The sequence below is a fragment of the Dama dama genome, chromosome 20 (genome assembly GCF_033118175.1).
Source record: "Dama dama isolate Ldn47 chromosome 20, ASM3311817v1, whole genome shotgun sequence".
Taxonomy (NCBI): domain Eukaryota; kingdom Metazoa; phylum Chordata; class Mammalia; order Artiodactyla; family Cervidae; genus Dama; species Dama dama.
In genome coordinates this window covers 20,454,372-20,526,460 of record NC_083700.1, presented here as the reverse complement: position 1 = coordinate 20,526,460, position 72,089 = coordinate 20,454,372, and the positions used below count along the sequence as shown (strand labels likewise).

The 72,089-nt window shown below is 40.6% G+C and overlaps 2 protein-coding genes and 1 pseudogene across 5 annotated transcripts; 2 read left to right on the top strand and 1 right to left on the bottom strand.

Moving 5' to 3' along the window:
- Positions 1-2,513: 2,513 nt before the first annotated feature.
- Positions 2,514-3,837, top strand: LOC133040148 (single-stranded DNA-binding protein 2-like; annotated as a pseudogene).
- Positions 3,838-20,443: 16,606 nt separating this feature from the next.
- Positions 20,444-22,791, top strand: PSMB4 (proteasome 20S subunit beta 4). Its single transcript, XM_061120837.1, has 7 exons — positions 20,444-20,622; positions 20,868-21,074; positions 21,316-21,462; positions 21,624-21,705; positions 22,081-22,197; positions 22,398-22,486; positions 22,669-22,791. Exons 1-7 carry the CDS (start codon positions 20,483-20,485, stop codon positions 22,679-22,681), a joined length of 795 nt encoding a protein of 264 aa, XP_060976820.1. The 5' UTR covers positions 20,444-20,482; the 3' UTR covers positions 22,682-22,791.
- Positions 22,792-24,040: 1,249 nt separating this feature from the next.
- Positions 24,041-70,523, bottom strand: POGZ (pogo transposable element derived with ZNF domain). Of its 4 annotated transcripts, none has more exons than XM_061120833.1 (19): positions 70,390-70,523; positions 54,268-54,392; positions 53,143-53,301; positions 45,708-45,883; positions 44,697-44,805; positions 43,240-43,530; positions 42,942-43,160; positions 39,944-40,050; positions 38,929-39,266; positions 38,377-38,531; positions 33,437-33,537; positions 32,607-32,753; positions 29,604-29,738; positions 29,315-29,487; positions 29,019-29,159; positions 28,484-28,540; positions 28,181-28,293; positions 27,910-27,934; positions 24,041-27,779 (listed from the first exon to the last, which is right to left on the bottom strand). In XM_061120833.1, exons 2-19 carry the CDS (start codon positions 54,389-54,391, stop codon positions 26,117-26,119), a joined length of 4,233 nt encoding a protein of 1,410 aa, XP_060976816.1. In that variant the 5' UTR covers position 54,392; positions 70,390-70,523; the 3' UTR covers positions 24,041-26,116. The 4 variants fall into 4 exon arrangements, with proteins under 4 accessions (XP_060976816.1, XP_060976817.1, XP_060976818.1 ...); XM_061120834.1 differs by having other exon boundaries at positions 42,942-43,133; XM_061120835.1 differs by lacking the exon at positions 53,143-53,301.
- Between the last annotated feature and the right edge of the window lie 1,566 nt (positions 70,524-72,089).

Below are 72,089 nucleotides of genomic sequence, written 5' to 3'. Positions count from 1 at the left end.
GACCATCCGTGTAGCTGCAAATGGCATTATTTTGTTCTTTTTATAGCTGAGTAATATTCCCTTGTATATATGTACTACATCTTTATCCATTCATCTGTTGATGGACATTTAGTTTGCTTCTATGTCCTGGCTATTGTACACAGTGCTGCAATGAATACTCAGGTACATGTATCTTTTCAAATTATGGTTTCCTCTGGATATATGCCCAGTAGTAGGATTGCTGGATCATGTGGCAGCTCTATTTTTAGTTTTTAAAGGAACCTCCATACTGATCTCCATAGTAGTTATACCAATTTACATTGCCACCAACAGCATAGAAGGGTTCCCTTTTCTTCACACCCTCTCCAGCATTTATTGTTTGCAGATATTTTGATGATAGCTATTCTGACAGGTGCGAGGTGATACTTCATTACAGTTTTGATTTACATTTCTCTGATAATTAATGATGTTGAGCACTTTTCAAAGTGACCCTTGGCCATTTGTATGTCTTCTTTGGAGAAATGTCTATTTAGATATTCACCCCATTTTTTGATTGGGTTGCTTTCTGGATATTGAGCTGAGAGCTGTTTGTATATTTTGGAAATTAATCCCCTGTGGGTCACTTCATTTGCAGTTATCTTCTCCCATTCTGTGGGTTGTCTTCCATTTTGTTTATGGTTTCTTTTACTGTGCAAAAGCTTTTATGTTTAATTAGTTACCTTTTTTTTTTTAAATTTTCATTACTCTAGGAGGTGGGGATCTTTTAAAATAACCACTGAGTGTTGAGTTCCAGAAAACTTGGTGACCTCTACCCCAAGCTTGCTACGTTGCTCTCTATTTCTTGCTCGTTTGTAACATGGGACGGAGAACTGGCCTTCCCCTGGTTCATTGTGCATGCCCCTGTTCCCCCCAGCTCACACTCTTGTTTCTGGGATCTGTAAGGAATAAATCTTGTGACTCCCTTTGTATAAATGGACTGCGATTGTGCCTTCAATCAAAACAACCCCAGGGTTTCACTTCCCCAAAGTGTGAGCACGGATGCTGAAGGAGCTATCTGCCAACCAAAGTGGGTGGCTGGTGCCTCCTGATTCAGCAAGTCACTGCACAATCTTAATTTAACACACCAGGTACGGGCCCCCAGACACAAAGAAGAATGGACGAAATAGAACAGGATGTACAAATAGCTGGCTTTTCTACTGCGCATTCCAGGGGATGAGCTTTCATAGCACAAAGGGATGAATGGGATGGGTCAGGCCAAGTGGTTTGGGGAGAGCATCTGTTGTGAACATCTTCTTGCTCTTTTTAACGTTCGGACTCAAATATTGTGAATCTGTGAGTATGAATAAAAAACACTTTAATAAGAGGGATATTTTAATCATGTCTATTTCAAACTGGTCATTGCTACTCTCAAAAGTTTATGTATCAGGGACTTCCCTGGCAGTCCAGTGTTAAGGACTTCACCTACTAATGCAGGGTATGCGGGTTTGACACCTGGTCGAGGAGGTAAGATCCCTCAAGACTAACCAAAAAACTAAAACATAAAGCAGAAGCAATATTGTAACATATTCAATAAAGACTTTGTGGTCCACATCAGAAAAATCTTAAAAAAAGCTTGTGTACCTTTATTTTCTATCAGTCACTTTATTAAATTCTTATAAATTTTTAATTAACTAGGATTTCTAGAAGTATAATCATATATGAAAAGCTAAATAATTTTATCTCTTCTTTTCAAATATTTATGCCACTCTTTCTACTTTACTGCCTCATTCCTTCAGCTGTAAGCTCTACAAAGGCAAGATATTTTTTCATTGCTCTATAGACTGTTATACCTAAAACAGTTCATAGCAAACACTCAATAAACATGTGCCAAATGAATAAACAAATCAGATAAAATCTTCGAAATAATGTTAAATATTTATGCTAATAGTGGACCTCCCTGTCTAGTTCTTTGAGAAGGCAACGGCACCCCACTCCAGTACTCTTGCCTGGAGAATCCCCTGGATGGAGGAGCCTGGTGGCCTGCGGTTCATGGGGTCACAAAGAGTCAGACACGACTGAAGTGACTTAGCAGCAGCAGCAGCTGTCTAGTTCTTAATTTGAATACTTTAGCAGTTAATAGGTTTGTTGTTAGTTTTTGGCAAGTGGACACTGTTACACTTAGATTTCTATTTCTATACCTATTTTGCATAGAGTTTTATTAGGAATGGTTGTTGATTTTCACACACTGCTTCTTTGGGGATACCTATTGATACAATCTTATGGGTTTGCTCCCTTAAGTTATTGATATAGTAAATTACGTTGATAAAATTAGTAAAAAGTATTAAAGTCCATGGTCTATATAAGGAAAAAGATAAAATCTTAAAGATCAGGAAATGATTATGGAAAGGTAAACCATATTTCTAGAAGGAAAAATACAATATAGACATGTCAATCCTCGATGGCTGTGTGGGTCGCCATGGGGACGGGGCTGTTCCCAGGGGAGGCTGTGATGGGTTGACAGGTGCGTGACAGTGGGAGCTGCTCTCGGCACAAGCATGTACGGCAGAGGCAAGAGTAACAGCAGCGCCATCCCGTCCGACAGTCAGGCCCGGGAGAAGTTAGCATTCTACGTATATGAGTATGTGCTCCAAGTAGGAGCCCAGAAATCAGCCCAAACATTTTTATCAGAGATAAGATAGGAAAAGAACATCACCTTGGGGGAGCCACTAGGATTCTTACATTCTTGGTGGTGTGTGTTTTGGGATCTCTACTGTGCAGCTCCAGAAAGATGGGAAACACGTGAACATTCAAGTGAAGCAAAAGCCTTCCATGACTGCAGTGCTGCAGCAGCTCCCAGGCCAGCGCTAGGAAACATTCCCCCGGGAGATGGCATGCCCAGTAGGCCCTGTACCACCAGAATTCTTTCAGCCTTTTATGTCACCTCGGTACCCTGGAGGTCCAAGGCTACCATTGAGGATACCTAACCAGGCACTTGGAGGTGTCCCAGGAAGTCAGCCATTAGTTCCCAGTGGAACGGACCCAACTCGACAACAAGGTCATCCAAATATGGGTAGGCCATGCAGAGAATGACTCCTCCAAAAGGAATGGTGCCCTTAGGACCACAGAACTATGGAGGTGCAATAAGACCCCCACTGAATGCTTTAGGTGGCCCCAGAATGCCTGAAATGAACATGGGCCCAGGTGGTGGTAGACCTTGGCCAACAAATGCCAATTCAATACCATACTCCTCGGCATCTCCTGGGAATTATGTAGGTCCTCCTGGAGGTAGAGGGCCACCAGAAACACCCATCATGCCTAGTCCAGCAGATTCAACCAACTCTGGAGACAACATGTATACTTTAATGAATGCAGTACCTCCAGGACCTAACAGGCCTAATTTTCCAATGGGCCCTGGGTCAGATGGTCCTATGGGTGGATTAGGAGGAATGGAGTCACGTCACATGAATGGCTCTTTAGGCTCAGGAGATATGGACAGTATTTCCAAGAATTCTCCCAATAATATGAGCCTGAGTAATCAGCCGGGCATGCCAAGGGATGATGGTGAAATGGGGGGACATTTCTTAAATCCTTTTCAGAGTGAGAGTTACTCCCCTAGCATGACAATGAGTGTGTGATCCATTACCAAGTCTCCTCATGGAAACCACAGTGAGTCAGCCCTGCACAGAACTAATACACAAGAAAATTATTCATCACAGTGTACAGTTAAACAAAGGAATCTCAGTCACACCAAACCAACCTTTTTATTTCCTGCTCTCTCCCCTATTTTGTGAAGAAAGCGGGTCCAGACGTGATTCGAATAACTGTACGGAGCGGAACATTAGAAGTGCCCTCAACTGAACTTCAAATGATTATCTGTGTATGTATGATTACTTCAGGGAAAGAGAATGTATTGTATGTGTGTATGTTATATGGACACATGCATATACATACATTGACCCACAGGACATTGTAAAATACTATCACATGACATCTTGAGTAGAAATGAGTAGGAATTTCTATTCCGTCCTTTTTTTTTCATGTTTACATTTTAATTATTAAAAGTTGCTCCTGCCCCTCCCTGAACTATTTTGTGCTGTGTATATCACTGCTTTATATAAGTTATTTTTTAAGATGTTATGGTTTTGTAAATGTCTGCAATGATGGATAGGAATAAAATCACTTATTTGAGAGCTTTCACTTAAAAAAAAAAAAAAAATGTCAATCCTCAAATGAGTAAGTGTTTTCCATTGAGAAGCTCCATGGGGGGTTGTGGTCAGAATGGCAGAGTAGGAAGACCCTGAGCTTACCTCCTCCCACCAGCATATCAAAATTGCAGTATTTACAGAGTGACTATCCATGAAAATGACCCCAGGAGTAGAAAGAAAAGATCATTTACAGTTAAAAATATAAGGAAGGGACTGCAATGAGACAAGTAGAAGAGGTGGAGATAGGATATAGTAGAGACCCATGCACACAGGTGGGCAACCCACAAATAGGAGCATAATTATAACTGCAGAGGTTTTCCCCAAGAAACAAGAGATACAGTCCTCACACCAGACTCTCCAAGCCAGAGGGTCCTGCATTAGGAAGATAAGCCCCCAGAACGTTTTGAAGTCCAGCAGCACTTGCTTTTGGGAGAGTCAGAGGGCTGTAGGAAAGAGATTTCCCCCCTCTTAAAAAATATTTATTTATTTCTTTGGCTGTGTTGGGTCTTAGCTGCAACACACAGGATGTTCCCTGCGCCGTGTGGGATTTTTACGGCAGTGCGAGAACGTTCTAGCTGTGGCACAGGGTTATGGCACAGGGCTCCAGAGCGCATGGGCTCAGTAGTTGGGTGCACAGGCTTAGTTACACTGCAACATGTGGGATCTTAGTTCCCCAACCAGGGATTGAACTTGCGTCTCCTGCATTGCAAGGCAGACTCTTAAACACTGGACTATTAGGGAAGTCCTGAGATTCCACTCTTAAAAGGCACATATAAAATCTCATGTGCTCTGAGATCTAGGGCAGAAGCAGGGATTTGAGAGGGTCAGACTCACTTGCTGATCTCAGAGAGCTTCCCGAAGAGGCAGGAGGCAACTGAAACTCACCCTGGGGGACATAGATGCTGGCAGCAGCTGTTTTGGGGGTGCATCCACCATGAAGACATTGGTGTTGGCAAGAACTCCTTTCGAATCCTCCCTCTAGCTTGTTAGTGCCAGCCCTGCCCACCAGCCAGTTGGCACCAGTCCTGGGATTCCCATGCCAAGCAGCTAGTCAAGTAGGGACAAAGCCCCACCTACCATCAGGCTGGTTTTCCTAAGACTGCCTGAGACCTAGTCCCACATACCAGAGGGCCCAGGACCCAGACCTGCCCACTAGTGCACCAGCACTAGCCTTGGGACCTCCATCCCCCACAGCCAGCCATTAGACCCAGCCCTGCCCACCAGTAGGCTGGCACCAGCCCTAGGACCTGGCCTCACCCACTAATAAGCCATAACCAGCTTCAGGTTACCCCAGACCCTACAGCCAGCCACGTCAGGAGTTGGCCCTTCCCACCAGCAGGCCAACAGCAGTCCCTGGACCTTCCTCCAGGCAACAGTTCTGCCAATCAGCAGGCTGACACTAGCTCTGGGACCTCTGACCCCATAGCCAGTCACTCCAGAACCTGGTTCCATTCACCTGTGGACTGGCACCAGGACTTGGGTTCCCCTGGACATGTAGCCAGTTGCAGCCAGGATCAGGCCCAAACCAGTGGTTGGCAACCTCCATACAAGGCAGGGCCTAGAAACCAACCAGACCAGGGACCAGCCATGTCTAATAGCACACCCACAGTCAACCAGACACAACAGAAGGACCCATGCAGCACACAGAGGGCACCCCTAGAGCATACACCTCTGGTGATCAAGGGGAGAGCACTGCAGGGCCCCATTTCCTACATAAGGCTACTTCTCTATGATTGGAAAACACAAACAACCTACCACAGAGAAATAAAATCAGCAAGTTAGGCAAAATGAGGCAAAATGGAAGATGTTTCAAACAAAGGAACAAGATGAAAAGCCAGAAGAACAAAGTGGAGACAAGCAATCTACCCAACAAAGAGCTTAAGGTAATGTTCATAATAATCCTCAAAGAACTCAGAAGAATGGATAAACAGAGTGAGAAGTTATGTTTTTAACAGAGTTAAAAAATATAAAGAAGTAGAGATGAAGAATACAATAAATGAAACAAAAGATTACACCAAAAGGAATCAACAGTAGATTAAATGATACAGAGAAATGGATCAGCAAAATGGAAGAATAAAGCCGTGGAAATAACTCAAGCTGAACGGAAAAAAAAGAAAAAAGAATTTTAAAAAATGAGGGCAGGAGACTTCCCTGGTGGCCAAGTAGTTAAGAATCCATGTTCCAATGCAAGGGACATGGTTCCATTCCCTGGTTGGGGAACTAAAATCTCACATGCTGCCAGGCAACTAAGCCTGGATGTTGCAACTCCTGAACCCATGTGCTCTGAAGCTCATGGACACAACTAGGGGGAAACCTCCATGCTTCAGTGAAGAGCCCACATGCTGAAGCTAAGACCTGACATGGCCAAAGTAAATCCTAAAAAATGAGGACAGTTTAAGAGACCTCTGGGAAAACATAAAACATATAAATATTCATATTATAGGGGTCTAAGAAGAAGAGAGAGACAGAGAGAGAAAGGTACAGATAAACATATCTGAAGACCTAACAGCTGAAAACTTCCCTAACTTGGGAAAAGAAAACAGACATCCAGGTCCAGGAGGAAAGTTCCAAACAAGATCAACCCAAAGAGAATCACACCAAGATAAAATAGCCAAACTTTAGAGAAGGAATATTAAGAACAGCAAACGAAAAGCAACAAGCTATATACAAAGACTCCCATAAGACTATCAGCTGACTTCTATGCAGGCCAGAAGGGAGGGGCATGATATAATTAAAGTGATGAAAGGGAAAAACCTACACCCAGGAATACAGGAATACACCCAACAAAGCTTTCATTCAGATTTGAAGGACATATTGAGTTTTACAGATAAGCAAAAGCTAAAAGAGTTCAGCACTATGAAACTAGCTTTACAAAATTGTTAAAGGGTAGTTACAAGATTCAAAATTAATATACAGAAATCTGCTGCATTTCCATACACCAACATGAACTATCAGAAAGTGAAATTAAGAGTACAATCTCATTCACAATCACATCAAAAAGAATAAAATACCTGGGAATAAATCTAACTAAGGAAGTAAAGCTGTATTTTGTCACCGTGCTTATTTAACTTATATGCAGAGTATATCATGCAAAATGCCAGGCTGGAAGACTCACAAGCTGGAATCAAGATTTCCAGGAGAAATATCAACAACCTCAGATATGCAGATGATGCCACTCTAACGGCAGAAAGCGAAGAAGAACTAAAGAGCCTCTTGAAGAAAGTGAAAGAGGAGAGCGAAAACGTTGGCTTGAAACTCTACATTCAAAAACTAAGATCATGGCATCTGGTCCCATCACCTCATGGCAAATAGCTGGGGAAACAATGGAAACAGTGAAAGACTTTATTTTCTTGGGCTCCAAAATCACTGTGAATGGTGACTGCACCCATGAAATCAAAAGATGCTTGCTCCTTGAAGAAAAGCTATGACAAACCTAGACAGTATATTAAAAAGCAGAGACATCCCTGTGTGGACAAAGGTCCATCTAGTCAAAGCTATGGTTTTTCTACTAGTCATGTATGGATGTGAGAATAGGACCATAAAGAAGGCTGAGTGAGGAAGAATTGATGCTTTGAACTGTGGTGTTGGAGAAGGCTCTTGGGAGTCCCCTGGACAGCAAGGAGATCAAACCAGTCAATCCTAAAGGAAATCAACTCTGAATATCCATTGGAAGGACTGAGGCTGAAGCTGAATCTCCAATGCTTTGGCCACCTGAAGTGAAGAACCGATTCACTGGAAAACACAGATGCTGGGAAAGACTGAAGCCAGGAGGAAAAGGGGACAGCAGAGGATGAGATGGCTGGATGGCATCATTGACTCAATGAACATGAGTTTGAGCAAGCTCTGGGAGATGGTGAAGGACAGGTAAGCCTGCTGCAGTCCATAGGGTCACAGAGTTGGACATGACTGAGTGACTAAACAGCAACAATAATTTTTTGGGAATTCCCTAGTGGTCCAGTGGTTAAGACTCCATGCTTTCAGTGCTGAGGGCCTGGGTTCAATCCCTTGTTGGGGAACTAAGATCCCACAAGCTGTGTGGTGCAGCCAAAAGAAAAAAAGAATATGTATATCAACACTTTTCATCAGCATAATTGAAACTAAAATAACAAAGACATTTTTATTATCAGATTGGCAAAAAGTGAAACAGTGATAATACCCAATGGTTTTGAGGGTGTGGGGAAATTGGGACAGATTCTAATTACACAATCATACACTATTTATGAGAGTCAAAGTTTGATACAATCTGTCTTAGTTGGCTTGGCTGTTATAACAAAATACCACAGACTGGGTGGCTTAAATGATAGAAATTTATCTGCTTACAGTTTTGGTGGCTGGAAGTACAAGGCCAAGGTGCCAGCAAGGTTGATTTTTGGTGACATCTGTGTTCCTGGATTACAGATGGCTGCCTTCTTTCTGTGCCCTTGCATGGCCTTTATGCAAGCGGAGAGAGAGAGAAACCTCTGGTGTCTCTTTCTCTTCTTATGCAGACACCAGTCCTACAGGATTAGGGCCCTATCCTTACGACCTCGTTTAACCTTAATTATCTCTGTGCCTTGTCTCCAAGAGAGGGTTCAGACCTTCAATATGTGAATCAGGGTGGCTGTGAGGAGAAGCAAAATTCAGGTCATAACACAGTCTTTTTTGGGGGGACTGCTCCACCAAGCATGCATGTGGAATCTTAGTTCCCCAACCGGGGATCGAACCCATGCCCCCTGAGGTAGAAGCCTGGAGTCTTAACCACTGGACCACCAGGGATGTTCTAGAGAATTGCAGATATATATATATGTGTGTGTGTGTGTATACATATTTTTTAATAATTTTATTTATTTCTGGCTGTGCTGAGTCTTCACTGCTGCTCAGGCTTTTCTCTAGTTGCAGCGAGCGGAGGCTACTCTCTAGCTGTAGTCCTTGGGCTTCTCACTGTGGTGGCTTCTCTTATTACAGAGTATGGGCTGTAGGGTGTACAGGCTTCAGCAGCTGCAGCTCCTGGGCTCTAGAGCACAAGTTCAAGAGTTGTGGTGCACAGATTTAGTTGTTTCACAGCATGTGGGATCTTCTCAGACCAGGGATTGAACCCGTGTCTCCTACAATGGCAGGTGGGTTCTTTACCACTGAGTCATCATGGAAGCCTCATTTTAAATAATTTTTAATATGTCTAAGTTTCTAAAGATTTATTAAAAAATATTTTTGGCCATGCCACACAGCATGCAGGATCTTAGTTTCCCCACTAGGGATCAAACGTGCATCCCCTGCAATGGAAGCATGGAGTCTTAACCACTGGACCCCCAGAGAAGTTCCCATAACATAGTATTTTTGAAAAGCATCTTCCAACATCTATTAAAATTAAAAATATGCTTATTCATCATAGCCAACAGGTAGAAATAACCCAAATGCCATCAGTAGATGAATGAGTAAGTAAAATGTGGTATATAGTTTCTGTAAGATGTTAGTTGGTGATGGACAGGGAGGCCTGACGTGCTGCAGTTCATGGGGTTGCAAAGAGTTGGACACGACTGAGCGACTGAACTGAACTGAACTGAAGATCTTACACAAAAACCCAAATGAACGTTTTGGCCAACCCAATACATACAACAGGATATCATTTTTCCTTAAAAAAGAATGAAATCCTGACAAACAAAATGAATAAACCCTGAAGATACTATACTAAACAAAATAAGTCAGACAGAAAATGACAAATATTGTGTGGTGCCACTTACTATGAAGTATCTAGAGCAGGTAAACTCATAGAGATTCAAAGTGGAAGAGGGCTTACCAGGGACTGGGGTAAGAGGGAAGGGGTAGATATTATTTAATGGGTATACAGTCTCTGTCTGGGATGAAGAAAAAATTCTAGAAATGAACAATGATGCTAGGTGTACAATGTTGTGAAGATACTTAATGCCATTGAACTGTACACTGAAAATGGCTTAAATAATAAATTTCATGTTATGTGTACAATAAAAAACTCAAAACAAGTTTACACATATGCACCAATTTATACAATGGAATACCACACAGTAAAACAAACAAAAACAATCATACCATTATATACAACAACACGGATGAATCTCAAAGTGTTGAGTGGAAGAAGCCAAACATAAAAGAGTGCATACTGCATTATTCTGTTTATCTGAAGTTCAAGAGCAGACAGAATTTCTATGTTAATAGAAGTCAGAATAATGGTTTTCTTTGCTGAGGAGGATTATTGATGAGGAAGGAGGAAGGAACATAATAAGAGTTTTCTGGGGGAAAGATTTATATCTAGATCTGAATGGCAGTCACATGGATATATACACACACAAATGTTATTTGAGCTGTGCATCTAGAATTTCTACACTATAGATAAACCCATAAAGATGTAAAAAAAAACCCACGTCTTTTTGATTTAGAAACCAAAATTTTGGGAATCTAGCCTACCGAAACAAGAAGCATCACTATGTAATAATAAAAGTTTGTACATCATAAAAACAAATCACAAGATTCTGGGACAATGATGATTACACAGTTTTTGAATCTCACTGAATTCTCTCATAAAAATAGAACAACTAGGCAGCAAAGCCAAAATCCCATTAACAATGACAAACTGACGGGACCGCAGCCCGACGACATCCAAAAACAAGTGGGTGGGGACAAACCACTAAAAGTTAAAAGACCAGTGTGGTGTCAGCACTTGTGTGGGACAGACACTGGGGCCTCTGACACACCTGAGAACACCAGACCCCCAAAGAGCCAGCAGACATTCACGGGAAAGCAGAACAGGGTAATTTGAAAACAGCAGTTCAAGCAGAGCAGGGCTTTGCCCAGTGATGAAGGTGAAGAATGCAAGGAGTCCGTGGTAAGGTCTGAGGGGGCTGGAGTAGCCTCAGTCCCAGGAGCTCTCTGACTGAGCAGGAAGGCTCCTTCTGGGACCGGGCTCCACACTGAGGAGAAAATGATGCAAGCAGAATAAAAATCAATTAAAACAGGACGATAGAGCTGGATGAAGAGAAGGAAGGTCTAAGCAAAAGTGAAGAGAAAGCTAGGAAATCTCAGAGAACAGGTTATGTTTTTTGAAACATTACCCAAAAACAACAGCAGAGGGAGCTCTGTGATGTTAGAAAAGCTATCCTGAACCATGCCTCTTAAAGTTCAGGAAAAGGAATATTTCCAAAAGAAAAGAGAAACAAGAAAGGATAGAGGGCAATTCCCACACAAAGTTATTATAAAAATAAAGAGAATAAGAAGCAGAATAACATCCTTACTGTCAATGAAAGTACATCAGGCAGACATGTCCACAAGCAGAACAAACTCTAATACGCTATTTCAAAATGAGCTGAAAGATATTGTGAAAATAATGTAGGAAATGAAAGAACAATAGAAATCAGAATTTGAAAAATGCAGCTATTAGGTGACTAAACATAGGAATGAACTGAATATAAAAGAAAAAATCTTTTCAGAAATGAAGACTAAATTAGAAGGAATATAAGACTAAGTATATTAAAAAAAGACTAAGTGTATATAATAAGTAGTATCTTAAGAGAAATAGAAGGTAAAATTTTTTAATTAAAATAAATTAAGAGATACAGGGAATACATACTAAAAGCCAAAAATTGAGAAAAAGACAACTGCATATTGAACTAACATACCACATATATAAGATTATCGATTCAGAATAACCACTGTTGTCATGTTCTGGTAAAATTACTGAGATTTAAGGAAAAAAGTATTTCATTATCCAAGCTATCTACATAAGGGGGGAAATTATATTGTCATTAGACTGTTTGACAGGAACAATTTATGTCAGAAGGATTCCCTGGTGGCCCAGTAGTAAAGAATATGACTGCCAATGCAGGAGATTCAGGTCAATCCCTGGGTTAGGAAAGTCCCTTAGAGAAGGGAATGGCTACCTACTCCAGTATTCTTGCCTGGCAAGTCCATGGACAGAGGAGTCCATGGGGTTGCAAAAAGACTTGTCAACTAAACAATGACAACTGAGATGCACTCAAGGGGGAAAAATGTGGGCTAAGGGTTTTATATCCAACAAAACTGACTTGGAAGTTTGAAGGGCACACACAATTGTTACCGGTGATAACTAAGAGAATGCATATTCCATCAGCCCTCCCTGAAGGATCTAGAAAAAAGTTTTACAAACAAAATGATTACAGCAATGTCAACAGAAGGACTGGTGGTAAGACATATATATGTGTGTATATTTATGACTTATAGAACCAGGAATCAATATATGTTTCTTTTCTTTTCCCCAAACCCTTCCTTTTGTGAACAATTCAGTCCAAAGCCATTAGGCGGGACCAAGCAGTGTAGGCAACCATGCGAAGCAGAGAATGGTGCGGGGCCACAGTGGCGCAGCGTGAGATGTGAGGAAGACATCTCGGCAGGGAGGTGGCAGTGATGGGGAACTGACACAGGCTGTTAGAGCCACAGGATAGAGGCTGTGCACTTGGTGAGATGGCCCAGTATGGTACCCTGAATGGGGTCCAGAGAAAATCTTCATGGATGGTGCAGTAGGCTGCTGGAGCCAGAGCAGAGTGAGGAGGGCAATGGTGAAGGGATGCAGATGTTGACAGTGATGGAAGATTGGTTATGCATAAAATTTACATACAGAGAGAGGATAATTGGAGCTAGAGTTCTCATTTTCAGAAAAGGAAATTACAAATATGGAAAGGGAGGAGGTTAGAATACGCTGAGCAGTGCTGCATTGAAATTGGAGATACTGGTATAAACCTGTATAGATAGTTTTCAGTTCAGTTCAGTTGCTCAGTTGTGTCTGACTCTTTGTGATCCCATGGGACTGCAGTAGGCCAAGCTTCCCTGTCCATCACCAACTCCCGGAGCCTATTCAAACTCATGTCCATCAAGTTGGTAATGCCATCCAATCATCTCATCCTCTGTCGTCCCCTTCTTCTCCCACCTTCAATCTTTCCCAGCGTCAGGGTCTTTTCAAATGAGTCAGTTCTTCGCATCAAGTGGCCAAAGTATTGGAGTTTCAGCTTCAGCATCAGTCCTTCCAACAAACATTCAGAACTGATTTTCTTTAGGATGGACTGGTTGGATCTCCTTGCAGTCCAAGGGACTCTCAAGAGTCTTCTACAACACCACAGTTGAAAAGCATCAATTCTTCAGCGCTCAGCTTTCTTTATAGTCCAACTCTCACATTCATACATGACTATTGGAAAAAAGCATAGCCTTGACTAGATGGACCTTTGTTGGCAAAGTAACGTCTCTGCTTTTTAATATGCTGTCTAGGTTAGTCATAACTTTTCTTCCAAGGAGCAAGTATCTTTTAATTTCATGGCTGCAGACACCATCTGTAGTGTTCTGGAACCCCGCAAAATAAAGTCTGTCACTGTTTCCACTGTTTGCCCATCTATTTGCCATGAAGTGATGGGACCAGATGCCATGATCTTAGTTTTCTGAATGTTGAGCTTTAAGCCAACTTTTCCACTCTCCTCTTTCACTTTCTTTAAGAGGCTCTTTAGTTCTTCTTCACTTTCTGCTGTAAGTGTGGTGTCATCTGCATATCCGAGGTTATCGATATTTCTCCTGGCAATCCTGATTCCAGCTTGTGCTTCATCCAGCCTGGCATTTTGCATGATGTACTCTGCATATAAGTTAAATAATCAGGGTGACAATATACAGCCTTGATGTACTCCTTTCCTGATTTGGAACCAGTCTGTTGTTCCATGTCCTATTCTAACTGTTGCTTCTTGACCTGCATACAGATTTCTCAGGAGGCAAGTCAGGTGATCTGGTATTCCCATCTATTGAAGAATTTTCTACACTTTGCTGTGATCCACATAGTCAAAGGCTTTGGCATACTCAATAAAGCAGTAGAGGTTTTTCTGGAACTCTCTTGCTTTTTTGATGATCCAACGGATGTTGGCAATTTGATCTCTGGTTTCTCTGCCTTTTCTAAATCCAGCTTGAACATCTGGAAGTTCACGGTTCACGTACTGTTGAAGTCTGGTTTGGAGAATTTTGAGCATTACTTTGCTATCGTGTGAGATGAGTGCAATTGTGCAGTAGTCTGAACATTCTTTGGCATTGCCTTTCTTTGGGATTGGAATGAAAACTGACCCTTTTCCAGTTCTGTGGCCACTGCTGAGTTTTCCAAATTTGTTGGCATAGTGAGTGCAGCACTTTCACAGCATCATCTTTCAGGATTTGAAATAGCTCAACGGGAATTCCATCACATCCACTAGCTTTGTTCATAGTGATGCTTCCTAAGGCCCACTTGACTTTGCATTCCTGTATGTCTGGTTCTAGGTGAGTGATCACACCATCGTGGTTAACTGGGTCAAGAAGATCTTTTTTGTATAGTTCTTCTGTGTATTCTTGCCACCTCTTCTTAATATTTTCTGCTTCTGTTAGATCCAAACCATTTCTGTTTTTTATTGTGTCCATCTTTGCATGAAATATTCACTTGGTATCTCTAATTTTCTTGCAGTTTATATATAGTTTTCAGTATATACATTGGTAGATAGATAGATAGATAGATAAAAAATAAATATGATGTAAATGTATGTGCACAGCTCTGTCCATTAAGTAGTCTTGGGGACAGCAAAATCTCAGTAATGAACTCACTACAAACCAAATTTGGTCTCTAAATACCAAGGTCAAGAATTTCAGTGGTGGCCAGTGGTTAGAACTCTGTGCTCTCACTGCCAAGGGCCCAGGTTCTATTCCTCATAAGGGAACTAAAATCCCATAAACTGTGTAGCCAACAAACAAACAAACCTGTCCCAAAACAAACAAACAAAAAGAGAAATAAATATCAGTCTCCACTAAAAGGAATCAAGGTCCTTTGGAAAAATGACTGATCCAGGGCTGGTGCAGAGAAAGTATGAGCCTGGAATATCTTGTTTTGCCAAAAAGTAAGGATGTGATCAAATAATGATGTGTGTGTTGGTTGCTCAGTCATGTCCGACTCTTTGTGACCCCATGGACAGTAGCCTGCCAGGCTCCTCTGTCCATGGAAATCTCCAGACAAAAACATTGGAGTGGGTAGCCCTTTCTTTTTCCAAGGCATCTTCCCGACTAAGGGATCGAACACAGTCTCCCACATTGAGGCAGACTGTTTACCATCTGAGCCTCCAGGGAAGTCCAAATAATGATAGGATATGTTAAAGGATCCAGAAGCCAGTATTTTTAAATTAAAAGGCTCTTGCTGGCCAAATCTGGAATAATTTGAGCATCAGAATGAATGTTTAAATCCATGAGTTCATAAAAATATATTAATAAAGCTAACTGGTCACATTTAGATAATGATAGGGGCAAATCATTTTAAAAGTCATTAAAGAGAAAGAATAAAGCATTTATCTGACCTTTCTTAGATAAGTTTAACACTGACTAACCAAAAAGTAGATGAGAAATGTCTCTTTATAGAAACATTCAAGCTAATGAATGAAAACAAAGTTATAGACTTAGAATATCATTATTGTGCCACACCAAATGAATTAACTGAAAAGGAGCAATTGATAATATCACAATAAAGAGAGACAACTAGACACAATGGGCTTCCTGATTAAAAAACACACCACCACTTACAGTCTTGCCAAAGGCATCAAATATGAATGTAAAGAGACATCTGGATTGAGTTGTCCATGTGCAAGAACTGAAGAGGACTGAAGAACATGTCAAAATACTCTGTTAGCATGCAATCAGTGAAAACCAGGCTGTGGGCAGAAAGTAGGGTACACAGCTCAAACATTCTGTGGTCTTCAGCAGATACACTGTCATGAAAAGAAAGGGCTAGAGGAGGAAGTATGTAGATTAAGAAACTCAAAACACATCTAAGTCAAATAAACAGGAAATCCAAAGTATAGTGTCCAGGGAAGCACACTTGGATGATGAAAGTATAAAGAAATCCAAGGGGATAATTATCACAAAATTCAAGAGAATGGCTATTTTCAGGAGAGGGAGACAACTGTGATCAGAACTGGGCCAGCTGGAGAAGTTCCATTTCTTGATTTAGATGGTAGTTTTAAGGGTGCTGGCCTTAAAATAATTCATTAAGTCATATATTTATTTATGTGTGTTTTATTTTTCAGTTTTACAAAGGTAAAAAAAACAACACATCATGGCCTTCTGATTACAGATGTGGTAGGCTGATAACGGGTTTCCCAAGATATATCCACAGCCTAATCTCTGGAACCTGTGAATATTTCCTTTTCTGCAAAATAAGGAAAAAGAGCTTTTATGTGGAAAAAGGGATTTTCCCTGCAGATGTGATTAAACTAAGGATCTTTAAATGAAGAAACTATAATGGATTATCTGGGTGGGTCCTACATGTAATCACAAGTGTCCTTATAAGAGAAGAGCAGAGGGGGGTCTGATAGAGGAGGCTCCTGAGCAGCAGAAGTAAGAGGAAGAAGGAGAGAGATTAGAGTGACAGGACAAGGAACACCAAGTAAGCAATGCCAGCAGCCACCAGAGGCAAGGAATGAATGCTTCTCCAGATCCTCCAGAGGGAGGGTTGCTGTGATGTTGCTTGGCTTTCAGACTCTGGCCTCTAGAACTGCGAGAGAAAAAAAATCTGTTGTTCTAAGCCACTAAGGTTGGCTAAAGCATCCACAGAAAACCTATACATCAAGTAAGTTGTAGGGCATGGCTGGTCAGTATTCCTCCTACAAGAAGAAGCTAGAAAGGTTACAAAAACCATATTTTTTTTTTTTAAAGGAAACAAGGACATGCCAAAGGAATGAAGACTAAACCAAGTTAAATTGCAATAACAAGAGAATCTTTCTGAAGTGAGCTGAGCACAGGCTAGAGCTAAGGCCTAACTTAAGTAGAATGTCTCTGCTTGTGGAAGAGAAATCACTGAAGATTTTGATGGTCATGCAACATTGGAGTGACAAGTGAAAACTTAAGGGACCTCAGAGGATGGCTAGTTTTATATATGAAAAATGTGAACAATGTTCATGAGACTGGAGAGTTGGGCTAAAAGCTTCTAAAAGGCACAGTGAATCTCCCATGTGTGATGCTTATTCACTTAGTCGTGTCCAACTCTTTGTGACCCTGTGGACTGTAGCCCACCAGGCTCCTCTGTCCATGGCGATTCTCCAGCCAAGAATACTGGAGTGGGTTGCCATGCCCTCCTGCGGATCTCCCAAACCCAGGGATCGAACCCAGGCCTCCCGCATTGCAGATGGATTCTTTACCATCTGAGCCAGCAGCAAAGCCCAAGAATATTGGAATGGATAATCTATCCCTTCTCCAGGGGACCTTCCCAACCCAGGAATCGAACCAAGGTCTCCTGCATTGTAGGCAGATTCCTTACCAGCTGAACTACAGGGAAGCCCAAATCTCCCATAGTCTGGCATTACTGATTAGGAAATAAAGACTTTCTGAGGCAGGGAAAGAAGAGCCTCAACCGCTCAACTGGCCTCCTCAAGATACTTGCCAGATTTTGAGACTCCCTGGAACAGGAGCCTGGAGAGCTAGCTCAATCTACTTCAGTATTTCAGAGCTAAGGACACCAATACCTGCCCAGCTTTCAGTTAAAATTGTAAGGAACATGCCTGAAGAATATGGGTGAATTGGGCTGAAACAGCAACCCAAACTTGATATAGCCTAATCCTTGACAGGACGGACTGCTCAATCCCTCATCTTATCTGCCTAATGGGAAAAAGGGAGAATCCTTTCTGGTGGAAGGGAACATGATATGGAGCCTTTGTAGTTATTCACAGTTTCTGGAAAACAGCAAAAAAGCATGGGACTTGTAAAGAGAGAAGAAATATGACCAAAATGAAAAGAAAAAAAGAGATAATAGAAAGAGACTCATAGATGACCCAGATACCAGTTAGTATGCATGCGTGGTGCTCAGCTGCTAAGTCATGTCTGACTCTTAGCAACCCCGTGGACTGTAGCCTGCCATGATTTCAAAAAGGGTTCCAAGCCCATTCAGTGAGAAAAAGAGTCTTTCCAACAAACAATATTGAGAAAACTGGTTATCTGCATTTGTAATAATGAAGTTAGACCCTTACCTTACACCATGGACAAAATTTAACTCAAAATGGATAAGAGATCAAAACATAAGGGCTCTAAGTATTAAGCTGCTAGAAGAAAACACAGTGGAAATGCTTTTTAACAGTGCATTTGGTAATGACCCCTTGGATATGACATCACAAGTATGGATATGCTATCAAAAGTATGGGCAAGAAAAAAAGATAAACAGGACTACACCAAAATCTGAAACTTCTGTGCATCAATGGACACTGTAGAAAAACAATGTTTCTGCTTTTGTGGAACTTTTGGTTTAGCATGGCAGCCAGTCTTTAGATGAGTGTAACACAAGCTGTGAGAAAGATATTGCAGAACTGAATTATAGAGGATATAAAATTGCAAAAATCCCTAGGGCATACCCACAGGGAAGTGCAGCCATGAATAAACTGGACACATTTTCTTTTTCATCTTTCTGTTATAGCCCGCAGGGCCTGGCCCTGAGCAGGTCAAGAAATGATCCTTAACTCTTTTGTAGTTGAAGTTTCAAATTCCACTTCTCCTAAAATATGGAGCATTAGCACTTTCACTGTGGGAGTGTAAAATCTTAATGAGGTGGTGGTGATGGTGATGATTAATTTCAATTTAGTCTAGTGTTACTTCTTTTCTGAGCATTTCAAGACATTCCCTATAACCAGGGATATCCTGACATGTTACAGAACCAGTCTGATGACTACTGTTTTAAAAGCTTGAATACTGGTGAGAGCTAAATACTAATTAAACTTAAAGCCAACCACAGAAAACTGGGCAAACTTAAAAATGACTTTCCAGATAATACCAGACCTGATTTAAAAAGAGAAGAAACTTCTTAAACTTGCCTTGTTTCAGTTTAACTTACGACTTCTTGTTTTCATCTTAGCACAAAAGACAAGCTAGTCACCTTCTGAATGCTGCATCATCAAACATTAGTGGTTTGCTTTCCCTGTCATCCTACTCTCAGGCTGGATGAATCTAGATTCTTTCACTTTTCTTCTTTTAGACCCTGTAGAATTTTATTACCTGCTTGATCTCTGGAACTGGTACTGGCCCTACCAGAGCCTTAATCTAGGGATCTAAAATGGAGTGAAACCAGAAACCAGTAAGCCACCTCAGGCCACTTACAAACAAGGATATAGTCAGTTAATTGATGGCTAATTGCTTTAAAGTTCATGTGATGAGGGCTCTCCTAGCTATGAAAGTCAAGGATTTTAGCAGCTTTGGAGGAATCCCATTAAGCCTTTTGTTATCACCTGCTATGTGTCCAAGTACGCCTCTGAGAGGCCCAAGAATCACCTGGAATATGGGGGTTGGGAGAAAATGGCTATTAATTAGAAGAAAAAAATAGACTATCTGGTGTTCAAGTCCAAAAATTGACACAAAGAGCATCATTTGGGTGCCTCTAACGCAAGATCTTGACCCTTCCCTTTACAGGGTTTCAAGACCTAATGAAATAACTTCATTTCAATTAGGCTAAAATTTCGTGCATTGCTTTGGTTCAAATTAACTCAGGGAATTTAAAAAACAAAACTGATCTGGTTTCCTGCTGAGTAAAACATTTTGAATCTAGTTGTGTAGGGAGGAGTGGCGAAGGACTAGTTTGAGGGTTATTTGATTCCAGACACTGCTTCCAGGCACTGCGGCAGAAGCACAGAGATGGGAACGCCTGGAGTTTAGTTACACTCCCACAGTCGATGGAATTTTTCTGCTGTTTAAGAGGTAGGCAAGAGCATCTGCCAATCAGAAAACGTTCAGAGATTTGTCCAAGGTCCTAGAGAGTGAGTGATCTATCTGAGATAGCACATATCCCAGGGTACTCGCAACTGTTTGATTCCTTTTTAAATTCTGAGTTTGAAAACTCAGACCTACCATTACTTGCTCTGTGATCGGGTTAATCACTACACAAGTCTCGGTTTCTTATCTGTAAAATGGGTCGAATAAGCCACATGAAGCTGCTTTGAGAAATACAAATTTAAGAGACCCTGAGTTCACTGTTAGTTTCGTATGGGGTTTCCTTTTCCAATCTAAAAGGAGAGGTGCTTCCTCGCGCAGTGTCAGCGTCTTGAAGTGCCCCACCCCCGCTCCATACCCATCTCCCACCCCACCCACCCCTTCCTTGAATTCGTGTGTCTGAACACAGTTCTAGTCCAGACTCTACCGCGTAGTGACACGAGGTCAGGCAATTCCAATTCTCACGCTGCCCGGGACAAGGGTACGGTCGACCCCGACCTTATCAACATGGCTGCTGGAAGTAGCTTGCAGGAAGAAGAAAGGTGCGGCACTGAAGGATCACTTCCGCTTCCGTTGGTGCAAAAGCTTTCACTTCTCGTGCTACCGTGACTAAGATGGAAGCACTGCTGGAGTCGCGGTCCGGACTTTGGGCCGGTGGGCCGGTCCCCGGGCAGTTTTACCGCATTCCGCCCACTCCCGGTTCCTCTGTGGACCCGGCGTCCGCGCACTACGGGGGTCCGATTATGCGCACCCAGTAAGCTCTCGGCGCCTTAGCCTGCGCAGGGGGAGGGACGGTGGGGCCTGGTGCTGCCGGCCGGTTCTGGGAGCCGGGGAGGTCGAGGAGAGGACCCCGGGGCGCGCTACCGCGGGGGAGCTCGGGGAGGAGGGTCTCGGAGAATGAAAGGAGCCGTGGAAAGTCAGAAACGGAACCCACGGCTCGGGAAGCGGGCTCGTGCTTTCCGCCGCGCCGCCCCTCGCCAGACCTCCCTCTCTCTTTAGGAACCCCATGGTGACCGGGACCTCTGTCCTGGGTCTCAAGTTTGAGGGCGGAGTGGTGATCGCAGCAGACATGCTGGGCTCCTACGGCTCCTTGGCTCGTTTCCGCAACATCTCTCGCATTATGCGAGTCAACAACAGCACCATGCTGGGTGCTTCCGGAGACTATGCCGATTTCCAGTATTTGAAGCAAGTTCTCGGGCAAATGGTGTAAGTCATCTAGAGAATAGTAGTTGTCAAGTGGGGAGGGGAACCCACTGTTTTTTAATCCCTTCAGAAATTTCTGCGGGTAGAGGGCAGGGAGACTTGCTGGGGGTGGAAGATGTGAGAACTTTTGCAAATAGTTTATTTCAGTGGGTTTAAATAGGGAAGATTGTGATAACGTCTTTTGCGGGTGGATGGAAATCCTGACTTCTGTTCTCTCCCTGTTCTCACAACCGATTCTTCTAAGGATCGATGAAGAGCTGTTGGGAGATGGACACAGCTATAGTCCTAAAGCTATTCATTCATGGCTGACCAGGGCCATGTATAGTCGACGCTCCAAGATGAACCCCCTGTGGAACACCATGGTCATTGGAGGTTATGCTGATGGAGAGAGGTTAATTTTAAAACAAATAATTTCCTTGAGCACCCAACCTCTAGTGCCTTTGTAGTGTCTGTCTCTTCCCCCTGAGTGAATTCCACTTCTGCCTCAGCCCCTATAGTCCCATTCTTCAGCTAAGATACAGAAACCTAAGATGACCTATTGTGTCTTTTTAGCTTCCTGGGTTATGTGGACATGCTTGGTGTAGCCTATGAAGCCCCTTCGCTGGCCACTGGTTATGGTGCATACCTGGCTCAGGTAAGTAGTCAGTTGAGGGGTAGAAGATAGAAGGTAAGGGGATTAGTGGCTGTCTGCTTGTTTTACCTTTAAATTCTGACATGAGAAACAGACTATGATCCCTGCTGCTGGGTTTATTTTTGGTCCAGAGGCTATAATGACAAGGTGGGGTATATCGTGGAGTGAGTCAGTATATGTATGCAAAGTGAGGACACCCATGAATTTCCCCTTCAAGTGGGTCTTAGCACAAGTTAAGCAGAATTCATTCCGTTGAGGCAGTAGGTGGAATGTCAGCTTTTCACTCATTTATGACTTTTTTTACATCTTGGATTTGCAACAGATCATCAGGTATTCAGCCCATGGTATCGCCTGTGTTTTTTCCCCCGATCTCCCTAGCCTCTGCTGCGAGAAGTTCTGGAGAAGCAGCCAGTGCTGAGCCAGACGGAGGCCCGAGAACTAGTGGAACGCTGCATGCGAGTGCTGTACTATCGAGATGCCCGTTCTTATAACCGGGTGAGAAGTATGAATAGTAAATGGGGATCTAATTGGCAGGTTGTGCGATTCCTGAGTCTCTATACTTTGAAGAATAGGCCGTTTGTGTCTTCTATTTTTCACATTTCAGAAAAACCCTCCACTTGACCTTTGACCAGGCCTGAGACTTCTTTGATGACAGGATTGGTATTTTCATTGAGAGCTCTGCTTTTTTTTTTCAGTTTCAAATCGCCACTGTAACTGAAAAAGGTGTTGAAATAGAGGGACCCCTGTCTGCGGAGACCAACTGGGATATTGCCCACATGATCAGGTGACTGAAATTAAAACTACAGTGGAATAATAGTTGGGAGATCCCTGGTTGTAGTAAGGTTGGTTTTTCTGGAGGTCTCAACCAAAAATTCTCTGGGTGGCAAGGGTTTGGGTTGAAGATAGAGCTACTTTTGGGAATTGATTTCTCACTATGGCTTCATGATTTTATCATCTTTTTTATAGTGGCTTTGAATGAAATACAGATGCATTATCCAGAACTGAAGTTGTACCCTTCTTCTAACTTTGAACTTGGCTGGTTCAAAGGTACTATTCTTTTGTAAAATAAATAAATCCTTTGAAGTGCTGGCTCAGTGGTTGTATTGTTTGACTAAGTCACACCAAGAATGAAACTGCTCAGTACTGCTATATGCCATCTCCCTGCGTGGTCAGAGAACTCTGGTTCTTGTAGCACACATAGACTGTTCTGCATAATACAGAAGATCCACTACTGTCTTCATTTGGGTCTGTACTGAAGGCTGCTTTCTGTATAAGTCAGACTTGATCTTTGTGTGATAATACAATTAGCTTTTAACACTTTTCTTCAACATTCCCACCCATGCACTAGACTAAAATACAGACTTTCTGGTTAATGTTGACTGCATATGCAATTTTAGTTAAAACGTCATTTCAAAGATGGAAATGTAACATCTAGTAGAGCTGTAGGTTACTCCCAAACCAGAATAGCCTTAATCCTGCACCCATCCAACATCCTCACCCTTCATGGGGAAACCTAATTTTGACATATAACCTAAATGTTTATTTCCAAATCTACTACTGATTTCTAGCACTGTAAGAAGACCTCTTAGAAGTATTGTGTGTTCACTAAAAAGTCCTGTAGTTGTGAGTCAAATCAGTTGGGAGTTATCAGCCAGTTTTGCCAGGATGGTGTTAAAAAAACTCAAATTTTAAAAAACACCCTGGGTAATACTGATGGTGTATCTTTTCTAAACCTCTTTTTGAGAAACTAGTCTAGGCAGGAAACCCCAAAACTATTACAGGCATACCTTGTTTTTTATGCTTTGCAGATACAGCAGTGTGTTTTACAAATTGAAGGTCTCTGGCTACTCTGCTCGTAAGTTTTGGTGTCATTTTTCCAACAGCATTTGCTTACTTTGTGTTATATTTGGTGATTCTTGCAGTATTTCAAACTCTCATTATTTGTTATGGTGATCAGTGATCTTTAATGTTACTACTGCAAGAAAGATACAACCTGCTGAAGACTCACCTGGTGATAAGCATTATTTGGCAGTATTTTTTAAGGTATCTAATTTTTTCAGACATAGTGCTATTGCATATTTAATATAGTATAAACATATGCACAGGAAAACACAAAAAATTTGTGACTTGCTTTGTTGTGATAGTTGGTTTATTGCGGTGGTCTGGATCCCAGCCTGCAGTATCTCCAAGGTATGCCTGAAATTCAGTGAGGTGAGAGCTGAGGGAGAAATCAAAACCCTTTCACTTGTGTCACCCATGATTACAGTTAGAGAAATTTAAGCAAAAGAAAACCATCAGCTTTCAATCTGAATTTCACACACACAGTCTCAACACAAAGTAGTCAATAAATACTTGTTTATTGATTAAACTGAATTATAAAAAACAAAACAAAAAAAACTTCCTTCTACTACTAAGCCATGCAGGCAGAATCCACAAAAGTAGTAACTTCCTGGCCAAAACCCAGCCGATCCACTGTTGGTATTATGGCCTTAGAAAAATCACCCATCAGGAAAGTCATACAGTGTGCAGAGGCCAGGAACCCAGCTCTGCTAAGTCTGGGGCTGCTGCGGAGACTACCAAAGAGAAAGATTAGTCACTGTACATAAGAGTTGACCATAGTTCTTGAACTTTCTGAAAGGCGAAGTTTTGACTCAAAAGTCCATATTCTGTCAAAATGGCAATCAGGCAAAAAGCTGGGGAAGAGAAGCCCAGGTGGTTCCTCCATTCAGTTTTCATATGCCATGGGTTCACAAAGCTGGCCAAGCTGTTTACGGAAGGGAACACTCCAGTTCACTATATTATAGTGTGCTGGGAGTTAAAAAACACAAAAAGAAAAACAGATGAGGAGAAACAGGTGGTATACCACCAGGCCCATCACATGTTGAGCACCTCCCAGTCTGTGAAAGCCTGTTCAAATAGGGTCACCTAGGAAAAAAACCACATTGCTTATAAATCCATTTCCCCTCATTTTATTAAATGTTCCACTTATGTACATTTTAAAGATGAACCATTTACAAGCCTACACGGGTTGCCTCCTTGGCTCACAGAAGGGAAACGTTGCAGAAAGCCTCAGGATGGACAGAAGGACAGTACAGCTGTGGGAAAGGTGGACCTGGATTTTTTTCTCCTTTTCTCTGTTACAGTACATTTCAGTCTATAGCCATGAGTACATACAATTAAAAAAAATTCCCCCATGCAAATTGTAGAAAAAAATTTCTTTCCTTGAAGCTGGCAGTGAAAAATAAAGATTCATGTCTTTTTCTTTGTGCACACCCTTATGTGTTTCTTCTTCAGGTCAGATTCTTCTCTAAGCATTAAGAGAAATAGGGGAAAGCCACAGGGTAAGCAGGATTTCAACAAGTGGTCTTTTTAAAGTTCAATACAACTTCTTGCAGTTAGCTGCTGGCTGGAGGACTTGTGATCCCTTGAACAAATATGCTGTCCACTTAATAGGAAATTCGACAAAGCAGGGACTGCCCCGTGGATTGCAGGATGAAGACCCATACACTGGAAATGGCTTCCACCCTAAGGTTCTGTGTGATCACCTCAGTACCTCTTGCTTGCTAATGACCCATGTATGATCCTTTGTCCAGAGGGATGGTGTAAGAATGGGGAAGGGGGCCAAGGATCACCAGTGCAAAGAATATTGGTTTTGCTGTGTTTTTGTTGGAGGGAGGGTGGTGAGGAAAAAAAAATCTACTCGTCATTCTGGATGATTAAAGGTGGTTTCATGCATTTTTAAAGCCACAATTTTATATCTAGAGTTGCTGTGGAAACCAACATCTCTGGAGAGGGAAGGAAAGAAAGGAGAAGGAAGAGAGAGTTCAGTGGGATTCTTTTTCCATTTTCATTTTTATATAAAAGTGTTAAGACCACAATGAAAAAACTTTTTTATCCATATATATATATAATAAACCAGTTTGTGAGCTACAATGTTTGTCTTTCCCATCTTCAGAAATGTTCTCACATTGACAATGGTTGGATAGCATCATGCCCAAAGACATTGGCCACACAGTAAAACAAACAAAACCCAGATGTACTATGATACAGTTGAGGTAAAAGGGGAAACAAAAAATTTAACATTCGCCCACAAAGGATTTTTTTTTCTTTTTCTTGATTTTTGTCAGAAAAATACCAAACACAGTGATTTAAATTTAAAAAAAAGTCACAAAAACCTGTTTTTAGCAGAAGTGAATGACCAACAGGCCAGCTCATCGGCTCAGACGTGATCGCTATAGGTTTTCCTAATAATCCACAAATCCACAGGGATGTATATAAGTCAACATCAGGGGGGGAGTGGTGGCATAAAATTAAAAAATATAAACCAAATACCCCCACTTGGTATACCCCTTTATCCTCTACCCTCCCTCACGCTTTCCCACCCCTACTCCACACCCCTTTATGACCCCAACACTCAAATCTCCATCAGATCTAGGTCAGCTTCTTCAAAGCCATAGAAAGACTCGGTCTCGCTTTCACCCTCAAAGAGCTGGTGAAGGCTTTCAGGCTCAATTGTCTCTTCAGGAGATGACCTGGGTCGAGGAGTGGAAGCTGAGGGTTCCTCGGACTGTTCCCCGCTCAGCTTTAGCTGCTCCTCTAGGGAGGCAATTAGCTCTTCCTGCATGTCAGCGTTTCGTGTGGGTGAGTTCATGTTGCCATCAGGGCCAGGTAGAACGCTAGCCACCAGGAAGGACCGCTGAACTAGCTCTGGACAGTCCCCAATAACACCAAGCACCTCAGCCAGCCAGTCCAGAACTAGCTGAAGCAGGACATCAGAATCACACGCAGTATCTGCCATTTCCCGAGCCTGCTCCTTCCACTTTTTGTGCAGGAAGTTCTTGACAGTCCGCTTGATGCAAACATCTAATGGCTGGATTTTGGAGCTGCAGCCTGCAGGGACAACCGCAGGCAAAGTGCTAGAGGCGCTAAGCATGGCCAGCACCTCTTCTGATAAGTGAGTGCGGTGACAGTCCATCACCAGCATGCCTTTGCTGCGTTGGCAAGCTGTGTGTTTCTGCCACACGCGGGTTGACCACAGCTCCATGATCTCATCGTCACTGTAGCCACTCTCCTTCGCCTCTAGCAAGATAGAGTCTGGCACGTTAGCAGGCGGATCCATCTGTCCTCGGTAGAAAACCAGGGTGGGGAGGACAGTGCCATCTGCCAGAATGGCCAGTACCATGTCACACCAAGGCTCCCCTGTGCCCACTGTCTGCAGGGCATTTTCCTTTCGGTCTTCACTGCTCAGTACCTCCGTATCAAGGAACAAGGAGATCTCATCAATAGCCACAATCATAGACAAGGACAAGTCCTGGTTGTGAATTTGCCGTTGTACAAATTCAATGAAGAGTCCTGCATTCTCCGCCACGTCCTTAGGTAGAGTGTGGGCCACAGCTCGCCGTGCGTGGGGAGTCAGGTGGTGACGCAGCATGAAACGCACAGCCCACTCGTATGAGATCTTAAATCCCCCCTCCAAGGAGCGTCCTATTTTGGTGGCTTTCTGGAACAAGGTCTCCTCATTTACAGGTAGCTGTTGCTCCCGCTGGGTCAGCACCCACTCGGCCAGCTTCTCTTCCGCCTCAAAGCTCAGATACTTGCCCTCCAGACTCTCCGCCTGAGAGGCCTGGAATCGCCGGAGCCAACGCCGGATGCGTCGCTGGGGGTTTCGGAAGTGTTCAGCTGCCTGCTCCGTGTCGCAGCATAGGGCAAACAGGACCACTCGAAGCTTCTTCACAGAAAGCTGCTCCTTCTTGCCAACCCCACCACCCCCTGATGCTGGCTCAGGCTCCTGGGTGGCTGGGCTCCCTTCATCCTGGTCATCAACATTCAGACATTCGGCCTCCTCTGCAGCCAAGGGTGGAAGGGCTAAAGTCTGGAGATGCGTGGGGGTTGGTGGTGGCGTTGCAGTTGAGGCCGGTGACGGGAGTGCCTGGGCCACGGGGGCTGGCAGCTCCTCAGGCTCAGCTGGGGTGACTCCAGCAGACTTCACAGTGGCAGCTTTATTAGAGGAGAAGGAAGGAGGAGGGTACAAGTTTTTCAAGTTCCGGTCGTGAGCTCGGTCACGAGTCTGGCCATGCCTAAACGGTTAGCAAAGAGGAAGAAAAAGCTCAGTTAAATTAGGAAAACAAAATAATAATATTAGTAGTAGTAATAAAGAACAAACATACTATAAAACAGAAATTAAACCATCAAATGAGTTTCTGTTACCTTGAGTGAGATATCCAAGTGAGTCCTATGGGAAATAACACAATAAAAAAATGTAAGCTTGGTGAAGAAACAAACCCTCCTCAGACAGTTCTTCAGATTTTAACCAAAAAATGTACTACTTTCCCAGTCTTATATAAATCTTAGGTTAGAGTGCTTCCAACTTGGTGAAGTATGTCTCAACAGTGAATGAGTTAGGCCAGGAGGAGATGCACCTGACTCACTATGACCTGTATCCTTAGTCCCACCTCCAACTCCCATCTCTCTTACTCACCCCGTGGCAGGATGCTACTGGATCTATGAGAAGGGTTGAATACCAAATGCTTAGCCATGGCATCTCCCACAGAGGTAACAAAGGTACATGAAGTGCAGGCCAGCTTGCTTCCACTGAGAAAAAGAGTCAAGAGTATGTCAGACAAATGCAGCAATAACTCTACTCAGAGTTAAGCTTCAAGGCTTAATAAAGAAAAAGTGTTCCTCCTTTCTCCTCTCAAATTAATGCATATGTCTATCCCCCAAAGTAATATAAGGGATTTAATGTATTAAATTAACAGACCATCAGTAAGTTTGTCATTACCTCACAGAATTTTTAAACAAAGCCAAATACTTGGGGCTCTTCCGTGGAACATGATTGCTGAGAAAGACAAAGAGAAAGTTGTATGAGTTACATGGTTCTGCTCGCTTAACTAGAAATCACCAGCCATTGACAAGGCCTGAATAAAAGAAATGCCTCTTCAATCAATCCTAACCTCAACCCAAGCCTATCACATTAATATTTCCTATTAATATGCAAATAGATCCTGGAGGTGGGAGGAATCTATTAAAGGGCATATTCTGCTTGGGGGTGGGGGGGTGGTGACCAGGGTCAGAGGCCATATTTCTAAGAAGTGCCCTGGCTGTTGGACCACATTTTGAGTAGCAAGGTTGTACAAAACCAGATTACAGACCAATGAAAGCCAAATAAAGCCGGGTCTGGCCTCTGACTCTGCTAGCAAAGGTGCACAAACAGCTCTAAAAGCTGAAGGGGGAACCACCAGAAGCAGGGGAGGGGATGAAATGAGTTCTGAAGACTTGAAATCCCAGAGAGAAACACTGGCTTAATCCTGACTCACTTGATCATGTGGTTGGCGTAAGCGCGAGAACAGCAGGTGCTATAGCGACACAGGGAGCAGTGAACGTAAGTGGGGAAGTGATTGGGGAAGTCTGGGATCTCAAAGCTGCACTCCAGACACGTCTGCCGGCCCATGACACTCCTGTAGAGAAACAAAGAAAATCTTATTACTGCCTCAGGGGCCCACAAACTGTACAGATTCAGGCAACAGACTCTGCTTAAAGGCTACCAGATGACACTGGCTCTCGGGAACAGCTGTGCCCACCCGGCCCCCAGCCTCCAGCAGAAGGCACTGACATTTTCCTAACAGCTCTCTTCTGGACGTTGCGCTGGACAGGGGGGTAAAGGAAGACGGGCAGAGGGTCCGCTGAGGAGGCCAGTGGCGCTGCTTCCTGCAAGCTGCCAGGAGGTCCATCACTGGAGGGTACAGGAGCAGTTCGTGGCTGCCCCCGGGAAGCCCGGATTGTCACCTGGGAGTCAAGGGAAGGAATAATTAGACACTACCTGGGAAAGAACCTCAGAACACTGAAAAGCTCTATTCCTCCCCTTCTTGGATCCGTGAAGGGAATGTTGACAAACCCTTTACCTTGGTGCCTGGTTTCAAGCCTTCCAGCTGCTTGGGTTTACGGAAGGTTTTATGGTGCTGCAGCTTGTGTTCAATTTTGTCCTTGGCAAAGAGAAACTGCAGCCGGCATTTGTTGCAGTGATAAACATTCCTCTTCTGAAGGGGAAAAAAAGAGACAGAATCCTTTAAAGGTTCCCAATGAATTTTCTTCCTGAGGAGAAGGTAGATCATTGCCAATCATAGCATTCTTTCCATCTTTCTGTGGATAATTTAACAGAGTTAAAAAGAAATAGACAATGTAACACTAAACCTAATTTTTCAATCTTTATCTATAACTTTATATATTTTGCAATACAGTTAAAAGCCTTATAAGGTGGTGAGAATCATCATGGCCCACGCTCCCAGAGAAAGATGGGCTGAAAGCCAGGTTAACTAGGTCCTTGGAGCATCACCCACTGACCTGCTTTAACAGCTTGGCTGAGTGGCTTAAGCTTTACTTGCCCACTACTTTTTTTTTAGTTTAGTTATCGTTTTTATTTGAATTACTGTCAATGTTCATTTCATCCTTGAAAACTATAAGTTTGAGATTGTCTTATTACTTTATCTTTACAGTGTGGATGGACATTGCTACTACTGGATATTCTTATTTTTTTTAAAAATACAATAAAATGTACATGGTTTAAAAAAAAAAAATCATACTTTTATTTTGTACTCCTTCATTTGGTAAGTTTACCTTCAACTCCACTCCTCAGTCCCCTTCCACAGAAACAACTTGTTACCAGCTTCCTGGGTATTCTTTCACAGATAGTCTGTGCATATAACCATATAGCAAACTCAAATGTCTCCATTCACCACCCCTGTTTTCCTTTCTCTTTTTTAACAAAAAACAATAGTACTTTCCTACACAGTGCTGTTTTTCCCCTCTTAACACATCAACACATACAGATATGCCTCCCTGAAAGGCCATTTTGAGGATTCAGGCTGCCCAGTATTGAAACAAGACACACGTCTATGACTCCTTCCTAGGATAGCAACGGCTCTACAACCTCAGCTACAGGCGACAGTTCCTACACTAGTACGTGGAAATACATCAGCGGTGGATTACAGCAGTCTGTGTGAACCTAAGACGTTGCTTACAAACGAGAAGCCAGGGCACGTGTGCACACACGTGGATATTACCCACCGGCGCACCCATCTTGTTCTCTATTTTGTTCCCTCTCTATGTAGTCTCCTCCTCTAGTGGCTCCTTTCCTGCAGCATTTTAAAACAAACGCTTACATGTTCCATCTTCAAAACAAAACACAGCAGCAGCAACAACAAATTCTCCCTTGCTACCTCCTTCCCTCCATCTGCCACCCCTCGTCCTACCCTTCATAAATTTCTTTAGGTAAGCTGGTCTCCATTTCCTTACCTCTCATTCATTTGTCCCACTGAAATTTGGCTTCTACCCTGCTGACCAACAAATGGCTAAATAAGGCCAGCCTCTCACGTTTCCATCTCGCTGATACCTTCTTGCAACACTTGACCACACACTTTCTTTCAAAATGCTTTTGTCCCCGCCTCTTCCTCGACATCGCGACTCTTTGGATTTTGATTCCAGGACTATGGCCCTGGCTTTGTGGAGAGAAAACTCAATGGTCCTTCATCTTATTCTTAATTTGGGGGTTTGGGAGTGGGGGTGAAGCTTACCACTTACAAGTATAAATCTACTGGATTTATATAATGATGATTTCTAAGTATCTTTCACAATTCAGGCCTCAGACCTGTATATCCAACTATCTATTTAGTACTCAATTACACTTAATGTTCATAGATATTGCCGACTCAGAACATCCATCCAAACTTAGAATCCTCCCCTCAAAAGTTACTTTCTCCAGTGTTCCTATCTCAATATAGTCTCCCCATTCATCCAATTACCCAAGACAGAATCCTGGGCACTATTCTTAACTACTCCCTCACTACCTTCACCTAATCCATCTCTAAATTACAGATAGCACTTATCTTCGAAGTATCTTGCAACTCTAATCCTCTTTGTCTTCATTTCAAAAGCCAATAGCCACTATCATCTCTCAGGTAAACTACTGAAAAAGCCTTTGGCTTGTCTCCCTAACTCTTGGAGCAGCCAGTGTAATCATAACTAAAAGCCAATGTGAACACATCACTCCAGGATTTAAAAATCTCTTCAATGGCATCCCAACATCAATTTCTTTTTTAATTAACAGAAGTCTGTATTTTATGTTGATTTGCTTAGTATTTACATACACTCTTTTCTTGATTCTAGGTTCCCATCCAGGATACCACTTGATATTTTACTGGTCACGTCTCTAAGTTCCTCTTGGCAGTTTTCCTCAGACTTCTCCCAACAACTTCTTATAATAAAAGTCGAAGCTCCTTTTTTTAAACTATTTTATTTTTTGGTCAGTTAAAGCCACAGGTTTGTTTATTGGTTGTGCCATGAGGCATGGGGGAATCTTAGTTTCCTGACCAAGAATGGAACCCAGGCCCCCTGCATTTGGGAGTGCCGTCTTAAACACTGAAGCACCAGGGAAGTTCTGCAGACTCCTTTTTATGGCTCTAGATTCTCCACGATCTGTTCTCTAACCTCCAACCTCCCCCATACACTACACACTCCAACCACACTGAACTTTTAATTCCTTGAGCCTCCCTGTGCCTCTGAGCATGCTGTCCTTCTAGTCCACTTCACCTGGCTCATCCTTACTCATCCTTCGGGTCTTGAACATCCCTTTTCTTGGAAGACTTGCAAGGTTCCCAGAGTAGATTATGTTCTTTTTTATATTCTGTATTTCCCCTAACACAATATTGTTCCTACTTTATTGTACTGTTTAACTGTCCTGTTTAACCACTAAATCTCTAGCATCTAGCCCAGTGCCTGGTATGTATTACTGAAATTCAATACATTTTTCAAACTCACACATATAATCTTCTCTACCAAAATTATTTGCCTCGCTCAGTCCTGGCCCCAGCAACCATAATTAAACAGGGCAATTGCCTGGTGTCTGGTACCTGGTGCCTCATGTAATGCTGTTGGAACGCACTGCCATTCTTGAAGACCTTCAAGCAATAAGGGCAGAGCAGGTGCCGAGTATCCTCATGGATCATCCGAAAGTGGACATCTACCTCAGAGTAGAGTGAGGAGCGGTACTGACACACCTGAATCACATAAGGAAAATAAGCTAAAACTGAAGTGAACAACTGAGGCCTTAGAAAAGGGGAAGCAACAAAAATGTTAACATAGAAAAAAATATTTTCATAAATGTACAGAAATCAAGTTATTTTTCTGATTTTATAATGCAGGGTTATGTTTGTGATCATTAATTCAGCCGTGAAATATAGTAAAAATGGGAAGGACAGGAAAGTCTTTAAAGTCCAAATTCTGGCTGAAGGAGTAGTTTTTTTCCTATCTCCACAGGGAACGTTCAGGAGACAGACACTTCCTCACTTTAAGTATTTAATTTATTTATTTGGCTGCACTGGGTCTAGAACTGCATGTGGGATCTAGCTCCCTGACCAGGAATCAAACCCAGGCCCCCTGCACTGGGAGTGCAGAATCCTAGCCACTGGGACAACAGGGAAGTCCCAGACACTCCCTTACTACAGGTATTGTGTTCCAAGACTGGGTTCCTCAGCCGGGTACATGCAAATATCCTTTATGTTTTTCTCCTGCATGAAGAACCCTGAAAACAGAACCTGGGTTCAGTATTTCTTTTGTATTTCCTCAGTGTTCCTTAAACTGAGTATGTGCAATAGGTAATGGGCAATGTTCATTAGTGAATTCTTCACATTCAGCCTGAGAGCAAAAGACTAAATAAAGCTTCCTAAGGAAAAGGCAATACCTGGCAAACATAAGGCATCTCTCCAGGCTTATGAGTATCCTTCATATGCTGGAGAAACAGTGGCTCACTCTCAAATGCCCACTCACAGATCTTGCACTTGGCTGTAAGAAGAAAAATAATCGATAAATACACCTGAAAATAAGACCAAAATCCTGCTGATTCATAATCTTTATTTTCTGACTCCTATATCTTCATTTTCAATAGTATCAGTAACTTATGAGGTCTCTTTCTTTTCTTTAAAATGGTTGTCAACAGTTGTGTTGGTGATAAAAAGTATCCTTCTGTCTCTAGCTCAGACGTCTTCACCAAAGCTCCACTGTAGATTTTGAACTCTCTACAAGACATTTAAACATGAATAGTCCACCATCTACTATAACTTAATTCAGCTTCCTCTTGCTTCTCATCATTTCTCTTCTCAATTCCCCACCTCCTCCTGGGCTCAAAACTTAGGCATTATCCGACTCCAAACCTCTGTGTTCTATCACCATTATTTCAAAATGCATCGAGGAACTGTCACTTCTGCATTCTCACAGGTACAAACCTGGGAGAAGCCCAGCTGCTAATCAGCTGGCTTCCAATACCTCCTATCTCCCCAATAAATAGTATCTATTCTTTATATACCATCGTCAAGTAAATGCTCTTAAAATACTGTGTTACTTCATTCCTCTGCTCAAGGAGAGACAACGATTATCTCCTATGAATAATTCAACAGTTACTGAACATGTACTAAACGAGGACAAATAACAGATATGTCCTTAAAAGACATACAACATGAACAGAATTTCTCGCCTTCTTATGAGTTATTGCTAACAAACTGAGATAATTAAACTGTAAAATTAGCCATTTTATCAAGCTTCTATATAAGGCTGCAATTCTAAATTTTTGGCAAATATTTTAATTGCTACATATTGTGAATTATACAGGCAAAAAACAGTTATTTGTATTTTTCTTAACATTACTGAAATTATTTTCAAGTTTTTACAAACACATAAATTGTAAATTTGAAGCTTTAAGTGCTTATTTACTGTCTAACCCCTGCCCCCCACTCCCAAATGAGTGAAGCTGAAATAAAACAAATGAACAAAAACCAGAGGTTTTAAATCTGGGGTCCAAGGAAGAAATCTCAAGGAACCCAGGTATCCCCTGAAACTATCTGCAATGAGTGAAATGTTTATTTTTCTGGGAAGTTTTGTGTTGATTCTCAAAGGTATCTGAAACCCATTTAGAACCACTTCCCAGAGGTACATTAGGTATGAGAACAAAATAAATAAAAAATTCTGCCTAGAATGAGGAAAAGTTGATAACATAGGCTGAACCTTGAAAGAATAGTGATTTGCCAGACAGAGAAGACAAGAGAAGAACTTGAGCAAAGGCATGGAACTGCATGACATGTTTGGGAAACTAACTACTGGCATGACAATCTTTTCTCCTGTTTTCTTGCCCTTTACCTCTCAATTCAATTCTCTCAGCTTCTTTTTTTCTTTTCTAGAACACTTTAAAGCATCGGTATTTCCCAGCCTTCTGTCCAAGCCTTTTCCTAGTCTGTGTTTTCCCTGGGCAACTTCACTCACCCTTAAAGGCTTTTCCTATATCAGATCTATTGTTACAGCTGTCTCATAATACGGATAGTAACATTTATTAAACAATTTCTAATGCATAAGCAACATCCTAAGATTTATATGTATTATCTCATACAAAGCAAATCAGTGAGAAAGGAACCAAAGCCATCAGTGGATTTAAGGGATCTCTAATAACCCTTCATACCTGTTCTAAGGGGGAAGGAGTTGATTTGAGAAAGATTCAAGAGGGAGAATGACTGATTTCCCAAAGTGGCCATCCTAACACTGTCCCTCCCAGCACTATCACGCTCACCTCCTGAACACCTACCACAGTCTCTTGCTTTGAGAAAATAGGTGTGAAATACTGTAGATTCTGCTTCCTGCTTTCCAAATTTGGAAGGACAGATCCTTTTTGCCTTTCTAAGGTTCATCCAATCTCATCATTCCATGTGTGTGTATATATATATATATATATATACCATGACTTTACGAAACAAGGGGTTCTCCCTTTCCCGAGTCTTTCTTCACAAAGGATCCTCCTGACTCGTGAACACAAGTAAGCATCCATCCCTCAACCTTGCCTCTTCCTTAGTTTACTGCCCTTAAACAAGTTTAAACACAATAACCCATTGATGTTTTGGAGATAATTCAGGAAGCTTGAAAATGAAGATAGATGATATTAAAGATTTATGATTAATTCTGTTATATCTTGATAAAGATACTATGGCTATGTATTTTATTTTATTTCTTTCAGGCTGGAAATGAAGTTTACTAAAGTGTTAACTATATCAGCTGGACTGATCAAGTTTATACTCGTTTAAACCTGTAGTTATCACCAAGTGTGATTTCCATTAGAACCCGTAGCTTGAACACAGACCTGGTTGCTCAGGCCATGGAACCCCAGGAGACCACTGAACTCTGTCGCACTTGGCCTCGGTCTGTGGCAGAAGTCCCGTTCTCCCTGGCTGTCTCCCATGGCACCTGCTCCGTGGCTTGTGCACGAGTGATTTTACATATGCAGAGCCGTCTAAGTGTTTCAGAGTACAGTAGTTATGCATTTGCTCATGTGAATAACCAAGTGTGTCTCTTCCCATCACCCTTCAGAACCCACATTCTTCACCCCATCCTAAGTGTTCCCTAAGATTCCTGATTGCGGTCCATGTAGAGTCACGAGATCTGCAGTGGGTGTTAACTCTTCAGTAAACGTCAGCTCTCTGACCTCTTGGCCCCATGTTAAGAGGTGCAGATGGAAAAAGGCCATCTTTTCTGATGAGGACAGGAATGCCTTATGTATTTTAAATGTCCTTACTTTTCAGAGATATATAATGAAGTATTTAGGAGTGAAACATCATTATATCTATAATTTAGTTTAAAAACACTTCAGGAAATAAGAGAAAAAAAATTTTCAAAACTAAAAAGAAAACAATGGATCTCAAGATATTAACACGAAAAAATAAGCTACTTTCATGAAGGATCTGTCACAGATGCAAAAAAAAGGTAGTTATAAAAGAATCCAAGAGTAAAACTGATACATATTTACGCCTTTACCTGTTTGGATCAACAATGTCTCAGGTTTTTCATCGTAAGATACTCAAAAAATTAAAAGTAAAGGATAAAACAGTGGTAAACGAAGAAGAGACTGATGAGGTTCTGCGTTGTCCACTTTGTTTTTTCCCATTAGGAAGAACTTATCTTATTAAGTATAGTACAATATGTAAGTGGAATAACACACTCCACCAGATTCTGTATAAAAGCAGATGTTTTCACTGGGAGATTCAGATGAGTAATTTGGACTTCCTATCACTGACAGTGAAGAACGTGGGACCTAACTTAGACCAAGCTGCTACTCTGCTACATGTGGTGTTATGATGGTTGATCCCAATATCAACTCCACCCACAAATTGTTACTCCAAAGTTCCACTGCCTACTATGGTAACCACCAGTATACACATGGCTAGAGAACACATGAAATGGGATGAGCTCAAATTGAGACTATTTGCTCTGGTATACACACTAGATTAAAAAAAAAGAATTTAAAATTTTTCATTAATTTAAAAACTTTGATTATATGCTGAGATTATCTTGGCTATTTTGAATTAAAATAACTATTAATTTCACCTTAAAATATTTTTATTTCAAATGACTACTAAAAAAATTAAAATTACATACATAGCTCATTACATTTTCTGTTGATCAGCACTCATCTGAGCCACTCATGACAATCCTACTTCCCTTGACAATATGACCACAGCCAAAGAGATATAAGGGAAAACAATTCTGCCTTACAAGGTACAGACTTAGGAAAGACACAGGAAGACATGGCCTCTTTTTTATCTGCACAATCTTACATCTGAACGATTCCTGAGATTAACACAGCCTTCCTGCTAGAAAGCCAGAGACAAGAAAACTGTTGAAAAGTAAAGACTTAAGTTCTGGGCTTGAAGCTTACTCCACCTTGAGTTTTCTCAGTTAAAGGATCTAATGATAGATAGATGTCCTTAATGTTTAATCCATTTTTAGTCAAGATTTTTAATCTGCAGCAAAAGCATCTATATTATGCATATTTTTCTGTCTCAACATGTTTGCTCATGCTATTCCCCATCACATCAAATCTTTTCTTACTATTTTCCATCCACCTAAATCCTTCTTGTATTTAAGACCAACTTTATCCATTACCTATTCTCTGAAATCCAGCCACAAGGATTTTTTCCCTACTTTGAACTACCTATCATTCATATCATCCAATGTCTATATTTATAGTAAATACATAGTCTTGTTCTCAGATTTTCCTAGTTAAGCAATTTTTGTCTCTTCAACAAAACTAGAAATCCCTTATATGATAAAGGAAATATTTCTAGAAGACTGGATTCAAATCCTCACGTCACCTTATTAGAAGCGTATGCTCTTAAATAAATGACTAAATATTTCTGGGGTTGTATTCAGCCTGTTTCTCATCTTTAAGATGTAGCTAACACTCCAACTCATCTTATATTTCATGAAAGCACTGTCTTAATGGTAAAGTACTTTATAATATTATCTTTTATCCGACATAAAAACTACAACATTAGTAACTAAAGTGGAGACCCAAATATAGATGCTTGCTCCTTCTATAAAACAATCTAGGTAACAAATTCTTAAAATATACCTCTCTACAGTGGTCCAAGGCCCCTAATAATTTGGAATCAAGCACTGAACTCAACTTAACCTTGAACAGAATAGAAGCCGGGCTTGTAAGAAAACAGAGTAAGTGAAGTACTCATTATAAACATTTAAAAAAACCTGACACTGTTACCCACATATGAATAAAGGGCTCCCCACTAGTGCCATTCACTGACTGAAGAACAAAGTCCACCTCTAGAGTCCATGAACTCCCAGACTTACTGGTTGACTCATAGGGACTGTGAACGTTTTCCAGGTGGCACTGGAGCTGGAAGGGGGTGGAAAACTGACGGTAACAGTGTTGGCAGATAGTGTGACCGTCCACCTCACCGTTCTGCTGATCGAGTTCTACGTGATGTTTCATATGATTCATAAATCTGTAGCAAGCACAAAGGAAAAGTACAGACAACATAAAAAATCAGAAGCCTTGGAGAAATATAACAGCGGAATCACACAACAGACTTTACACATGTCCCCCCACCCCCCACCTTCCCACCCAACTTCCTCTTTTTTGGGAGAGTCCTTTTCTCAGCTCAGAAACTAAGAGAGTTCCCGAAACTTTTCTGAGAAAGGAGATGCACTGGTCTCACTCTACCCAAAGTTATCTTTTATTTATTACCACAGTATTTCCTGGAGTATTAGTTATTGATTTGATAATCCTGAGCAAGAGAGGATATAATTAGGGCCATTCTCCAAACAGAAAAACTTAAAACATGTAAGAAGCTTTCAGCCTTCACTTGTCCAAGGTAAGTTCCAAGGCTCTTCAACACTCACCGAATGTTGTTTTTTAGCCTTTTGGTACAATGTGGGCATCGGAAAGATGTGGCGACCTTAGGGAAGTTTGTGAGCTGGGCTACTGTGCCACCATCCCGTCCATAGTAGAAGTCATCTACTAGCATAATGAGCTTGGTCTGGACGGTATCACCCACATTCTCATTTGGCTCTGGTACTTTGGTAGGTGGTGACAGAGCAGGAATAGGTGTAGAAGAGGGAGTGGAAGCAACAGGAGCTGTTTTCTCAGGGGATGGGGGCTTTGCTGCTGATGGGACACTGGGTTCTGAATCCAGAGACTTTCCTTTCTTCTGGTATTCAACCATTTCTGGGCAACAGTACTATAAAGAAAGAAGACATCTGATCATCCCGGTTCTCTTGGGGGCTGGGATGCATGTACTCCTCAAGTCCACTAACATTCCTTGGTAACAGTTTGGTTCTAGGTATTCTCACCTAGTTTCTACCCTGCAGTTTTCTATAATGTCCAGGTTTCACTCTCTTTCATGTGTCTGTGTGTGTGTACTTATAGATATATGCCACTCCAAACATCATACTTTGTACTTCTTCCTGTTTTAGATCCTTGAACCACTTGCTAGTATAAGCTAGTTCTGGGGTCCCTGGTAGGAAGAAGTCCCAACCTTTGCATCTGGACAAATACCAAAAAATGAAAGGCTTGAGTAGGAAATTGCTTAATAGCTCCTGATTCATCCAATGACACAATAAAAAGAAAATGAACTGAGGCCAAAAAGTTCTGATTATCTAACAAATCTGTCCTGTGCAGTTCAAAATCTACCAACTAAGGAATTAAGGTCACATATGTTCTGATCTATTTGAGGGACTTTAAATGTTGCCCATTACATTTTTTGAGTTCATTCTAAAACAGGCCAAGAGCATAACCCTTTAAAAAGCTTCCAAGTCATTTCCGAGTCCTTGCCTTACACTCCCCCAAGACTACAGGAAGTAGACAGGGAGTGGTGGCCATTTACACTGGATCCCTACCACAGGTGATATCACTTACACACATGTGACCTCTCAAAGCTTCAGTAACACGGAAGTGAGCATTACACTGTGGACATATCTTCCGTCCACCATCCTGGAGGTCAAACACTGGGATGGGCGAGGTCACTGGAAGAAGTGAGAACACAGTAAGATTAGTAAGATAATGCTAGAAAAAGACTACCGGCCTCTTGGAAAAAAAAGGTTATTAAATACTTCATGAAGGGTATAACTAAGGTTGGTAAGCAAGCATGAGAAATCACTATGAGGCACATTCCTTTTACCATTCTTCTAACTTTAGGCCAGGGGTTAGCAAATCACAACTCGTAGACCAAATCCAGCCAGCTGCCAGTTTCTGTTTGGCTAGTGAACTAAGAATGGCTTTTATTGGGTCGGCCAAAGAGTTCGTACAAATTTTTCCGTAAGTTGTTGGGGAAAACCGAACGAACTTCTAGGCCAACCCAATATATTTTCTGCAGTTGTTCTGGTTATAAATCATGGTAAAATATACTTCACATAAAATTTCCTCTTTACCATTTTAAAATGTTTGGTTCAGTGGTTAAGAACATTCACATTTTCATGCCATGTCCAACACCCTTTTCAACCCTCAAAACTAAAACTCTATACCCATTATAATTCCCCATTGTCCATTCCTCCTATAACTCTAGCAACCACCATTCTACTTTCTGTCTCTGTGAGTTTGACTACTCCACATACCGCAGGTAACTGGACTCACACAGTATTTGTCCTCTTGTGACTGGCTTATTTTACTTAGCATAATGTCCTGAAGGTTCATCCATATTATAGCATATATCAGAATTTCTTTCCTTTTTAAGGCTGAACAATATACCACTTAAGTATTGATGCTTTTGAACTGTGATGTTGGAGAAGACTCTTCAGAGTCCCTTGGACTGCAAGGAGATCCAACCAGTCCATCCTAAAGGAAATCAGTCCCGAATATTCATTGGAAGGACTGATGCTGAAGCTAAAGCTCTAATACTTTGGCCACCTGATGCAAAGAACGGACTCATTGGAAAAGACCCTGATGCTGGGAAAGACTGCAGGAGGGAGAAAGGGACAAGAGAGGATGAGATGGTTGGATGGCATCACCGACTCGATGGACAGGAGTTTGAGCAAACTTCAGGAGTCAGTGATGGACAGGGAAGCCTGGTGTGCTGCAGTTCATGGGGTCACAGAGTTGGACACGAATGAGCGACTGAACTGAATACACCACTGTATATATATATATATATATATATACCCTATTTTGTTTATCTATTCATCAGTTGATGAACACCTGAGATGCTTTCATCTACAGGCTTTTGTGAACAACGTTGCTGTGAACACGGGGGTACAAGTATCTGTTTAGGTCCCTGCTTTCAATTCTTCTGGGTATATATACCCGAAAATGTAATTACTAAAACATGTGGTAATTTCATTTCTCATTTTTTGAGGGACCATCATCCCATTTTACATCCCCACCAGCAATGCACAGGGGTTCCACTTTCTCTACATCCTTCACCAACACTTCTTTTCTTTTTCTTTTCTTGGCTAAGAGCTGTATTAATTGGTGCGAAGTACTATTTTCTGTAATTTTGATCTGCATTTTCATCATTAGTGATGTTTAGCATCTTTTTGGTGCTTAATGGCCATTTGTATATCTTGAGAATTCTCTCTTCAGCTCCTTTGCTCATCTTTTAACTGGGTTGTTCTTTTATTGTTGGTTGAGCTGTAGAAATAGTTTATATATTCTGGATATTAAGTCCTTATAAGATATATGATTTACAAATATCTTCTCCCATGAAAAGTGAGTTGCTTTCCCACTCCCCCTAACCCTAACCCTTTGATGCTCTGAAGTTTTAAATTTTGAAGTAGTCTCATTTATCTCAGAGAAGGCAATGGCAGCCCACTCCAGTATTCTTGCCTGGAAAATCCCATGAACAGAAGAGCCTGGTGGGCTGCTGTCTGTGGGGTTGCACAGGGTTGGACACGACTGAGCGACTTCACTTTCGCTTTTCACTTTCATGCATTGGAGAAGGAAACGGCAACCCACTCCAGTGTCCTTGCCTGGAGAATCCCAGGGTCGGCAGAGCCTGGTGGACTGCCGTCTATGGGGTCGCACAGAGTCGGACGTGACTGAAGAGACTTAGCAACAGCAGCATTTATCTACTTTTTCTTTTGCTGCCTATGCTTTTGGTGTCATATACAAGAAAATACTGCCAAATCCAATGTCATAAAGTTCTCCCCCTATGCTTTCTTCTAAGAGTTTTATGGTTTTAGGTCTTTTATTTTGGGATATAATTCATTGAGTTAGTTTTTGTATATGGTGTATGGTAATGGCCCAACTCGCTTTTTTTGCATGTGAATATCCAGTTTTCTCAATACCATTTGTTAAAGGTTTTCATATTTTTAAAGGGTTCAAATAAAAGCAAAAGAAGAGTAAGATTTTCTGATACATGAAAATAAAACGAAATTGAAAATTCAGAGCCCATAAATAGTTTTAGTGGCACATAGTCATAAGTCTATGGCTACTTTTGCACCAAAATGGCACAAAGTAGTTGTGACAAAATCATACTGTACATGAAGCCTAAAATTTTGACTATCTGGTCCTTTACAGAAAAGGTTTGCCAAGTCCTATTCTCGGACTGAAATTGGAAATGGTTATGCTCATACCCTTCTACACCTGAAAACCTCTCTACCAAATCTCAACTTTAAAATCTAGTTGAGAAATCCATCTCCTCCTCCCTGAACTATCTTTTGATTATCCCATTCATCTCTGATCACTCAATCCATTTCACTAGTCTCAAAAGCACAGTTAACAAGAAAATTCCTTTGGGCTGACTTAGTTACACTTTTCACAAGTGGCAATCCCCTTTACTACACTAAAGTTTCTGTGATAACAGACTATAGCAACTATACCCTATTTTCTCTATTTCACAGTATAGACTTCTGATACAATAAATACTTTATGCTAATGTTTTTGAATGATTGGCTGTCCAGAGTCTTTCTGATTATCGTACCTTTCACTGAAGACTCAGGCCCGCTGGTTCTTTGAGACCCATGTGCGGAGCTGTTGTTGGATACCACCACTGGCCCAGGACTCTGGCCCAGGGAAGGGATGGTGTTAAGGGTATTCACCAGTTTGGCCACTTCATTGCTATTTTCACCTGTGACACCAGGCCGCTTCACAGTGACAAAGCTGGCAATGCTCACTGCAGGTGGAGAGGGGAAGGAGGGAGCTTTGTTGGCCAAGTGATAACCATCTGTTCTCCAGCCACCACCCATCCCAGCTCTCCATCTCCTCTTCCCAAGCCTCACCTAGTTTGGGATTCTGAGTCTGGCTGGATTGGCCTGGGGGCTGAATAGCAAGGTGCCCCAGGGAGGTCGGCTGTGTGGCAGTGGGAGTGGTGGAAGTGCTGGGAGTGGACTTGGTCGACTGGGACTGGGACTGTGGGACGGTGCTTCGGATGGTGAGAGTGGCTGGGATGACGGTGGTGAAGGTATTGGTGGTGGGCCGCACAGGCATCGTGGAGCCTGGCCTCACAGGGGTCATCTGAGAGAACACTTGTGGGACTCCAACTGTCGGCTTAACAAACTGGGTACCTGGGGCTTCAAAAGAGAGACAAAGAAAAACACCAAATCTTGGTTAGTGAGCTCTCCTGTAACACATTCCCTCTGTGTTTACTGGAAATACTGGAATAGGAAAAGATTATTTCCCCAAACTGATGGAAGTAGTTAGCCTCAGTAATCAGTCCTAAAAACATTATAGTGAAAGCAGATTTCCATCAACTCCTCCCCAAACATCTTAGCACGCTACCTTTTCTGTTCCAAGAGTAAATCATGAATAGCCTGACCTTGGTATTGGAAGAGAATAATGGGTATAGAGTGGGAAGCAGTATGGGTATACATAGGCCAAGAGGCAGAGCTGGTTCTGAAAAAAGTAATCCTTCTTTCTCAGAATACTAAAAAGAGTCTTTCATTCTCTTATACAAACTCACACAGAAGACAGACTATGTATGCCATTCTACTAGGATGTCCCAAAGGTGAGTCTCCTGGATCAACTATAGACAATTCACTTACAAATATTTAAGAAATATCAGAACTACATAGGATAAGCTCAGACCTGAAGGCCAAAATCCCAATGAGCTCTAAGAACAATGACAGAAACTTAGGAAGACAAGCTACCTTTACCACAACTAAAATAATATAGTATTTTTTGGCCCAAAATGTAGTAAACACTGAAGACAGAACCATGGGCAAAATTACAAGATTTTAAAGAATTATCTTTCAATTTAATTTCTTAAAAAAAAAAAAAACAAAAAACAAAAAAACCCCCTAATCATTGGCAATATTCATCCTCAAAGAATATGCCACTTGTTTAATTTATATTCCAAATCTATGCTGTAAAATGCAAGCAAAATAAGTTTATAAGTCCACCATGTAAGTAAGTAGACTTATTAGGAATACAGAATTTGGGAGTTTGCATTAATAATAGTCCTTCAGGATAACAAACAATAGCTGCATAAAACAGCAGAAACAGAAAAATAACTATAAAAACCCTGTTTTACTACCTCATGAAAGGTGGTAAAAAAAAAGAAAAATAAAATTACCACCCTGGCCAAAGGTTAGGAAGTTTTTTAAAAACGGGGCTTAAATCAGTATGATTTTTGTAGTTTCAGAAAGTATACTTTTCAAATGACTTTCAATACTCTCGACAACAAAAACAAGTCTTTCGGATGCTGGTTTATTCCAAATGGGTAGACATTTTTCCTTACCTGGGACTAGTGTAATTGGTCTAACCGTTTGGCCTTGCTGTACGTTCAACACAATCCCAACCTGATTCATTGCATTTTGTACAGGCCGGACATTTCTTACAGGAAATCCCTGCATTAAAAAGCAAAATGATCTTTAACATGGAGATCAGCTAACACTAGCAGAGACTGTATTCAGACCCATGTCCAAAAAATTCCCACACTCTTACCTAATGATTCTCTCTCTCGAACTAGAGCTTTTAAATGACTGAGATGGAGAAAATTCTGGACTCCTGGCAAACTTTTGAATGGCAAATACTAAAACTGGAGAATGAGGTTTGGTGCATATGAACAAAAATGAAAACCTAGTTTTTGTCTTAAAAGAACCTCAGTTTAAAAAAACTCATCCAGAAACTGACCCCAAAGAATGGGGAAAAAACCTGACATTAATGGGAGAGATTCAACATAAAAACAACTGTAGGAAACTGTTCCCAAAGTCTACTTCAAAAGGCCATACACCTCTGGGAAATTTGTAAGACAAGGCAGGAAAAAGCATCTGCCTTTTTATCCCACACCAGCACTGGGTTTTCAACTCCAATTCACATTTATATCAAATAAGTCATCTTCCTTCTCTTTCAAAGATCTCCCTGCACTTCACCAGTTTTGCACATATACTTCCGTAAGTCAACTAACTCACCCCATTTTAAGAAAAATAGCCCAAGCAAAGGGTGAGAACTTTTGAGGACCAAATGTTAAGGCTTCCTAATGCAAGCTTCCCACTCTCTCCTGCCTAGACCTCAATCAAATTACTTAATAGCCCCCTGGAGGTATAAAGAGGAAATTACCCAGCTGTATGCTATTTTGGGCTTTCTACTAAAGTCAGCATCAAATTAAAAAACTAGTAAATGAGAAAGCCAGATCAAAGGACAGGCCCTAGAACTATTTCTAATTATGCTGGAGACTCAAGTCAGAGCCTTGAAAGGTTCCCACAGTCCCAGAATTCTACCAGGTCCCAGAATTCAGAGCCCTACTTACCTGTGTAGTGATAAATATTGGCTGTGAGGCTACCGGGGAACTAGTCACATGGTTGGCATTCTGCATGACCTGCACAGGCCTCAATACTGGTTGAGTAACCATTGTACCCAGACCTGGGGTTGGATTCTGGGTTAGGATGAGCGGCTGTCCACCTTGTTGGACCAAAGAATTGCCAGCTAAAGGATAAAAGGAAGAAGAAGAAGAAGAAAAAAAAAAACACACCGTAAGCCACAATTTATAAGCAACACAATGGTCTTAGGTAAGAAATGGTATCCCCAAGTATCAAGATATTCAAGACTGTCACTCACCCAGGTCTAATGTCATCAAACTTACCAAATATTTAAGCTTTACCGAAATCTACAATTAACAGAAAAATATATAGATACAGAAAGTTCACTAAAATCTCTCTCATATATCTTAACTTGCTGTTATTTAATTGCTAAATTGTGTCCAACTCTTTTGTGATCCCATGGACTGTAGCCCACCAGGCTCCTGTGTCCAAGCAATTTCCCAGGCAAGAATATTGGAGTGGGTTGCCATTTCCTTCTCTAGGACATCTTCCTGACACAGGGATTGAACCTGAGTCTCCTGCACTGGCAGGCAGGTTCTTTACCACTGAGCCATCAGGGAAACCCATGTATCATAACAAGGCATGTCTTAACACACATGGTCAGACTTGTACATGGCTATCACTTTGATGATTCAAGTGACCACATATAACTTCCCCATACCAAGTCAGCAAAACCAAGTAACATATAAATTCTTTCTCCATATTTTTACTACGTAAAACCCATTTTATTGGAATGTGATTTGTTGTTACTCTACCTTAAACTTTTTAAAAGAGAAATATTTATCAACAAACATTAATTCAGCAAAAGAATGGGATCACTTCCTAGTGAACCAAATCTCAGAAATACAACAGATTCTCTAAATATCCATTGTCTTGTATAGGTATGTATAGGTATGGAAACAGACTTCATGTCATCAAAACTTATAAAGAAAACACCTGCCAGAACTAATAAATATGACTTCAGAAGATTCATTCATGAATAAATAATAACTATCATAAATATTTTAAAACTAAAGTATTTTAAGTTCTTTTTCCTGTGTGATAAAAGTAACTTTGGAAATGTTTTAAGTCCTCTATTTGCTGTATGTTCTCAGTTGCTCAGTCATGTCCAACTCTTTGTGGCTCCTTGGACTGTAGCCCACCAGGCTCCTCTATCCATAGGACTTCCCAGGCAAGAATCCTGGAGCAGGTTGCCATTTCTTATTCTAAGGGCTCTTCCCAACCCAGGGATTGAACCCTTGTCTCTTGAGTCTCCCGCATTGGTAGGTGGATTCTTTACTGCTAGCTCCACCTGGGAAGCCTCCATTTGCTAAGTTTGGCTAAAAAAATCATTAACACTAAGTTTCCTGATTTACAAAGACTACTCTAAATTCTATTTCAGAAAGCCATATGCCTAAATCAAAGATTTAAGCAAAATACTGCAGCTTTTTTCACTAGAATGGGATGGACTCCTCTGAAGTTTTAAACTACATGTGACAAATGGCATTACTAGTTAGCTACAAAGCTAGACCACCAAAGTGGGTATATAAGTGGCTGGCTATTAATGGGCCAATAGTGACTTGTCCCATGTTCTCCCAGAAACTGAGAGACCACCAGTGGACTAGACTCTCATAGTTACTGGGCCAGCAGACAAGTGATTATAGAAGCTGACAGACAAAAAATTCCAAGTTCTGTCTATGCTAATCATATGGGTCGTTCTCTATATATATTTCAACTTAAATATTTTATTATGAAAATGTTCAAATATATATAAAAATAAAATACTATAATAAACCTCCATGTACCTATACCAGCTTCAGTAATTATCAACTTAAGGCCAACCTTCTTTCATCTGTACCTTACACCCTCTTACCAGCTCCCATATTATGCTGAAACAAGTATCAGATCATATCATCTATAAATACTTCAACACATTATCTCTAAAAAATAAAGATCCTAAAAAAGAGGAAATATAACATCATTATCACTCCTAAAAAATATTATAATTCTGTGACTACAGTGGATAACACTGTACAATATAATTAAAAGTTTGCCGAGAGAACTTAAACATTCTCACTATTCCTATCCCAGCCCCCCAAAATGATAAGTATGTGAGGTAATGGATATGTTAATTAACTAGACAGTGAGAATCCTTTCACAACACATACATATATCAAATCCCCACAATGTACACATTAAGTATCTTACAATTTTATTTGTCAATTATACCTCCATAAAGTTAAATATATAATTCTTGGGGGCGTTCCTGGTGGTCCAGTGGTTAGGACTCTACACTTCCACAGAAAGGTGCACAGGTTGGATTCCTGGTCTGGGAACAAGATCCCACATGCTGTGCAGTGCAGCCATAAATAAACAAAACAATTCTTTGATATTAAATATCCAGTTAGAATTCAAATTGACGATTTTATTTTTTTGAGTTAGGTTACAAAAGGGTTCATAAAGTACAACTGATGGACATCTTAAATCTCTTTTAATCTATAGCTTCCCCATCCATCTCTTTTTATTCCTTCACAATTTATGGTTGAAAAATATTGACTAAATAAAAAAATATATTTTTCTATTCATTATTTTAACTGCTAGGGTAAAAGAAAATAAATTATCTGTTATTTACCAGAAACTAAAAATTCTTAAGATAAAATCAATGACTCAACATCTCATCTAAATATAGGAAGAGAAGGATGGAAAATTTTTTGCATTTATGTGCAATCAACTAGCATTAGAAAGTCTCAAAAGACAGGCCTTGTTTCCATGAAATCTATACATAGTCTACTACTATAAAGAATGTTAACACAAGCATTTTCTGCAAATATTCTCTGATGTCAGGGTCATGTTTGAATTTTGATGAATTGTTAGGACCTTTCCAAAAATAAAATGCAAACAAAGGTTTCTAAGCCTAGACTAGGTTTACAATTCAACTGAAAGCAAAACCAGCATATGGCAAGTCACCCAGAGTAAATATTTATTTAATGAATTCTATAAATTATCCTAATAATTCCAATTCAAACAAATGAATTGTTTTTAATGATTCCTGCATTCTTCTTTCCTAAAAGAAATGCTGACAATCAAAAGTCTTACAAAGTTCTATTTCCAGAAAATGAAGAAGGCAGTAAGAATCTTGAGGCTTAAAAAAGCCTTTAAAAGAATCATCCAACCAGTTCTCTACCTGGAGGTCTGCTCTCAATTAAGCACCACAGCCTTAAGCAGATTAAATAATAGAACATCCCATGGCTTCTCTCAAAACACATTCTGTTTACTTTACAAATCTGAAGGTCTTGATTTTTTTCATTAAGTTTATTTACATAGCCTTAAACCCCAGAGATAAGAGGGTTAAATGGAGTTGAAATGGACGAAACAGGAATTGAAAATCATAATTACAGTAAAAAAATCTATAACATTAAATTCACATCATTCACAGCTCAGATTCAGGCAGTAGGTCATTTCATTTCATAATATTCCTTTCCAATGCATATATACGGTCAGCCAGAACTATACGAATAATTTCTAAATGCTGAGTGATGGATTCTGAAGAATGGCAAAAACAATAGTAAAACATCTTCTGTAATCTTATTCCTAACATTTTCTTAGAAAAAAGCCTTACTGAGATGTAATTCACATACCATACATACTGTATCACCCATTTGAAGTGTACAATTTGAAGGCTCTTTAGTATATTCACAGATTTTGTGCAATCATCACCACTATTTAATTCCAGATTTCATCATCCCCAAAAGAAACTCTATACCCATTAGCAGTTATTCCCCATTCTACTTCCCCCAGCCCTGGCAACCAACAATCTTACTTTCTGTTTCTATAGATTTGTCTATTAAGGGCATTTCATAATAATGGAGTCACACAATATGTGGTGGCCTTTTTGTATTTGACTTCTTTCACTCAGCATGTTTTCCAAGGTTCATTCATGCTGTAGTATATATCACTATTCCACTTCTTTCTATGGCCCAGTAATATTCCATTGTATGAATATACCACATTTTGCTTATTCATTCAACATCTTAGGTAGTTTTCACTTCTGGGCTATAATGAATAATGCTGGCATTTCAAGAGTATTTCATAAAAGTCACAGTTGTCTATTTCATACAAAAAAAGAAAGCTAGACAAACTCAATCTATTAATGTGTGCTCATCTATGCATGAAAGAAATTTTAAGCCTTTATTTTTTTTTTTGGCTGTGAGACTTATGCGATCTTAGTTTCCCAACCAGGGACTGGACTCAAGCCCTCGGCAGTAAAAGCTCAGAATCCTAACTACTGTACCACCAGAGAACTTCCAGAACTAAATAATTTCTGGAAGAGCACACAAGACATATGTAACTGTAGTAACCAGTCTATATCTTTTTTTTAAACCATGAACATGGGTCAACATTTTAATTTGAATACTAGAGCTTTTTAAAGTAAATAAAATCAATTTTTATATTTCAAAAAAATTTTTGCACATAGGCCACAGGAATCAAAGGTCCATTCAAAGAAATTAAGTCATGTGATGCTCATCTTGGGCCTCGGAACACTGTGATCAAAGGAAAATTTAGCAAAACTGGTTGCTCATAGCACTTTGACAAGATTATTTTAAGAGAAACATAGGAAAGTAGTATAATGCAGTGGGAAGGCCACAAGTTTCGAAGTCTAAATAATTCAAATCCAGTTTAGTCACTTACTATTTGACCTTAAGTATATTATTCAGATTAGATTCTCCACACCTTGGTTTCCACATCTGTAAAAATGAAAAAATCTCTAGCGGTTCCTCATCTTTATATATATATATGAGGGTCACTAATTATATGTTGAAAAAGAATTCTAGGAATTTTTCATGTAGTAAAAATTTTTTGATATCCAAAGATTGACTGGTGAGGCCGTATGTAGACCAATCTCTTATGGCAACTTGATACTATCAAAATTTAAATGCCTGACCCAGCAATCTCACTTTATATGTCAGATATGCTTACACAGTAGGCACAGATATGATGCCTGAGAATGTTCATCGTAACAATTTATAATCACAAAAAATGGGATTTAATAAATGTCCAAGAATATGGAAGGTAAATGGTTATATCCAAAAGTAAGAATACCAGGTTCACTTCTACTGGAAATATAAGATACAACATGTCTAGATGGCCATTTCAGGAAAAATACTGATCAAAATCCTTAAAAATTGTGATAACCTCTGATACAACAATTTGACATTTAGAAATGTATTCTCAGAACTAAGGATATGAGAAAAGACAGATGTTTACAAAAACTTTTAAAGTAGTAGTATACCCCTTTACAACCTATTGCTGAGGACTGTTAACCAAACAACAGCAAATAATCATCAAAAACGTTCATAAAGATTTATTAAAATGAGAAGACAGTCACTACATATTAAGGGAAAAAAACAATCTGTATGGGCCCATTTTTATAAGGAGTGAATCACTTCACATAGCATATAGACGCGCATAAAGCACACATATGGGGACTTCCCTAGTTGTCCAGTGGTAAAGTGCCAATGCAGGAGACACAAGTTCAATCCCTGGTCTGGGAAGATGCCACATGGCAACTAGACCTGTGTGCCACAACTATTGAGCCCATGCCCCAACCACTAAGCCCTAGGGCCCATGGTCAGAAACAAGACACACTGCTGCAATGAGAAGCCTGTGCACTGCAACTACAGAAAGCCCGCACAAAGCAACAAAGACCACGTGCAGCCAAAAATAAGATAGATAAAGAAATGAATTAATTAAAAAGATCCATATAAGTACAGAATAAGTTACAAAGAGTTATCTCCAGGTAGTAGGATTATAGTTAAAAATTGTTTTCTTCCTCCTTTTACTGTCCCCCTTTTCTACAATGCACATATTAGTCTTGTAAAATAATTCAAAATAAGTCCTTTATAGCAGTGCAATAATTCTATGAAGATGTTTACTCTAGACATGAATCTTGAGACAGAACTTGCCAATAACGCATTTTCAGAATGTAGAAATAGTCATCAGAAACGAAGTAGGAGGTATGAGAGGAAGGAGACATAATAAAAAATGTTACAAGGAAGCTCATGATTGACCTTTGAATAGTAGGAGTTTTAAGTGTGCTGTTAAAAACCTGAAAGGGGCCATTATGAAAATTATCAAACTGTAAGAGAAATGTGTGAGCTCACTAAACAAGGATTTCAGTGTAGATTTTGTCTTTATCAAATGAAATTAAAGCAAGAAGCTTTAACTATAGTTAAAGTTTGAATGGAAGAGCCTGCCATTGTTGTTCCACATCTGGTAGTTGCTGTTTACATTCCTATAAAGGAAGCCTTCGTAAGCTTTTTAGCAGGTACATGGTGAACACTTCAGTTGCATGGTCAAGAAGGGATCCGAGGTGATGGATACTACAGCTGATTTGTCTGCCTTCTTCTGCCTCATCCTGATTTACAAGCAAAATCTAGAAAACCTGCAAATATAAGTGTCTGGTGGCTTATCTAGGAATACTACGAAAACAATGCTGTTATTTTTGGTAAAGAAAATCAATTTTATATAGGTTATTTCAGTGTAAATAAAATGTGAATTTTGTGTAAAGTTCAGGGTTTTTTTTGGTGGGGATGAAACAAATTCTTGTGGTAAATTCTCTTTTCAAAAATATTTATCACCTTCACAATTGAAGACAAGTTCTTTGTTTTTATCTTTCCTTTTTTGGTATTTGGTTTACTACTTTGGGGAATAAAAAAGCCATTTTAATTGTGAAATTATTAAGATTTATCTAACTTTTAAAATATTACATGCTATTTGACCCCTGATATAAATTGTTAAAGGTGTATAATTGCTGCTGGCTAATGTAAATGAATGAATATTGCAAAGAAAAGAAAATAGAAAATGAAACAGAAGCCAATACTATATAACTTCACTAGTCAAAAAACTCAGTAAAAAAAAAACACGACTCTTACACCATTTCCTTCAGGTAGACAACAATCCTATCCTATTTTCCACACCCAGGAACCAATGACCAAATGAAGCTGCCAAAGAAAATATGGAACAAAACTGCCCTGAGAGAATTCTTACCAGACTAGTGGGGCTCTTCTAATTAAAAACAAACAAACAAACAGTCCCGCCCCCTTCATATCTCCTTAACAGTTAGGAATTTGGGGTTTACATTTTCTTTCCTAGAAATTATCAGTAATAAGAAATCAGCTGCCCCCTGACCTGAAACACCAGCATCGACTCAGCACTAACTCAGAGGACCACCACCACTGACTTCCGTATCAGAGTCAGGACTAAACTCACTCCAACAGCAGCAGAGCCACGTCATTTCCTAAACTCAACAGGCCCAGCTAATCTTAAGACCGCTTTTAGTCTCTGAACCCTCTGGCCCAGGAAGAATCTCCCAGTAATCCCACTTACCATTGTTGTTGGCAATGAGTGTGACAAGAGTCTTCTTTGTACTGTCGCTGTTCTGTGCCCCGCTGCTACTAACGGTGGTGGATGTAGAGAGGTGCCCAGCAACAGAAGCATGGGCAGCGGCGGGCACTGGAGCCGAGACAGGCTGCTGGCTCACAGAAACTGCGGGGAAGGGGAGGCACAGTCACTCGGAGACAGGGACAGAGGACACTGAAGGACACTCTTCTCATCTTTCATCTTATTGCAGGTCTCTATAGCCAAAAAGTTTCCTGCTTTATTCGTACATCTGACTGGTTATCTGATTTCTCCTCCTATGGGTCCCTCATGCCACAAATGAGGCACAATGCCTTCTTTTTTGTCTCCGATTTCCTGGTGAAATACGTTAGATTACAGGCTCCCTGAACCAGATTTCACTATTTTGCTTATAGAGCACAAGCAAACCTCTAGAACTCAAAAGGCTTATTATCACCACTACTGGTATTCATAACCATGCATTAGTAAGCTGTCCACAAGACCACCAACTATCCTGTTTCAAACCAATGCCATCTTCAGTTCTCAAGGCAGGAAAGATTAAAAAAAAAAAGAGCAACAGATATAATTCAGGGGAAAAAGAACTACCACCCACTTTATGAATTTAGGGCAACCTAGAATTTGACCCTGCAACCGCACCTTTTTGAAAGAGAAGCTACAAGCCTAAGTTTGTAAACTGTCCCTGAAGACAGACACAAAGCAAATTCTGCTCAGCTCACAAAGGAAACTAAGTTCAAATAAAACAAACAAAAAAATCCCTCAAGACTATGGGAACCTGTTTTTGACTGGGTATATAAATGAACACTAACACACACCACTTGTTCACACATCATTTGGTAAGAGAATTACTTATGTGTTTGATAAATATTGGTTAACTCAACTCTCAATGTTTTTAATTTAGTAAATATAGTGTTTCTAGCTTTGTGTATAAGGAAAACCAAAGCACTTACAGACCAGAGAATAGGGGGAAAAGGCAGTACCAGTGCCACAGAGAAGCAACCCTGAATTCTTAAGTCTTCCACCTCATACTTTCTTAACAAAAATGCCATTCAGTTCAGTCAATGTAACAACAATCTAAGATCAAAGAGTTTTTGTTACCTGTAGCAGTTTTGTCCACTGAATTATAATCCTCAACTACAGAATCCTCGATGACATCACTGATTTTCTGCCATGGCTCCAACTCCTCCTCCTCACATTCCATAAACAGGTCGGTGTCCGCCATGCTACAAGAAAAAGAGATTAAATAAGATACTGACCTCACAGTGGGAGAAATAGTTTTATACAAAATATGGAATCAGACTCTGAAGCTATTGGTAACCTACACCATTGTGCTTCCTCTACCATTTCCCCTAACCTCCCCCATTTTCAAGGTTCCAGAATTATAACTTTTATTCTTAAAAAAAAAAAATTAGTGTGGAAGACTCCACAGCAAATTATTTAATAATTACGGTTAAAAAAATTTAAGCTATAATACTCAGGACTGGGATTAGGGTGAGGTGAACTTCGTAAGTGGAGGGTCAGACCTTTTTTCTTTAAAATTGATACTTTGCTCATTATGAATTTTTTTGCACAAATATTGAATTTTTAAAAATGATACATTCGCCATTTGAGGAAAGCATCCTATGAACTTGTTTGGAAAACCAGGAACTTTTGAAGAAAGCACTAACCATTCTGTCTCTAGACTGCTGTTCTACTGATGCTGGACTTGAGGTACAACATTTCCAGCCTCCAGTCATCTCTGCTTGCTTCAGACTGGCCTCCACAATCCTAACTGGCAACAGCCATCTTCTTAGTATCATCCTGTTGCTACTGTTCTGAATTCAGTGGTATTTGTGTGCTGACAGACTCCTTGGTTTGTCGTATGTCTGAAGTCAAGGGGAGATTCTGTCAGCAACCAAGGACCTCTCTGTTCACTCCTGAATGGAATTTCCTCCAAGTACATGGCTTATCCCTGAATTTGTGCTACCAAATCCATGTGGTGATTGTTTCATCCCTAAGCTGTGTCCAACTTTTGCAACCCCATGGACTGTAGCCCGTCAGGCCCCTCTGTCCATGGGATTTCCAAGGCAAGAATACTGGAGTGGGTTCCAATTCCTTCTCCAGGGGATCTTCCTGACCCAGAGATCGAATCCCAGTCTCTTGTATTTAGCAGGCAGATTCTTTACCACTGAGCCACCAGGGAAGTCTATATCTATCTAAGCTTCTATATCTATAAATATATTTAAAGGTATTTATAAAATATACCAAATCTATAAAAGCATATAATTATACCATTTCCTAGATTTCCTCTAATTGTTTAATATATTGTACAATTTTAAACACACTGCATCCTTAAAGTTGTCTGACCATTTCCCTTTATTTCAAAAATCTGAACAACGGCCCAGGATATACTTAAGCTCTGTGGTGAAATTTAAATGTAAATAAAATAAAAATAATAGCATAAAAATGATATATAAAATACTATTTATCTTTATTATTGAGCCTTTTTGTACTCAAGATAAGGGCCACACTCTAATTTCAACCTCTGTGCATGTGTCGTGCTCAGTACTTGACTCTTTGTGACCCCATGAACTGGGCACCACCTGGGAATTCCAACCGTAAACTCCACGATGATTTTGGGAGTCAGCCTTTAATTTGAAAACACCGCTTAAACTACATTCTTCTTTTTAAAAATAAAGCCTACCTCTTTGCAATGCAAACGAGCAGCTATTAATATTTTGCTGCCCTCCAATATTAGTTGAGTAAAGGTCAATTTCTTTGCCTTGGAATGGGAGTAGCACTGCTGCCCAATGTTCAAACAAAGCTTATACTGCAAGAGCTCTCAGTGCCTCAGTATCTCAGAATTTTTTCCACCACACCCCTAAGGCAAAACAAACAAAACAGCCAATTTAACCATCGCGTTAGGGCCACACAATTTGATAGTCTGCAAGATGCCCAACAGATGGCGTTGTCTACCTGAAAATTTTAAATATTCCATAGCTAGTCAAGGACCCGTTTTAACAGGTAAAGTGCTTTGCCTGATTCTAAGCAGAATCTAATATTCTAATTATTTCTGTTTTCTCAAATCAAAACCATAAAGGAGAGGTGCTATGAGAAAGGTAAGAAAAAGCTCTAAGGTATCAACTTAAATTTCCTTGTCGTTTAGTTGCTAAGTTGCGTCTTGACTCTTTTGAGATTCCATGGACTGCAGCCCACCAGGCTCCTCTATTTGTGGGATTTTCCAGGCAAGAATGCTGGAAGGGGTTGCCATTTCCTTCTCCATTAAATTTTCTTAGTTTTGCATTTAATTTACATATACAAAAGACAATGCTAGCCAGAAACTGAATTAAAAAGCCAAATCTATATCACAATCTTTCTTTGAGTCAAGCCGACACAACACACTTTTGTATTTTCCAGTCTAGTTCCACTGAAAGAGATAACATTCTAAACAACTTTTTTCTAATTACTTAATTTTATACTAATGTTCTTTATTGTATAACTGTCTTAGAGTCCAAAGCCAACAGATAATTCATGTATACTATAAAACATCCATCAGAATGAATATAAACTGTGGGTAAATGTTTTTTAAGGACTTTCTTTCAGCTCTGACCAGCTGCAAGCAAAGTCCTCATACATATACTGAGGAATCAGTAGAAAACTTTCTATGGGAATAAGTAGAGCTATCCAAATGCAAATTGTGGTTTTCAGTGTCATGAATATGGATATTTTAATAGTACATCCAAAGGCTAGTCTTTTACCTCAACTACTTATAGCATCTTAAAAGACTGAGTTCATGTTTTGTCAAACAATGAAGATTAATAACAAAAGTTTCCTCCACCTCACAGTCAAATTATGTTATTTCCACCATGAAGAAGGTATTCTAAGAAACAAACAGTGGAAAAGGCAGCTGTGAAAAGATGGCAAGAAGGACATTTATGTCCTAATTACTTTTTACCAAGTGAGAAAAAATAACTCCCTAGGGTATATGCTCTGCCAAGACAACCAATGTAAATTAAAGGGTTCAAGATAGAAAATTCAACTCAGAATATATTTTTCAAGATTTTTACTATGTGAAAGATGGAGTTAACCAACAAGGCGTATCAACTCAGAAAAGTAATAAATCTGCTGACTGAACATATTTTATGACTTACACCCAAAACATCTCAGAAAAGACACTGAAACCAAATTTTTCAAACAGTTCTCAATTCTGATCTATACTCTGTATCTGAGAATGGGATCATTCCTTTCATTTCACCATCTATAGCTCAGGGCCAAAAAATTAACTCTGCTGAAAAGATGGGCCATGCCAAAATAGATATCAACCTGAAATAAATTCCTTGTAAACTTTACAAATGAAAAATGCAAATTTAGTACCCTTTTGTAGTTTTCCAGCTATCAAAAAGGAATTTTCATGAATACAATGAAGTGCTATATTTAATATCTCCACCAAGATGCTCAAGAAACACGTCATTCTCTGATCCATGAGAATACAGTCAAGTGATCTATGGCATATAGTTAGTTACCTTTCAACTATTTTTGAACAAAGACAAGAATTACTATATATGTAGTACTAAAATGTATAAATCTTTCCAAACAATCAGTCTACTTGTGTTTAACTTCTCTCCACACTAAACCTTCAGCTTTATTTCTCACAAGGAAAAAAAAAAAAATCTGTAAAATTTCCCTCTCTATTATTTTGCTATAAAGGATAAGTGTACTCATAGGCTTGGCATATGTTTCACACTAAAAAACAAAGTTATGTTCAAGTTGAAACATTTTCATTTCTCCTGAAAAAGTGCCTGGTAAAAATGTGAATTTTGGAAATTCAAGGCCAGCACATAGGGAACACCATGCTCATCAAGAGGAAAACCTAGACAGGCAGTAAATTTGAGAATCACACTGTAGCAAAGTAAAGGGGCAAACCCCCATCAGATTACAACTATGAATCTCGGAATCAATACTCTAGGGATTCCTTTCCTGCTATTCTTAAAAGAAGATATAAACTTTAATTATATACAAGAGTACGGAACGCCCTGGCAGTCCACCTGTGAGGACTCTGCTTCAACTATAGGGGGCCCAGGTTCTATCTTTGACTGGGACACACACGCCCCCCCCCCCCCCCCAAACCCAGCTTTAAAAATGATCAACCAGGCTTTCCTGGTGGTCCAGTGTTTAAGAATCCACCTTGCTATGCTGGGGTCACTGGTTCAATTCCTGACCCAGGAAGATCCTGCACGCCCCGAAGCAACTAGGCCCATGAGCCGTAACTAACTGCTCCCACGCTCCACAATGAGAAGTCTGCGCACCGCTACTAGGGAGCAGCCCCTGCTTGCTGCAACCAGAGAAAGCCTGTGCACAGCAAAGAATGCCCAGCACAAAAAATAATTTTTTAAAAGTATCAACCAATCTTATTTCATTTACGCCCTCTTTCCTTCATATTATTTTGAAATTAATTCCTAATATCACTTTCCTAAATATTTTGTGTGTTGTATGCGCTCAATCATGTCCAACTCTTTGTGACTGTAGCCATCCTCTGTCCATGGAATTTTCCAAGCAAGAATACTGGAATGGGTTGCCATTTCCTACTCAAGGGGTTCTTCCTGACGCAAGAATTGAGCCTGCGTCTCCAGCATTGGCATATGGATTCTTTACCACTGCGCCACCTGAAACATATTATGTATCTCTAAAAGATAAGATCTTGAAAAGAATCATGTATCCAAAAATAAAATTTAAAAAAATCACAGAGAATTCCTTGGGAGTCCAGTGATTAGGACCTGGCGCTTTCACTGCCAGGGCAGGATTTGATCCTTGGCTGGGGAACTAAGATCCTGAAAGACACACAGCCAAGTTAAAAATTAATTAAATAAACAAGTCATAGTACCATTAACATGCCTAAAAGATTTATAGTCTCAATATCAAATATACAGGCAACACTGAAACCTCAAATTCTCTCAAATACCGTAATTTTTTTTAAAGCTTTATTTATTTTTGGCTGCACTGGGTCTTCACTGCTGCATGTGGGCTTTCTCTAGAGGCAAACAGGGGCTCCTCTTGGTTGCAGTGTTCGTGCTTCTCATTGCGGTGGCTTGTCTTGTCCTAGAGCACAGACCCAAGGTGAGTGGGCTCAGTAGTTGTGTTACATGGGTTTAGTTGCTCTTTGGCATGTGGGATCCATCCTGGATCAGGGATCGAACATCCCTGAACTGGCAGGCAGATTCTTAACCACTGGACCACTGGGGAAGCCGCTCAAATATAGTTATTGGAGTATGATTTACAATGTTGTATTAGTTTCAGGTGTACAACAAAAGGATTCAGTTATACATGTTCATATATCCATTTTTTTTCAGATTCTTTTCCTGTGTTAGTTATTACGGAATACTGAGGACAGTTTGCTGTGCTACACAGCAGGTCCTTGTTGATTATCTATTTTATACACATTTTATACATAGTAATGTGTATATGTTAATCCCAAACTCCTAATTTATCCCTCCCCCCACCTTTCCCCTTTGGTAACCATACATTTGCTTTTTTCTTTAAATTATTCATTTGGTTGCTCTGCGTCCTCATTGCAGCGTGCTCACTTTTGCTAGTTGTGGACAGTGGGGCTACTCTCGGTTTAGGCATGCCGGCTTCTCATTGTGGTGGCTTCCCGTGCTCCGGGAGACAGGCTCGTGGAACCCAACGGCTCAGTAACTGTGGGGCACAGGTTTAGTTTTTCTGTGACGTGGAATCTTCTCGAACCAGGGATCAAACCAGGGACAATGCGGTGTCCCCTGCATTGCCAGGTGGATTCTTACCCACTGTTATCACCAAGGAAGTTCATAAGTTTGTTTTTGAAGTCTGTGAGCCTGTTTCTGTTTTGTAAATAAGTTCATCTGTATCATTTTTTAAGATTCCAGGTATAAGTGATATTCTCTATTTGTCTTTCTCTGTCTGACTTCACTCAGTATTATAATCTTTAGGTCTATGCATGTTGCAGCAAATGGCATTATTTCATTCCTTTTTGTGGCTGAGTAGTATTCCATTGTACACATGTACCACATCTTATTTATTCCTCTGTTGATAAGACATTTAGGTTGGTTCCATGTCTTCATTAAACACTATATTTCTTAAAGTTTGCTTTGATTTGGAGTTAAATAAGGTCTACATATAATGATTATTTGATAGATTTCTTAGGTCTCTTCATTTCTAGATCTTCATAAGCTGCATCTACAGGCATGATTAGATACAGGTTTAACATTGCCCTCTCCCCCCACAAGACTACTCATAAGGGCAGGATTTTCTTCCATCAGGAACCCTCCCATCCAGGCTCAATGCCTAGATATAGTCATTCTAAATCTATCACTTCCTTTTCATTTGTTAACTGAAACACTCTGATTTTGAAAAACAAAAACATATCTACTATCTGGTTACCCAGTGGTGCAGTTCAAATAGAAGTCTTGATTCTTTCCATCTTGCTTCTCTTTATTTACCAGTTTTCAAAATAATAATGTTTCACTAGTATTTCTTCAAAGTGACCAATAAGCTTGTTCTTAAACTATCATTGTATCACATTACAGATTTAATCATATTTGATGTGCTTTGATCCACAGCAGTTAACCTTATTGATATTCAGAGTGTCCTATTTTGCTCACTGGGAACTTCTCAGTTGGCTCCTTGAGTTCTTGTGACAAAATGCTTAGTAGTGTTTGATAAAATTCTGGCTATGGGATAAAAAAAAAGTTCCAGGCTCATCTCATACATTCCTGCCCCATAACAACAATCATCCATTTTCCCAAGGAACCCTGATTCCTTCTGTTACAGAATGATATTCCAAGATCACAGTCTAGATGCTAGGGGCTTTTCTGCTCATTTTAAACATAAAATTATTTCCACATTAATCCCCAATTCTTAGTCAACTACCTTCAATTTGCTTCTGTGTCATTTGGCAAAAAAAAAAAAAAGAAAAAAATTCCACATCTACAAATAACCCTTGTCTTAGAACCTTAAATTCTATTTTCTCCTGAGATTCTTGAGATGTTTCAATCTTTTAAATTTACATTTACTAATTCTCAGTACTTTCACTCTTTTCCAAACCTTTCCCTTCCCCTTCACAAGATGCCTACATCATTTTCCTTACTGGTAGAATTCACATCTAGTTAAAAAAATTTTTTAAGAAGAATCAAAGACGACACAACATATAGATTTTAATCAAGTCCTTTAACAAGTAACTTTTTTTTTGAGTCTGCCTTCATTACCTTAACACAATCATCTAGGTTTTGCTGAATTTTTAAGTAGTTTATTTTTTATCACTGAGTAGTGCTTCATTTTGGAGAAGGCAACGGCACCCCACTCCAGTACTCTTGCCTGGAAAATCCCATGGACGGAGGAGCCTGGTAGGCTGCGGTCCATGAGGTCGCTAAGAGTTGGACACGACTGAGCGACTTCACTTTCACTTTTCACTTTCATGCACTGGAGAAGGAAATGGCAACCCACTCCAGTGTTCTTGCCTAGAGAATCCCAGGGATGGGGGAGCCTGGTGGGCTGCCATCTATGGGGTCGCACAGTCAGACACGACTGAAGCGACTTAGCAGCAGCACTTCATTTATGGATAAGCCATCATTTGTTTATCCATCCACATGTTGGCAGATAGTTGTTTTCAATTTTTCAGGTTATTATGAATAAATCTGCTATGAACATTTGGGCCCAAGTCTCTGTATGTGCATATGTTATCATTCTTTTGGATAAGTAACCTGAGAAGAATTTCTGGGTCATATGGTAAGCCTATGTTTGGCCACTTTTCCAAACACTAGCATAAGTAGCTTCTGACTTTCCCAACTAACAAGTCCTGCAGAGATGGCCCTGTTATTTATTAATTTATAGTCATGCTATAGGGTATATGGGATCTTAGCTCCTGGACTAGAGATTGAACCCTGCCCTCTGAATTAGGAGCACAGAATCCTCATTAATAGACCAGCAGGGAAGTCCCTGCAACTTACTTTATAATGTGGAGTTGCTTAGCTCCTATGACCCTTGAAGTCTGGGGCTCTTAGCTGATACGCTGGAACAACAGGAACATTCATATTTAACTAACATATAAGATAATTCAATTTAACATTTTTCCCTTAACTACCAGAAATATCTGAGTGGGCAGGAACCATGTCTTTCTTATTTATTAAACTGAAAAGAACTGATTTACTATGTGTCAGTTCCAGGTGTGCAGCAAAGTGATCCCGTTATGCCTATACATGTTCTTTTTCAGATTCTTTTCCCTTACAGGTTATTATGAAATACTGAATATGGTTCTCAGTAACTTTTTAAAAAGACTGTCTTTTCGTGAATCCCAAGATTTTTTCGAGAATTTCAAACAAAACTTTTAAGTACTCCTAACACAAACTTTATCCAGAACACATAGCTAATCAGGTTCTTTTTCAAGCAAATTGGGCGGTGGGAGGGGGATGAAATAAAGCAAAGACCTACACCTGACTTACAAATGAAGAGCTGCTTTCTACCTTCAATAAAATTTCCAACAGAGCTAAAAAAAAAAAAAGGTCATCATATTCCAGTGTTCTTCAGCATACAGTAAAGACAGTCCAAACTGTGCAGCGTATCTACAGAAGGTAACTATGTTCAACAGCTGCACACAGGTTATATAAAAGGAAATCTAGATCATTAAGGAATCTACATATGCCAGTGGCTTTTATCCAACTCAGTAACATTCAAACAGGGATAACCTGCCCCCAGAAGACATGCGGCAATGTCTGGAGACACTTTTGGTACTCATACTAGGGGTGGGGCTGGGGAAGGGTGCTACTGGCATCTATCTAGAGACAAGTGGCCAGGGGTGCTATTAAACATCCTGCAATGCAAGAGATAGCCAGGTTTATTTACCAGGCCCAAAATATTAACAGTGCCAAGACTGAGAAGCCCAGATCAAATTGAATCCACATTCTGAAGCAGAAATTAAAAAAAAAAAAACCATCTCACATTCAATGCATAAAGAATTCTCATTTTCCTTTTAAATTGAAGTATAGTTGTATTCAGTTCAGTCACTTAGTCGTGTCCAACTCTTTGCGACTCCATGGACTTCAGCATACCAGGCTTCCCTGTCCATTACCAACTCCTGGAGCTTACTCGAACTCATGTCCATTGAGTCGGTGATGCCATCCATCCATCTCATGCTCTGCTGTCCCCTTCTCCTCCCACCTTCAATCTTTCCCAGCAATTCTTCTTCAAAGAATCCCAGGGGATTCTTTACTAGCTGAGCCACAAGGGAAGCCCAAGTTGATTTACTTTATGTTAATTTTCTCATTTCTTTTTAAAATAACTTATCCTCTCTGCAACAGAAAAGATGAGCACAGATTCCCATGAATTGTTCAAATGGTTACATCTTACACAATAAAAACATTTTTTAAATAGAAACATTTTTATAAAGCTCATATACATTTAGTTTTGTTTCACCCTATAATGATCTACCCGTGAAAGAGCTTGTTCCTGCCTAAGTACATAATTTCTCCTTAGAAAACTTTAGCATAGCACTATGGTGTTAGTTCTCTAAATTCATTGTTACTATCAGTAATCCCCATTATCAGTATTAACTGTGGTTAATAATCCTTGTGAAAATAATTTTCCAAAGTCCCCAAATCTCCATTTTGAAAATTTCTGGTTTTGACCTCTTTACTATTCTATTCCTCTATGGGTTGCTTTTGCTAAATATATCAATTCTTCTTGCCTCTTCAACTTTCAGATCATTTTCTCAGAGGGTGGCGAACCAAAATGACAAAATGCAAACTTATTACTATGGTCTTTCTCCAAGTCTTACTGTGCTTGAACTTAAAATTACAGAAGTAGCTCTATATCTCAAAGCCAAAGGTTATGACAATAACAAGTTTAAATAGAAAAATGTGAGCCGGTAATCCAAACTCTACTTGTCATCACCTGTTCTTTTGTTAGAACAACAACAACAACAAAAGCCATTGACAATAACAAGTAACCTGAATCAAATCTAGCACTTAAATTTAACTTCCAGTTTTTAGGAAGTATAGCAATAGAAGAATAAGTAGTACCACAGGGAAATAATGAGATAAATCCAGAAAATGGGACATTTTAAAACAAAATAATCAGACAAATGCAGAATACAGAATACTTTATAAAACTAACACACTAAAAATGTCAAGCACACACACAGTTACACACATGCACACACACAGAGAAGATATAACAAAATGCAACATGTGAAACTTCACTGGATTCTGGTTCATAAAAAAGGTACACATGACATATTGGGGACAACTAGAACATTTAAAAATAGACTAGATATAAGATTATATTTGAAAATTTTACTTTTCTTAGAAAGGGTAGCAGTATTAGTTATGTAGGAGAATGTATTTACTCTTAGCAAATGGTTCAGTGGAAGTATCATGACTTTCAGGTGGTTCAGCAAATACATGTTTTGGTGTTTTCTTATAGACATCAAATATGCCAGCATGTTAAAAATCATTGAGTCTAGGTGGTGGGTTCATTGCAGATTCTCCTTGTGTTCTTTCACCTTTTTTTTACATGCATGAAATTTTCTTGAATAAGGTCTGAGAATCTAATGCAAAATATGATGGCTACAGTTGATAACACTGTATAATTGAGATTCACTAAAAGAGTAGAACTTAAATGTTCACACATACACAACCTAAATATGTGAGGCGATGGGTGTGTTAACTGAATGGGGGAAGAGTTTCACAATATTTATGTATGAAATTACCATGATGTACACTTTAATATCCTACAATTTTATGTCAGTTACACCTCAATAAAGCTGAAATTTAAAGAAAAAGAAAAAAACAGTTAGGGGTAAAACTACCGAATCATCTTTTGGTTGTGATATTTTATACCTCTAACATTATGCCATTTCCTTTTTGCTATTAAATCAAACCGGTAGCCTTGTGGGTTGAATTTTCTGTTAACTTGCTTTCATTTCTAGGAGTAATTTTCACATAGATTATACATACACAATTCTTAATATATTGCACAATAATTAAATAATACTAGAAAAAAATAAAACTAAGTTGGGGTGCACAGATTACTGCAAGATGAGATGAACACTGCCATCTTCCACTAATCAAGACATCTTGATCATCTGACATCTTGGTAACTATTTGGTTTCTCTGTTCTGTGGTAGTAACCTCACTGGTAACATGACTTCCGTGTACTCAGTAAATTTTAGTGAACACTGCAACTTACACAGGACTACTAGTGATTTTAAGTCTTTGGCATTCATCTTTCCACCATAATATGGGTGTACCAGATACATACCTTTCTAGGGAGGACTGAACTGTTACCTTAAATGCCAGCAAATATGGTCCTATAAAATCAGCTAATGAGTAAAAACCTATGCAACTGAAAAGCAAGATACAAAAAGACTACGCAATCTTATTTAAAAGCAGCAAAAAGAATCCCTCAGTCTGACAACTGTCAGTCTACTTCTGAGGTATTTAATGGGCAGAAAGGTTTACCTATCTTCATCTCAAATAAGATTAAGAAAACATCTGTTTTCTACCAAAATTCTCCCCATTTGGCTTGTGAAGTTCTAGATTCCTTTGTCTAATTCTTTTATAGTGCTAAAGTAAGTTCATGAATGAAGAATTCAGTACCTAACATTTTCAACTCACTGCTAGTGCATGCTGCTGCTGCTGCTAAGGCGCTTCAGTCGTGTCCGACACTGTGCTACCCCATAGACGGCAGCCCACCAGGCTCCCCCGTCCCTGGGATTCTCCAGGCAAGAAGACTGGAGTGGGTTGCCATTTTCTTCTCCAATGCATGAAAGTGAAAAGTGAAAGTGAAGTCACTCAGTCGTGTCTGACTCTGAGTGACCCCATGGACCACAGCCCACCAGGCTCCTCCGTCCATGGGGTTTTCCAGGCAAGAGAACTGGAGGGGGGTGCCACTGCCTTCTCCACTGCTAGTGCATACCCACCCGTAAATCAAGATAAAAAGAACATGTGGAGCAGAAAAAATGTTTTAAAAACAAACAATAGACTACTACTCTCTCTTGCTCCTGGGCGAGAAATAAACAATAATAATCCTCAAAACAATTTGCATTTGTATTCAAGTTGAAGGCATAAGGAGAAGGGAGGGGGCAGCAGAGGATGAGATGGTTAGATAGCATCACTGACTTAATGGACACGAATTTGAGCAAACTCCACAAGACAGTGAAGGACAGGGGAGTCTGGCGTGCTGCAGTCTATAGGGTTGCAAAGAATCTGGACACAACTTAGGGGCTGAAAGCAACAAAGGTCTAGTTACCTCAATTTTTTCCTTTAAAAGGGATTAATTACAGAAAATCTATAGGGCTGAATACTTAGTATGGCTATGAAACAAATTATTGTTGAACTTGTAGCAAGAAGCTTTTATTTACCCAGTCTATCCTTCACAGGAACTATTGTAGAACCTCACATATAACTTTCACAATGGGTTCTTACTCTTAATAATCTAATATTCCTAAACATAAAATAGTTCCCACTTATCTGGCAGCAAACTTCCTATCCAGAAGAATCCGTATATATTCACTATAAGCTCTTTACTGAACAACTGTAGTGAGCAGTTGAGTTTCCTATTTTTAAAGCGTTCAATATTCAGTTTCTCTCCCAAGAGAAGTTCTTCATTGACATGTTTGTCTAAATTCCATTTCTACTCAATTTCATTTAACTCTGCCAAAGCTAGCAAAATGTTATTTCTTTCTCCTCTCCTCCCGAGTTACATGTAAAAATGTTTTTGCGGATATGGTTTATTATCACAAACCACACTGCCAAAGAATCTATCAGTGTCTTATCATACTGATACTATGACAAAAACACCACCAGCTCTAGGATTTGCAATTTAAATCAGAAATCTCCACTTACAACAAAAAGACATATATGGAGAAAAAAGACGAAACATCATTTGGAATATATTTTATTTTGTTGTCATATAATACCAGGCATTATTATGCACTTTACATTCATTACCACAATGAATTTTCCTAACTATGTCCTAAGTAATACACTTTATAGATCAGGTCAAATGAGGTTTAGACAGTTTAAGCAACTTGCCCAAGGTTACAGCTGGTCTGGGATATTTACTAAGCTTTTTTTGCTGTGCAATTATCTCCCAATTCACTGCCTCTTCCACTATTAACTCCAACTAACACCTCTGAATTCTCTAGAAGTTTCTAAATGGGAGACAGATTTGGATGACCTCAGGAGCAGAAGGATAGGACAGACCCAGTTTCTGGTCTCAGAACCCCTTTACATTCTTAAAATTATTAAAGATCTCAAAGAGCTCTTATTACTGTGGAAAAGATCTTTTGATATTTACTTTAGAAATTTTTTGATATTTACTTTAGAAATTAAAATGTAAAAAGTTTAAATATCAGTACACTAAAAAACAACAAACCCATTACATGATAACATAATTAAAATATTTAACAAATTTTCAACTAAAAATGACTATTTTCCCCCAAAACAGTGAAATGATGTTGTTTTACATTTTCCGAAATCTTTCATGTCTAGGTTAATAGAAGGCAGTTTGATTCTCAAACCTGCTTCTGCATTCAGTCTGCTCTTCTATGTTGTTTTGGTTATGTATATAATGAAGATCTGCTGTCACACAGACAGAAAAAGGGAAACGCGTTCTAAAAACCTTTTCAGATAGATGTGTGTATTGAAACAGTACTAAAACCAGACAAAAGTTTCTTAAACAATAGTTGCATATTGGAATCTGAAACCCTACTGATGAAAGTTACGTTAAACTCCATCAATGTATTGTGAATTTTGAAGATTACTCACAGTGACTTGAGTTATGCAAAAGTCATTTGAAAATACAGATTTACTGAATTATGCCTATCTTTCAAATGCTGAGACATTTCACCATAAAATATATTTTAAAAAATCAGACGTTAACACTGACTTGCAAGGAAAGTCTTTTAAGTACCAGAAGTTGTTAAACTTGAGATATCAAATTTCTAAAAATTCTAATTTTCGCTCTCAAATTTTTATCACTGAGAACAAATACTGTCAATTGTTTTCCTTGAGGTGACAAGCTCACTTCATTTGCTTTCAAGAAACCATTGGCAAACGCTCAAGTGTGAAAAACTAGTTTGTCAGTCGTTCTTTCCAAGTAAAAATGCTGGTCCAGCAAACAAGCAACTCGCAGCTAGATCTCACAAGTACCTTTCCTTATGACAAAGATTTACCTCAGTAGGCAGTATCAGTGGTTTTTGCACACTTCCCATTTGGTCACGGATTCTTACAAATTAAAAATACGTGTACTGAAGGGTTGAAACTTAACGATTATTCTTACTGCTTCATCAAAGACATTCTCAAGCATGGTAGTTGTTTCCCACAGTAATTTTATTAAGTGTTGCCTTTGGACCATCAGTGCAAATGCCAGTGAAAAAGTTAACCAGGGTCTCAGTATTATTTTGAAAACAGTTACCACCTCGTAGCTCTCCTGAGAGGGCCTGAGGGGAACCCCAGGAATTAGGAGGCCACATTTTGGGAACTGCTTTTCCAGATTTACCACTGGTACAAGGTGGGGTGCACACAAAATCATGTTCATCCCAAGAGACTCTATTCTGTTAGTTCCTTTAGCTTGAGATACTTCAGCATAGCTGGTACGTTATAACCGTAATATAGAAAGGGGAGGAAATCAAGGGCATAGATTGCCACTTAATTGTTCGAAGATGATAGTTTGGGCACCTTCATACCAGAACCATAACTGTTAATACGGTGGTTACCTTAATCAGTTTCAGCTGAAGGACTGAAGATTAAAAAAGTACAGACGATACACCCCCCTCAGCATCCCATCCAAATATGCTTGTAGCTGAGGTATCCCGCAAACAGCACTTTTAGCGACCTGATAGGTACTTTTTATGCATCCTGAAGTTAAGACTGATTGTGCTAAGTAGTTCAAACTCAGAATCCAAATTCCAGAGCCAAAAGCAACGGGTCTCAAAATTCAACGTCGTTTGCCAAGCAGCAGCCCTCCGCCCCCGCCGTTTCCCTTCATCTAGATGGAAAAATTCCTTTGAAAGTAAAATAGCACGTCTCTGGGGTTTAGCGCGGAGGTGGGAGGTGTCTAAAGGAGTGTAGAAGGCTGGGCCACAGTCTGCAATAGAATGACGGCTATTCCGAGATGGGACACCTGTATCTCAGCTTCCATCTCGAAAAATAAGTTTGGACTAAATGTCTTACAAGACTCTTTCCAGCTCTACCTTTTTCTGAGCCGAAAATATCCTAGACAAGCAGAGAAACGTCCTGTATTATTAACAGTTTGAAGGAATCCCGCGTCTGACGAGAGAGAAAGCAGGACAACTTGCGAAAGCAGAAGAAGCAGGTGGATCAACGATATCCCTCCTTTTCAGAAGGTGCTAAGAATCTAGAGAAAATAGTCCCTGGGATAAACATGGCGCCCACCGCGGCAGGATATAACCATACGAAAATAAGCTTTTTCCGCCCCATCCCATTTTATAAATCACGGCGCCATCCCGAAGAAATTTTAGAGCCAGGGGAGGAGACTTTGTAAACTAACTGCAGCGCACTAAGGCTTCGGATGTACTATAGGCGGGATTACATAACACAAGGGAGCGGCTAGGCAATCACTCATTTTCCTCCCCGCGCTCAAAAAGAGCGCCCCACTAGTTCCCCGGCGGGGGTGGCGGGGGAGGGCCGAGCACCACCCCCACGCCCGGGGGACGTCGGCCCGCCGGCCTCCCCGGCGCGGCCTCGCCCCCTCGCCCGCCCCTCCCGCCGCGCCTCGCCGTCTCGCCACCGCCCGCGCCTCCGCCCCTTCCCCAGCGGGCCGCCGCCCGCACCCGCGCCCGCCCACTCCTCCGAGACGCCTCGCGCCGGGTGTGCGTGTGGACGTCGGGTGTGTGCGGGACCGTGGGGCGCGAGTGCGCGCGCGCGCCGCGGCGGGCGCCGGGGGGCGGGGGCGACCGGCAGGCAGACAGGGGCCTCCCCGGCCCGGCCCGCCGCGCGGCTCCCGCGGCTCCCGGGGCGCACGCACTCATACACGCGCCCGCGCGCCGCACCCCACGCCGGCTGCCGCCGCGGACCGCGCCGCCACTCGAGGGGGCGGGGGCGCGCGCCACCGGGCCCCCGCCCCCACTCCTCGCGTTCCCGCCCCATCCCCCTCTCATTGTCTCGCCTCGGAACGTCTCGCCGAGCAAAAAGATAACGGAACCCCCGGGAGAAGGGGGTGGGGAGAGGGAAGGCTCGCTCGCTCACTCACCTCCCGTGGTCGTCGCCGCCGGTAGTCTGACCCGAGGAAGGCGCCGTCGCCTTAAAGGGACCTTGCACCCGGCGCCGGGAGAAGGGGGTGGGAGCAGGGGAGGGGACGGGGGCTTGGGGGGGAGACGGAGAAGAGGGAACCGTTGAAATCTCGTCTCCGCGAGGGTGAAAGGAAACCTCCCTCGGGTTCGAGTGATTTGGGGTGGATTTTTTTCCCGAGGGGGGCGGGGGGGGCCCCGAGGGAGGGGGGCGGGGGGGCCAAGGAATGCGGCTCCGTGTACGGGAGCTGGCGCGGGGGAGAGAGACGCCGACTCCCCCCACCGACCCTCTCGCTCCGCGGAGGGATACGGCTCGTCACTTCCGCCCTCCCCCTTTCGTGGTTTTTCAATTGGTTGGAGTGCGTGGCACGTCATGGACTCATACTAACTCATGCCCGGGCTTCTTTTCCAGTCAAGTTTGTCTGGGCCTGCAAATAAATAAATAATTTAAAAAATGAAATGGAAAATAATTAGCTTTAGAAGCAATCTCTAAATTTTGGTGAGAACGATGGGGTTTCCAAAGAAAATACTCCCCTGCACTTCCTGGGAAAATTTTGAGAATCTCCACACTTTCCACCCAAGGCTTCTACCTAATCAAGAGGACAACATCATGCTATAGGCCAGATGGTGAGGCCCAATGGCACCAACGACTGTCATTGGAACAAAGGCATCAAAATGGCACTCACTGTACCTCAAGAGACATTTCAGTCAAGTAGCATTAAGTGAAGAGCTTTTAAAAGCTGTTTTTACCCTAAACCTTTCTAGATTCTGGAAGCCACACGTGATTGCTTATCAAGGTGATTCATGTATGGAAACTGCTTTGAGATGAATAGACTCATTGTAGATCTTCAAAGAAACTGTAGACTCCCCGATAGCTTTTTGCTCCAATCAAGGCTGAGATGGATTGGCCCAAAGAAATTGTTTGGTCCAGTCAAGATTATCCTCCTGTTATTCTTCCTCAAACAAAAAGTAACCTCTTTCCCAAGTAATTTTAGAATTTTTTTCCTTTATTACCTCCTGAGGTGATAAAATTTTAGTATTTTCTTTGGATATTTGAGGATATTATTGCTCTTTAAACAATACACAACTATTTGTTCCAAACCAAATGCTAAATCAAAGTACTTGGTGCAAGACTAGGTAGATGCAGAACCATATTTATTCCTTCTCTTGTACACACTCCAAACCACCAGACTATGAAAATAGGCAGTGGAAGGAAGCATCCCAGATTGAGCACCTGTGCACATGCATGCACCACCACCCATTTTCATCTTCCCATTTCAAACCAGAAACGTGAGTGATTTCAACTAGTCATTCATGGGAAGAATTTTATTCTTTGAATTGTAAGAATCACTGAGCCTTCTGAAAATACTTCTGAAGCTTTTCCAGACCTGATCTGGAAAGGCCCATGGTGGGGTTATGGAATGAATAGTCAAAAGACATTCTGCATGAAGCTCTAATCCTATTTTATGTTTTCTCCCCAAAATTATTATAATTCATTATAATGTCATTGGCCTCTGAAATATTCTTGCTGAAAAATATTTTGCCATGCTCTTAAGGGCCAACTTATGATCTGTGCCAATGAGGTCTATGCCAGTGAGGTCTAACCCAGCAGATTGTACCATTTCCCACTGATCAATAACCATTAGAGTACCTTACTGAAAAT

What these genes read in the sequence shown, in the direction of transcription:
- PSMB4 (XM_061120837.1), top strand. Translation starts at nt 20,483, where the DNA reads ATGGAAGCACTGCTGGAGTCGCGGTCCGGACTTTGGGCCGGTGGGCCG. An exon ending in GGTCCGATTATGCGCACCCA is followed by an intron (nt 20,623 to 20,867) that starts GTAAGCTCTCGG and finishes CTCTCTCTTTAG; the next exon opens with GAACCCCATGGTGACCGGGA. An exon ending in CAAGTTCTCGGGCAAATGGT is followed by an intron (nt 21,075 to 21,315) that starts GTAAGTCATCTA and finishes GATTCTTCTAAG; the next exon opens with GATCGATGAAGAGCTGTTGG.
- POGZ (XM_061120833.1), bottom strand. Translation starts at nt 54,391, where the DNA reads ATGGCGGACACCGACCTGTTTATGGAATGTGAGGAGGAGGAGTTGGAG. An exon ending in CAGTCCCTATGAGTCAACCA is followed by an intron (nt 33,538 to 38,376) that starts GTAAGTCTGGGA and finishes TTCTTCTTACAG; the next exon opens with CCAAGTGCAAGATCTGTGAG. An exon ending in TACGCCAACCACATGATCAA is followed by an intron (nt 28,541 to 29,018) that starts GTGAGTCAGGAT and finishes TGTCTTTCTCAG; the next exon opens with CAATCATGTTCCACGGAAGA.